Raw genomic sequence first — 67399 nt, 5'->3', positions numbered from 1 at the left:
GGATTTTGTGTTGTCATAGAGGGATCATCCATTCTCCCTCTCCGCCGTCTCCGTGACTCATCACAATCCCTTCTCCCCTCCTTCTGTTTCTTGCCTTCCTCTGTTGATCTGAAAGCAGCTGCCATTACCCACTTAGTCATGGCACTCTTTATCTTCCTAAGATCCATTGCTTTTCCCTCCTTCTCTTTCTCCCTCCCTCTCCTACACGTCTGTCGCTGACTCATTAGTGGTGTCTCTCCCTTTCTCTCCCCCTCCTTCTCTCTCCCTCTCGATCCCTTTCTCTTACTGCTACATGTTTATCGCTTACTCGTTAGTGGGTGTCTCCTTTCTGTCTCTCATTCGGTCTCTCTCTCTCTTTCTTTGTCTCTGTCTGTCTGTCTGTCTGTCTGTCTGTCTGTCTGTCTGTCTGTCTGTCTGTCTGTCTGTCTGTCTGTCTGTCTGTCTGTCTGTCTGTCTGTCTGTCTGTCTCTCTCTCTCTCTCTCTCTCTCTCTCTCTCTCTCTCTCTCTCTGTCTCTGTAACTCTCTCTCCCAACTCTCCCTCTCTCTCTCATTCTGGCTTTGTCTCTCTCTCCCCGTCTCACTCTCTCTCTCTCTCTCTCCTCTCACTATCTCTCATTCTCTGTCTCATTCTGTCTCTCCCCTCTCACTATCTCTCTCTTTCTCTGTTTCTGTCTTTCTTTCTCTCCCTCTTCCTGCTTCACATTTATCGCAATACTTGTTAGGGATGGTTTGAAATGTACAGAATGGGTACCAGGAGGGTCATGCTTTTTCAATATTAGTCAAGGGGAGTGTTTAGAATGTTTTAAAATCTAATCCAGGGGAGGGTCATGTAATTTGTAATTGATTAAAGTTGTAGAATTAGTTGCTTATTAGGCTATATACTGAGTCTACAAAACATTAAGAACATCTGTTCTTTCCCTGACATAGACTAACCAGGTGAATCCAGGTGAAATCGATGATCCCTTACTGATATCACTTCTTAAATCCACTTCAATAAGTGTAGATGAAGGGGAGGAGACAGGTTAATGAAGGATTTTTAAGCCTTGAGACAATTCAGACATGGATTGTGCATGTGTGCCATTCAGAGGGTGAATGGGCAAGACAAAATATTTAAGTGCCATTGAACAGGGTATGGTAGTAGGTGTCAGGTGCACCGGTTTGTGTCAAGAACTGCAATGCTTCTGGGTTTTTCACAATCAACAGTTTCCCGTGTGTAACGCTTGTGGAACGCTTTCGACACCTTGTGGAGTCCATGCCCTCCATTACCCCAACAGTACACCAACCCTTGTCCTCCATTACCCCAACAGTACACCAACCCTGGTCCTCCAGTACCCCAACAGTACACCAACCCTGGTCCTCCAGTACCCCAACAGTACACCAACCCTGGTCCTCCAGTACCCCCAACAGTACACCAACCCTGGTCCTCCAGTACCCCAACAGTACACCAACCCTTGTCCTCCAGTACCCCAACAGTACACCAACCCTGGTCCTCCAGTACCCCAACAGTACACCAACCCTGGTCCTCCAGTACCCCCAACAGTACACCAACCCGGGTCCTCCTGTACCCCCAACAGTACACCAACCCTGGTCCTCCAGTACCCCAACAGTACACCAACCCTGGTCCTCCAGTACCCCAACAGTACACCAACCCTGGTCCTCCAGGACCCCCCCCAACCCTGGTCCTCCAGTACCCCCAACAGTACACCAACCCTGGTCCTCTGTGCCATAGAGGGTATGCATTTACATTACATTACATTTACATTACATTTAAGTAATTTAGCAGACGCTCTTATCCAGAGCGACTTACAAATTGGTGCATTCACCTTATGATATCCAGTGGAACAACCACAGAGGGTATGCCACATATAGCATATGCCATATAGGGTATGCTCCATATAGGGTATGCCATAGAGGGTATGCCACATAGAGGGTATGCCATAGAGGGTATGCGACATAGAGGGTATGCCACATAGAGGGTATGCCATAGAGGGTATGCCACATATAGGGTATGCCATAGAGGGTATGCCACATAGAGGGTATGCCACATAGAGGGTATGCCACATAGAGGGTATGCCATAGAGGGTATTCCACATAGAGGGTATGCCATAGAGGGTATGCCATAGAGGGTATGCCACATAGAGGGTATGCCATAGAGGGTATGCCACATAGAGAGTATGCCACATAGAGGGTATGCCAAAGAGGGTATGCCACATAGAGGGTAAGCCACATAGAGGGTATGCCACATAGAGGGTATGCCATAGAGGGTATGCCACATAGAGAGTATGCCACATAGAGGGTATGCCATAGATGGTACGCCATAGAGGGTATGCCATACACCTAGCTTTCTGTTGTTGTTTAATTCAAAAAGCACTTGTTAGCTTAGGATTTTGAAGAGAGTAAAACTGATCGATTTATATAAAGTGATCTATAACAGCGCTTTGGTCCGTGATGCTTTATGCTAGAAACAAGCTGTGTAATACCCGGGATAGACGTGACTCCGATGCATATGGCGATATCATTGATTTGTTTCTTTGACATTAAGAGGCTGAGCTAAAACCTTCTATAGCCAAGGAGATTAAAAAATGACTTTGCTTGGGAAGTTATACAATTCTGTCACTATCAATTGATGAAGCTATTCACTTTCTGTATAACAGTAGATGTGAAAACCCAGACAGCTTTTAGGGAAACACTTGTGACCTTGGAAAAAGAGTAGCCAGCAGTTAAAGTTGACATTTTCTGCCTACTCTGTCTGGGTGAAAAGGTAGGCCTAACTTTTTAAAGTACCATGGTCAGATTCCTAATGATGTCTCAGATTTAATTATTTGCAAACAGGGACAATTTCATTGCAAACAAGACACTCTGATTTGCATTGGAGAAATATGATAACATGAACACACATGCCTATTTTTCTATCCATTCTCAGCCCATTTCATTTGTGTGGTATTAAAAAAAATTCTGCTAATATGTAAAATGAGGTAGAATTGGATGACATTTTATAAAAGCCAATTTTTTCTCGGACTTCCAATGCTTTTACTAAGAAGAAGATCTTACTCTTGTCCACAGTGGTCTGCAAAGCCACAACCTTCTGGGACGCAGCCCTAATTCTTGTGTTGCCATGTAATTCTTACAGGACGAATTACATGGCACTTGCTTGTTTTTTTTAAGCATTTAGGGAGGGTTTAGGTAAAATATATTTTGCTGAAGGGAGGGCCATCCGCGTTCATTTCAGAGAGGTCCGATTTCCTCCATGTAACCCTTATTATAAATAACGTTCACTCCTTTAGTGTGAGCTTCTCTACCTCCCCCATAATGTAAATGTCTATCGCTTACTCGTCAGTGGTCGCTCTCTTTATCTCTCTCTCTCCTCTCCTGTGGAAGCGAAAGCTGTCAGGCAAGCTGCCTTTGATGGTTCCTTTAGTCCCATGCTGTGAAATGCTAATTTTTTTTCGGAGTAATGAGTAGACTTGGCTGCATGCCAAACTTTCTGTTGACGAAAATAATTACTGTCTGTTGGTGGCTGAATGGAAGATGAGAAATAGGGGAGGGGGGGTGATAGGGGGATAAGACTGCAGGGAGTTGGGGGGAGGGGTGAGAGGGGGATAAGACTGCAGCGAGATGGGGGTGATAGGGGATAAGACTGCAGGGAGATGGGGGTGATAGAGGGATAAGACTGCAGTGAGATGGGGTGATAGGGGGATAAGACTGCAGTGCGATGGGGTGATAGGGGAATAAGACTGCAGTGAGATGGGGTAATAGGGGGATAAGACTGCAGTGAGATGGGGTGATAGGGGGATAAGACTGCAGGGAGTTGGGGGGAGGGGTGAGAGGGGGATAAGACTGCAGGGAGATGGGGTGATAGGGGGATAAGACTGCAGTGAGATGGGGGGGTGATAGGGGGATAAGACTGCAGCGAGATGGGGGTGATAGGGGGATAAGACTGCAGGGAGTTGGGGGGAGGGGTGAGAGGGGGATAAGACTGCAGGGAGATGGGGTGATAGGGGGATAAGACTGCAGTGAGATGGGGGGAGATAGGGGGATAAGACTGCAGGGAGATGGGGTGATAGGGGGATAAGACTGCAGCGAGATGGGGGTGATAGGGGGATAAGACTGCAGGGAGTTGGGGGGAGGGGTGAGAGGGGGATAAGACTGCAGGGAGATGGGGTGATAGGGGGATAAGACTGCAGTGAGATGGGGGGGGTGATAGGGGGATAAGACTGCAGGGAGATGGGGTGATAGGGGGATAAGACTGCAGCGAGATGGGGGTGATAGGGGATAAGACTGCAGCGAGATGGGGGTGATAGGGGGATAAGACTGCAGGGAGATGGGGTGATAGGGGGATAAGACTGCAGTGAGATGGGGTGAGAGGGGGATAAGTCTGCAGTGAGATGGGGGCGTGATAGGGGGATAAGACTGCAGTGAGATGGGGGGGTGATAGAGGGATAAAACTGCAGGGAGATGGGGGGTGATAAGACTGCAGTGAGATGGGGTGATAGGGGGATAAGACTGCAGTGAGATGGGGGTGATAGAGGGATAAGACTGCAGTGAGATGTGGGTGATAGAGGGATAAGACTGCAGTGAGATGGGGGTGATAGAGGGATAAGACTGCAGGGAGATGGGGGTGATAGAGGGATAAGACTGCAGTGAGATGGGGGTGATAGAGGGATAAGACTGCAGGGAGATAAGACTGTAACCCTGTTATATCCCCTGATTATGCAATAAGGGGGAGCTTGTCTCAGTGCATTGTCAGTAATTGCCGGTGGTTGCATGGGGTATTGTCCCGTACCGAACCGCTATGAGTTATTATTGTGTTTGTGTCTGTACCATGACCAGGTAGTGACAGGACCATCTGTTGCCATGCTGTTGAAGAGTCTTCATAGACCACGTCTTAATAGGGAGCTGAATGGACCTGACCCACTCACACGCGTGTGGATATTAGCATATATATGACGCAAACTCAGAAGCACACAGAAGTCACCTACAGTACACTCCTGATTACATAGCAGCATTCACAAATAAGCCTACACATGCACAGATATACTCTACCCCAGGAAGAATCTGCAGGGAAAACTAAGTAGAGCAATTGAGGAGCTAATATTTCCTCCTCAGTACAGGTTTTTATCATTCAAAGCCTCTCCACCACTAACAGCAGAGAGAAAACACCAAAACACGGCACCTTTTACTTCAGACGTTTCATTAGTAACACCCTACGTCACATTTCAGACCTTCCCCTAACTATATTTCACCGTAACTCTTGTTGCGAGTCTCTAATTGGTGCAGAACTTTCCGCAATGGTTAGTGTGGGTTAACCTTGGCATTCTGTAGTAGAAATCTATGTCCAGAAAGGACAACTGTCAATTAGAATAGGACATATGTAGGAAGTCAAGCCTATGGAGACCATTGACAGTAGGACCAACACAGCACTATATACATTATACATATACATTCATTCACAGCACCGTCTTTAAACCTTGTTGGACAGGGGAGGGTTGTGATCTGGAGATCATAATAGTGATAATGTCATTGGAAAAGTGATCTAATAGCAACATCCATTCCACATAGGAAAAAAGAAAGCCTGCTTCTAGGTCAGAAACTTTGGTTCAATACTAATATCTGTTGATACAATAGGTGAATTAGTCTCAGTTGATCATTTACTAGATTCCATTATGTCAAGGATGTACATGTACAGTAAGATCTGTGTCTGAGAGTTGTCCGTTTGTCAGGATGGTGCTTTCCAATACCCTTTATACACTATCGCACTGACCCAATCCAAACTGTGCTGGTTTGGATATTAGCTTTTCACACTCTCATTTACAGCTCTGTTAAACCACAAGAAAGGGATATTTTCATGCTCTCGTATAAACCTGTTCAATTTATTCTGCCTGTCGGTTGATCCTAAAGCACAGAATAGGGTGGGATTAAATATGGTGCAGTCAAGTGCAGGGTCAAACATCTAAGTTTATTTTATTAACTTGCATGGTCAAATGTCTCAGTTGATCTAATGCTGTACCACGTTAGTGTACGGTTCATAACAGACCATTCATAAGAGCTACACTGGCTCTATAAACTTAGATCAACAACCACATTTCTAGATAAGATATGCTGTGACCTCCAAACTGTACGTATTGGAAGAAGAATATAGGAATGTTTAGTACTTCTGAAGGGGTGTATACTTGGTATACAAAGTAATACTGATCAAATTAATTCACAAAGATGCTTTAATTAGAAATTAAAGAGTGATCAAATCACATACATAATCCATTCTAGCATTTCCACGTAGGCTATGCAGGGAATTTCAACAACATTGTATTGATCAACTGAGGGGAACATTGCCAGCATTTTCCTTAATGTGAAAAGGAGTTAACCAAGAGAGAACATCACTCACATTCAGACAGCGCTGGCTCTCTCAACTGCCTATCAGGACATTGTCTGTCTCCTGGGCAACCAACCTCAACAGCCAATTGGATGGAGTCAGGATGCAATTTCAGAATACGAGACCATAGCATTGTCATAAATTAATGCTGCTGTGAGGGGTATGCACCATCACACTGCAAGTTCTTTATTTCTTTTTGGAGTGTATGTATGTATTCGTCCTCCTGGGAGTGCAGCGGGGAACTCAGAATAAGGTATTCACTGGAAAAGCCTTAAAGAAGAGTACCCAGGTCTGTGCAGACAGTTCCTTCTTTTAATTAAACAAAAGTCATAAAGTCCACATTATGATAGAGGCTTATTTAAACAACAGTGTTCAAAGATGTGGGGTAAACAAAAGTGTGGGGTAAACAAAAATGACCACTCCACTGAATCACTTTTGAATCCTGTTTTCTCTGCATTGAATGAAAAACAATGTCAAGTATCCAGAGTGTCATTCCAATAATTGGTTCCCTTGTGCAAAAATGAATTGTGCTAAAAATAAAACTCATGCCAATGAAAGGGCAATACAAGAGAGAGGGAGGGCGAGAGAGAATGAGAGAGGGAGGGAGAGAGAGAGGGAGGGAGAGAGTGAGAGGGAGGGAGAGAGCGAGCGAGCGAGAAAGAGAGAGAGGGAGGGAGAGAGAGAGGGAGGGAGAGAGTGAGAGGGAGGGAGAGTGAGAGCGGGAGGTAGAGAGAGAGGGAGGGAGAGTGAGAGGGAGGGAGAGAGTGAGAGGGAGGGAGAGTGAGAGCGGGAGGTAGAGAGAGAGGGAGGGAGAGTGAGAGCGGGAGGTAGAGAGAGAGGGAGGGAGAGTGAGAGCGGGAGGTAGAGAGAGAGGGAGGGAGAGAGAGAGCGAGAGTGGAAGAGAGAGAGAGCAAGGGAGAGGGAGGGAGGGAGACAGGGAGGGAGGGAAAGAGAGGGAGGGAGGGAAAGAGAGGGAGGGAGGGAGGGAGAGAGCGAGCATGAAAGACAGACAAAGCTTTGCAGGGAGTTCTCAGAGAAGTACATCATGAGCTGACAGGTTCTTAATTGCTGCAGGTGTGGCTCTGTCAGGTCTGACCATGTATAATCATCTCACTGTGAAAACGGCATACACTTCATGACAATGATGATAAAAACCATGTAATCTCCACTCTGAGAAATGTACTACTTTGAGAAGTCATGTATACAGGGTGTTCATGTGTTTCAAAACATTTTAAGCCAGGTCTTGCACATTATATATAGAAAACGATTTCCATTACCACAAGAAAATCGACTTCATAATTCTCAATTACATTTTATATTGTATGGCTTTATGCACCATATATTTTTCGCAACATATCGCCTGGGACAAGCATACAGTTCATCTAGTTCACTTCACTGCAGATTTTATCAACAAATCATCTTAGAATAACAGAGAATGGATTTCAGAGGTTTGCATGAAAGCCGTACAATTATAAGAATGAATTGCAATGCAATGTTAGTCCCATGTGATTGACTACACTGGCTGGAGATAATACTGCAACAATATGTTGACAGAAAATAATGGAGTTTTGCTGTGAAGTGGTGCAAAGCAGGGTTGAGGTCATTTCCATTTCAATTCCAGTCAATTCAGGAAGTACACTGAAATTCTAATTCTCTTCAATGCATTTCAATGAGGAAAGTTTGGAATTGGAATTTGGCTTACTTTCTGAATTGGAATTTAAATGGTATTGACCCCAACCCTGTTGCTAAGTAACACGTCCTATGAGGTTCACAGAAAAACTACTGAAAACCTTCATAGGCAAAGCAATTCCTCAATGAGCAATACATGGACACACAGTAAATGTATAGATATCAGAACTACAAATGATCAAACCAACTGGTCTCTTCACTTGACCTGCAAAAAAGTTTGAAAGTTACATTGTCTTTTAATGCGAGTAATTTGTCATTGAGAGTCAGTATATTCATCTCACTGCACTTTGGCGCTCATGAAATCCAGTGCTCTATAGAACCTAATGCACCGCTGCTCTAGTGTATTTCACACACTGGGCCTTGAGGTGAACGACCCCAGTCGAAACATTCATCTATTTTATCACACTGCCCCCCAGTGGCTGCAGAGAAAACATACCTTTTGGGAGCAATGGATACAAAAAAAGGGCCAGTTTAGAAACATTCTGCTGAACTGTCCCTTCAACGGTATGACAATGTGTGTAAGTGTAATGTTTTGGTCTTCTGAATGAATGTAGATATTTTAGACCTGAAACCAGAAGTACGGCTTCTGGAGAGCAGAAAAAAAATTAACAATTATCGTTCTATTTGAAAAGATATCCCACTTTACATTTAGGTGTCACAAAAATAATGGACTGTATTTACAACCGTTGTTACATAGGTCTTACAACTGCTACATCTGTTTCTGTATTTCAGCGGATTGTTTTATCACAAGACTATAATGGAACAGACTACATAGTGTAAAATAAAGGTTCAGAAAATAACTCTGGTCATTACAAACATGCCAAGTCATGAAATTTAGTGACAAAAAAATGAAAGTATTTTTGCATTTATTAGACACATCTACAATGTGTAGATGGAAGCATACGAGGAATGTCAAAATAATCTCTTTTTTTCCCCCAGTTGCCCACCATCTCTCAATATATTCAGATGCATACACATAAACAGACCAAATTCAACCAACAGTTCAATCAACTATACACACAATTAGCTCAACAAAGACAATATGCAGGGAGCAAGCAAGATGAAGACAATACACAATGGATATTCCGTTTACAATCAAGAGGAATTTTATGGAAGATGTAACCAAGAGGTAATAGCAATCTCAAGTTCGCCTGTTGCCACCTTTCACTGGCAGTTTGCATGATTTGGATGATCCCTGTTTTAACTTTACCCAGAAGACATCATACCACAGAAAAAGCAGTAAACAAAAAGTTGCATTGGTTTGATCTACATGAATCAAAACCAATTCCTTCACACGTCATTGAACAAAAAGCAGAATAATGCAATGAAACAAACTCAACCACCAAAAAACAAAACAGGTCTGGGTAGGACTGGGTTATATTACATAAACACAGAATTAGAATAACTAGAAAAGACACTATTCCTCCATAATGTATGCACTTACAATGTCTGTTCTACAAATTCTAATTCTACAGTGGTACAGCCAGGTGTGTTGTTGTTTCTCACAGTGACGCTCATGCAGAGGGACTATTTGACGAGTTGACATGGCTCGCCGGGGATTTTACTTTCATAGGGGTGACTCCTAACTTCCACTTAAGCAAAATGTTCACTTAGTCATGCATTAATGTCAACAGGACACCAACAGACATTATTCAACTGGAGAGGAAGTTAGGATTTGCTCCATAGTGAGCGGTAGGGGTGGGCGCCCTGGCCTAGCAGCTAGCCCGACAGGCAGACAGCTACATGAGGAGGAAACACTGAGGATGACCCCATGGTCAGCCTGGGAGTCGACCTCGCCACATTGGGTTCCCTCCCATCAAGCCAGCTGGGAGGGTTAGGCTACAGCAAAAAATGCCATCACTCCCTAGGGTGAGAAAGAGGACTAAGCCAGAAGAGAGGATGAGGTGTGAGGGGACCCCGGTGTCCCCCAGAGTATGCCGCCTTCGACCAGAGAGAACCAAGGATATACGAGCAGTCAGGGAAAGACAGAGCTATAGGTCTACCTGATTCAACAAACGCTCGCAGAGCTGTCTCTTGGGACAGTTCTATTGATGTAAGTAACAGTTATATTGATGAAACAGTTCTATAGATGTAACAGTTCTATTGATGTACAGTAGGTTCCGATACACAGTCTGGAAATGTTGCATGTTCTCCCTGATGATATACAGTGAGGCAGTGGTCAGAATACCTAACTAGCAGTAAACTGCAGTCACAGCCCATAGATGGCTGGGTGGAATTGGATATGTAGTGTCTCTTTTAAAGACAGTCCAAAATACCTATTTTACATACAACAGAGAGGAGCAAGGTAAAAACACACAGAGAAATATGCAGTACAAATGCATTAATAAATATTTGTGCATATACTTTTCTATAATGGATATATTAACATGGGATTTCTTTAATGTCCAAAAATATTTTCTAAATATTTCAAAATAAATATGGAATGGTAACAATGCCTACATGTATGATATGAATCTAAATACATTCCTGATATTTTGTCAATTCTTTCTAAGGGGACTTAAGGTGGAATGAATAGCTTGAGGCCATTTACTTTGTTGTAAACATCCCCTGGTTCGGAGTGTAGATAGATAGTAGTGTGTAGTTATGACTGACTAGCAGACTTCCACACTCCCCTACAGTAAAGTAAACAAGTTCAGTAAGGGCTATGTTCCATTATGAGATATCACGCAACACACCAAAACCATCCCACATGGTGCTCAGCAACATCAAGAAATAGGATCCAAGCAAACTAGTGTAAAAGTTACAGGTAACCACGGAAATATTAAAATATGTCTTCAAGAAACATCATTTGGTTAAAGGAAGAAATTAGAAAAAATGTCAAATGACATTGTACAACTGCCACAGTAAAAACAACAACACATGACTTAACAGAACAGCAGGTTGGAAAAAAGACATCGTATCTTGGCTTCCCTTGCATTGTGTTTTGCCAGAATGACGGCATCATTGAACAAATCAGATCTCTACTACTAAAAGGCATTCATAGCGCCACTTTACAGTGTTAAAGTAACCCTTTCCAGTGTTAAATTAACCCTTTCCAGTGTTAAATTAACCCTTTCCAGTGTTAAAATAACCCTTTCCAGTGTTAAAATAACCCTTTCCAGTGTTAAAATAACACTTTCCAGTGTTAAAGTAAAGCTTTCCTTAAGGCATTAACATCAAACCAAAACAAAATGATCATGCACAGTGAAATTTGCTGAATCATTTCAGAGAAACTCCCAAAATGTCTTGTTTAGTAAACACTCACAAACTCCTACTGTACCTAGACATAGTCGTAGTTCGAAAAGCCAACACCAGATAAACATAAATAACATTTATTTCGCTGCTGAAGCAATGTTCAACATAATTCATAATGAATGCACACACGTCCCCCGACTCCTGAACACTGGTCAGTGTAAAGGAGAGCGCTCCCATATAGAAATAGTCACAACTCTGTACTAGGGTCAGTTCTAAAGCCTTTTCCAGAAAGCAGGCCCAATGGGAAAAGACAAATGGAATGGCAAAAACATTGTAGTGAGTGTACCCAAGTGTATTCGACCATGAAAACATCAAAGTAATGGTGGTTTTGTCCTCTGAGTGTACCAGCTACAGATTTGCAGTAGGGTTGTTGTATGACGGTAGTGTTGCATGTACAGTAAAAGGGTAAGCAAAACAAACAACGTCAATGTCAATCACAAATGATCAAAATCGAACCACCGTAGAGGCACCACAACGTCAGGAAGTGGGAAATAACTATCACCCAATGAGAATTGCAGTCTTCGATCACTCAGCCAGTCAGTGGACAAATTCTTTCATCTTCATGGCTACATCCTGACCCTAGAATGCTGAAGTAGAACATAGTCCTGATTGGATGCTGAAGTAGAACGTAGTCCTGATTGGATGCTGGGGGTGATATTCTACATCTCCTCGTAGTCTTCGTCTCCGGCGAGAAAAGACTCCAGGTCGTCCACCACGCCTCCGGCTTTCTTGGTCGACTTTGACTTCTTCTTTTTCTTCTCTTTCTCGTCCCCGCTCCCTGACTCCTCCTTTTTCTTCTGTTTGTGTCGTTTCTTGCTGCTTTTGTCGTCCTCCTGCAAGGAGCAGATGTGTCCCATAGTTACTATTAGCTGAGGATGACACACAGGGTGTAAAGACGACTCATCTCCTTTCACCTTACCTCTTTACTTTTCTTCTTCTTCTTCTTCTTGTCCTTTGTTGAGGATCTACTTTCTCGGTCTGCAAGACAAGTAAGCAAAATGAAGACAAATCGGATTTTTTTTTACCAATAGATATACCCAAACTGTGAAAGTATAAAACACACAGACACACTAATCCAGAATAGTGATCATGACTCCAATGACTTCCAATGACTTTGCTTCGGAACCTTGCTCACCATCTTGGTCCTCACTGCTTTCCTTGCTCTTGGGCGCCACATCCTGGAATCCCAGTCCAAACAGGTCCAGGTCGTCGCTCTTGATGGGGAGGACAGAGGGCTGGACCGTCTTCAGGTCCTCCAGTACAGCCGAAGGCTCCTTGGTAAAGGGGAGACAGGAAGGGGGGGAGCGCGATAGAGAATGAGTAGGGGACAAAGAGAGATGGAAATAAATAAGGGGAGAGAGAAAGTAGGAGAAAGAGGTTTGTACAATAGATGGACCTTTTCTATTTCACATTCAGTCTAAATCAGCATTTCTAAACCCAGCCAAATATATGGTCCCTGAGGACTAGGTTCAGAAAGGCTGCCACCCATAGGTCTAACTGCTGTCAAATAAAATCTAAGTTCTCATTTTGTCAATCACTCAGTATGGTTACATGCACACAATCCTGCAATTATTGTGGATAATCAGATTAATATAATAGTTTGATTAAAATGTTTACATGCTTTGCAAGAAGAACGATTTTCCTAATAATCCTGTTTACATGGACACATCTGAAATTAGGTTACTTGATGGCACGCTGATAAGTGCAGGAAATCACCAATGGAAATAAAGGTTCTACCACAGCAACTGTACTATTGTTGGGAAGAATATTTGATTCTGAGTTCAGACATATAGTTTGTATGTAAAAACTACTTCTAAGACGCATGCGCTAAAGAGGAAGGCTCGCTCCTCAATGAGGAGATCAAAGCACAAGCGCAGATCAAATACACAGCTGATCCGCCAATTAAGGTGTTTACATGTTTCTAATCATTCAAAAAAGGATTCCTTGGAAAACCAGGTGTTTCAAATCGACCTTACGCCCATTCAAATAACGAGAGTAAGGTGTTTACTGACTATTGCATAATCTGCCTACTACTATAATCAGTTTAATATCCAATTATTACTGTACATGTAAACGTGACTACTATAGAAAAACCACATCTCTACCTACCACTATCACAAATATGAGAAAACAGAAAGCCCTGTGTCTGGAAAGTAATGGACACCTTCTTCTACATTTCATATTGACCCAATAGAAGGGGATGAGAGGATTGAGCAGTCTACTGTAACAGAGCAGTCTACTGTAACAGAGCAGTCTACTGTAACAGAGCAGTCTACTGTAACAGAGCAGTCTACTGTAACAGAGCAGTCTACTGTAATGGCACCTTCTTTTTCTTGGGCTTCTCAAACTCCTCGTCATCATAGTCTGGTTCGTCCATGACGAAGGAGAGCATCTGATCGGCCCCTAGAGCTTCTTGGTCTGAGTGGGAGGATTCCTCCCCTCCCTTCTTCTTGCCTGCCCGCATGGACTGCACCGGGGCTAAGGTCGGGTTCAGGAATGAGACGGGCTCGGACGACATCTTTAAGCCCGCTGGTTTTTTGGCTTCTCCGGTCTTGTTTTGAATCTTCAAAGCATTGGAGGAGGATCTGATCAGAAAACACAATACAGATCTAAATATTAAAAGATGCATGATAACATCAATATCGCCCAAGGACAATCTCTACCGCCCAGGGACTACATCAATCTCTACCGCCCAAGGACTACATCAATCTCTACCGCCCAAGGACTACATCAATCTCTACCGCCCAAGGACTACATCAATCTCTACATCAATCTCTACCGCCCAATGACTACATCAATCTCTACCGCCCAAGGACTACATCAATCTCTACCGCCCAGGGACTACATCAATCTCTACCGCCCAAGGACTACATCAATCTCTACCGCCCAAGGACTACATCAATCTCTACATCAATCTCTACCGCCCAATGACTACATCAATCTCTACCGCCCAGGGACTACATCAATCTCTACCGCCCAGGGACTACATCAATCTCTACCGCCCAAGGACTACATCAATCTCTACCGCCCAGGGACTACATCAATCTCTACCGCCCAAGGACTACATCAATCTCTACCGCCCAAGGACTACATCAATCTCTACCGCCCAAGGACTACATCAATCTCTACATCAATCTCTACCGCCCAATGACTACATCAATCTCTACCGCCCAAGGACTACATCAATCTCTACCGCCCAGGGACTACATCAATCTCTACCGCCCAGGGACTACATCAATCTCTACCGCCCAGGGACTACATCAATCTCTACCGCCCAAGGACTACATCAATCTCTACCGCCCAAGGACTACATCAATCTCTACCGCCCAATGACTACATCAATCTCTACCGCCCAATGACTACATCAATCTCTACCGCCCAATGACTACATCAATCTCTACCGCCCAAGGACTACATCAATCTCTACCGCCCAAGGACTACATCAATCTCTACCGCCCAATGACTACATCAATCTCTACCGCCCAAGGACTACATCAATCTCTACCGCCCAAGGACTACATCAATCTCTACCGCCCAGGGACTACATCAATCTCTACCGCCCAAGGACTACATCAATCTCTACCGCCCAGGGACTACATCAATCTCTACCGCCCAAGGACTACATCAATCTCTACCGCCCAAGGACTACATCAATCTCTACCGCCCAAGGACTACATCAATCTCTACATCAATCTCTACCGCCCAATGACTACATCAATCTCTACCGCCCAAGGACTACATCAATCTCTACCGCCCAGGGACTACATCAATCTCTACCGCCCAGGGACTACATCAATCTCTACCGCCCAGGGACTACATCAATCTCTACCACCCAAGGACTACATCAATCTCTACCGCCCAAGGACTACATCAATCTCTACCGCCCAATGACTACATCAATCTCTACCGCCCAATGACTACATCAATCTCTACCGCCCAATGACTACATCAATCTCTACCGCCCAAGGACTACATCAATCTCTACCGCCCAAGGACTACATCAATCTCTACCGCCCAGGGACTACATCAATCTCTACCACCCAAGGACTACATCAATCTCTACCGCCCAGGGACTACATCAATCTCTACCACCCAAGGACTACATCAATCTCTACCGCCCAGGGACTACATCAATCTCTACCACCCAAGGACTACATCAATCTCTATCTACATACTGTATAATACTAGCATCTTAAGAAAAACCTGAGGTTATGCAATTCAAGTTCTCTTCCCACCCATACCTCCTTCTGTCCGATCCACCATCCTGGATGACGTTAAGTGCCTTCGTCCCCTCATCCTCTTCATCGCTGGTCAGGGTGATGCCCATGCTGGGGACGGTGGCTGCCTTGGGCACAGATTTGGGCACAGACTGGCACAGCTCATCTGAGGCAAAATCGTCCTGGAACCCTGACACCATGGGGTTCCCCCCTCGGCCCTCACCGTCACTGTAAAACATGGACAGAGAGAGAAGTGCTAAGTTCTGATGCCCTGATGTAAGAATAACCAACACATTTGAGCAATATGATGGGCCATTTTTTCAAGCACCACAAAAAAATAAATCGGTATGCGTCTGAGTAATGATACCCCATTAAGCAACACCTGCTGGAAAGGTCACACCGTTTTAAATGCATTTACAAATGCAGGACTTTGAAGCTATTCTTGTTTAGTCTGATGTCCTAACCATAATTTTTTTTAAAAATAATAATAATTATTAAACCTTTATTTAACCAGGAAGGGCTCATTGAGATTTAAAATATATTTTTCAAGAGCGTCCTGGCCAAGATAGGCAGCACCAAGTCATTACAAAAATTACAGACAAACAACATGAAAAACTACAAATAATCTAGTAAAAACCATAGAATTCACAAGAGTATAACAAAATCATAAAACAGCAAATTAAAACATTTACAGGTCAGGGAATCAGTCTCAAGATCATTCATCAGTGATTTAAAAATACCAATCAGGACAAGTTGTTCCTTATTAATGTTGTTTGTGACACCTGCAGGATTGTCCTTTTGACCTTCAGCTAGAATTGTGTTAAGAAATGTAGCACATGAGCTGGATAACATGTAGGCTTATAACATGGTTAACATCTGTAACGTTGCTAATGTGAGTATTTCAGCTGCGCTAGGACAAAAGGTTCAACTACAGGTTCCCCACTACTACTGTTTACTTACAGTTACTTAAATCAACAGTGACTAAATCATAATATATGAACAGATAATGCAATAATGTTATTACATTATCCAGTTATAGCCTACTGGGATGTTATCGAAAAGTCATTACATCAACGATAACTTATTTTGCCATTATCTACACACTTATCTGACGCTACGCTCCATTAAAATCTTAACCAGAATGACAAAAAGGCAGCCCTGAAGACTGAGTCAGTGAAAGAGAGTTGGTTTTTATTAGCACTAAGCTATTGTGCATGTGTGTGTGTGTGTGTGTGTGTGTGTGTGTGTGTGTGTGTGTGTGTGTGTGTGTGTGTGTGTGTGTGTGTGAGTGTGTGTGTGTCTCACAGCCACTCTGCACTTCTCCTTTTAACTTTAACTTAAAATGATGATCTTCTAACATCAAAGCACTTCAAGCCTCATTTCTCATTTTCCGAAATAGCAAACGGCTTTTCTAGGACAATTCTCTTCTTCAAATTCAAGCTCAAGTTGATTCCCTTCATTATACAATGCAGGAATCGGACGGATTTTTTAAAATCATTACTCTCTTCACATTTCTATAACGTAAGACTCTATTAAGGGGAAATCTGCAGTTTAGATGTACATTAACAAAGAATTTTTCCCCACAAAAGCCAAGGGATGGGGCTAGAGAAATGTAACCACACTCAAATTCATAGAAAGAGCTATGCATGCAAGAACTGACCATCAAAACGATCGTTTTAACCATGTGTTGAAGCTATACAGTGTTTGTTTTCATTTACTTTGTTTACAAACTTTGGAGGAAAACAAGCTTACATTTTGGGTTCTGATGGGAAGTGATGAGGCGTTTATAAGGTAATATTCTTCATGAATCAATGGATACATATAACAATTTATATGTCCAAAAATGGATGTAGCAACTGCAGATTGCCCCTTTAAGTCTTATCCAATAAAATAAAGTGCCTTCTTTCATCCCTCCCCCTTTCTCTCTCTCTCTAGCAAATGAGTGATGAATGACCTAGATTCTGAGCAGAGGAGACCTGACAGAACAAAAACCTCACCCCTCACCCCTTTCCTCCGCCACCTCTCCTCCCCTCATCCTCCTCCCACCAAGCACATTAAAGGAAAATGTCTTAATAGGCAAAGCCTACTCATAATTGGTTAAAAATCACATGACGCAACCATTATATTCCTCTATCTTTTTTACTAGAAAACATAGAAACGCGCCATTTTCACATATGTTGATGTTGGGTTGGTGCTAGAGATGATGAATATGATGTTGAACCTGTTTGAAATGCCCCTTTAAGATAGAGCTGAAATACATTCACCTCCACTATATTGAAGAACATATTGACTGTCTGAACTGCACAACAGCGGTAGATCTTCACTAAACAATGATCATTAGAAATGTGTTCTAACTATCAAAATAGTGAAAATATTGAAAAAGCCACTATTTCCACACTTGTATACCTATCCAAAGCCACAAGCCTTGGACATGGGTCATAGAAGATCACGGAGATGATTAGGGAGTGAGGACCAAGCCTACCTGTCAGTGTCCATGTTGCCTGCTCTTCGAGCTTCCTCCTTGGCTTTGGCAGCAGCCCCCTCCTCCAGGAAGCTACGGTCCACGCCCACATCAGGAACAAAGTCATCCACATTCCGCACCTTGTCGTCTGCGCCATCTGAGGAGAGAAGAGTGGGAGAGGAAGGATGAACATTTAATTTATTTTACCTTTATTTAACTTGGCAAGTCAGTTAAGAACAAATTCTTATTTACAATGACGGCCTAGGAAAAATGGGTTAACTGCCTTGTTCAGGGGCAGAACGTTCAATTTTTTTTTACCTTGTCAGCTCGGGGATTCGATCTTGCAACATTTCGGTTACTAGTTCAATGCTCTAACCACTAGGCTACCTGCCGCCCCAACATGGTGGTGATGATAATGGGTGGTACGGATACCAGACCTGGCTTCAAACAGTATTTGTTTTCTGCACTTGATTGGCATAGTGCTAGTTTGTGATGTGAATGAGAATTCAATGGAAAACCATCTTTCTGCTGTCTCTAGCTGCCTGCCTCTAGCTGCCTGCCTCTAGCTGCCTGCCTCTAGCTGCCTGCCTCTAGCTGCCTGCCTCATTATTTCAAGCATGTCATTTTCAATTAATAAACCAAAATGGAAATCAAAAAGATCATCCTCTATCCCAAAGGATTTCACATCAGTTAATGTGTATGACTGTTGATTCAATCTCATTATGCCCTAGTGATCACTTTTGAAATGGCTTCCTATTACCTTTGGTAGGCATTATTCATTAGTAGACTGGTTGCTATTTTGAGTTTATAGACATTAACCAGGTTTCCATCCAACCTTTTTATGCAGGTGAAGTACACGACAGGCCTGATGGAAAGAGCTATTTTTTTCCAGTAATCTTTTAAAATGTCGACAAAACAAACTACGCTAGACAAGGTGGGATGTTCTTGTGTCAGTAATATGAACTGTGCCAGAAATGCTCAATTCCTCTCCCACTAATATTGCTCTTTTGTCTATAATAACCTCATCGAGTAGGTAGGCTACTGCCACATTCACATGCTATGGGAGTTATCTGAAGCTCCTAGTTCCCAGTGGGAAACTCAGAGAAAATGTTGTTGCCCGAGTTGTGACGTTTCACCACTGACCTTTTCAACTAAAAGTTTTAAACAAGTAAATGTTTTATAATTACAAACTTATCAATATTGATAATGTAGCTATTCTAACCATATTGTCAATGTTAAGCAAGCTAACTTACTTTATTACTAGCAATGTTTGCAAGCTTATCAAGCTAGCTAAAATCGTACTGGTTGAAGAATTGTTCCGACTTCCTTGTACCACTTCCTAGGTCCCATTTTCATATTTCCCATGAGCACGTGAAGCCAGCATATACCCGCACTGTATCTGTGAGCTGTTGGCTAAAGCGCACATGCCAATACCAGGGAGGGCACATAACACAACACATTTGTGACAAAACCATCTTTAGAGTTGAAAATGCAATTGAAACCCATTTAACTTAATAAAAAAATGTTATTCGTTACATGGGAATTTAAAAGTTATTTTTATGTGCACTACGTCATCACGCACAGCCTTTAATCCGCAATAAGAAATATCTCTGGTAGGAAAATGCTCAAATTGTTTTTAAGTGGATTTTACAATATTCACATTAAAATCGGTAACCAATTGGATGGAAACCTAGCTAGATGACGGAAACCTAGCTAGTGTTGGAAACCTAGCTAGTGATGGAAACCTAGCTAGATGATGGAAACCTAGCTAGATGATGGAAACCTAGCTAGATGATGGAAACCTAGGTAGATGACGGAAACCTAGGTAGATGACGGAAACCTAGATAGATGACGGAAACCTAGCTAGTGATGGAAACCTAGCTAGATGATGGAAACCTAGCTAGATGAAGGAAACCTAGCTAGTGTTGGAAACCTAGATAGATGATGGAAACCTAGCTAGATGAAGGAAACCTAGCTAGTGATGGAAACCTAGATAGATGATGGAAACCTAGCTAGTGATGGAAACCTAGCTAGATGACGGAAACCTAGATAGATGATGGAAACCTAGCTAGTGACGGAAACCTAGCTAGATGACGGAAACCTAGATAGATGACGGAAACCTAGCTAGTGATGGAAACCTAGCTAGATGATGGAAACCTAGATAGATGAAGGAAACCTAGCTAGTGTTGGAAACCTAGATAGATGATTGAAACCTAGATAGATGATGGAAACCTAACTAGTGTTGGAAACCTAGCTGGATGATGGAAACCTAGCTAGATGATGGAAACCTAGCTAGATGACGGAAACCTAGCTAGTGACGGAAACCTAGCTAGTGTTGGAAACCTAGATAGATGATGGAAACCTAGCTAGTGTTGGAAACCTAGCTGGATGATGGAAACCTAGCTGGATGATGGAAACCTAGCTAGATGATGGAAACCTAGAGAGTGCTGGAAACCTGGCAAGTGCTGGAAACCTAGCTAGTGCTGGAAACCTAGCTAGTGCTGGAAACCTAGCTAGTGCTGGAAACCTAGCTAGTGCTGGAAACCTAGCTAGATGATGGAAACCTAGCTAGATGATGGAAACCTAGCTAGATGATGGAAACCTAGCTAGATGATGGAAACCTAGCTAGATGATGGAAACCTAGCTAGATGATGGAAACCTAGATAGTGATGGAAACCTAGATAGTGATGGAAACCTAGCTAGATGATGGAAACCTAGATAGATGATGGAAACCTAGCTAGATGATGGAAACCTAGCTAGTGCTGGAAACCTAGATAGATGATGGAAACCTAGCTAGTGCTGGAAACCTAGATAGATGATGGAAACCTAGCTAGTGCTGGAAACCTAGATAGATGATGGAAACCTAGCTAGTGATGGAAACCTAGCTAGTGATGGAAACCTAGCTAGATGACGGAAACCTAGCTAGTGATGGAAACCTAGCTAGATGACGGAAACCTAGCTAGTGATGGAAACCTAGCTAGATGATGGAAACCTAGCTAGTGATGGAAACCTAGCTTGTGATGGAAACCTAGCTAGATGACGGAAACCTAGCTAGTGATGGAAACCTAGCTAGATGACGGAAACCTAGCTAGTGATGGAAACCTAGCTAGTGATGGAAACCTAGCTAGATGATGGAAACCTACCTAGTGATGGAAACCTAGCTTGTGATGGAAACCTAGCTAGATGACGGAAACCTAGCTAGTGATGGAAACCTTGTGTGTGTGTGTGTGTGTGTGTGTGTGTGTGTGTGTGAGCGAAAGCGCCCCTTCATCTCCTCCCCAGAGTCAACCACAGCCGGTAGAGGACAGAGCCAACTGGGGGGGGGGGGGGGGGGGGACTGTCCAGTTACTGGATCTACATCGCCTTGGCCAAAAGTCCTCCCCTTCTCTGTATTCAGCCTATGATACAAACCTTAGCTCTCTCTCAGTCCCAGCCAACCTTCACAGCCAAACCAAGCTGTAGCACTATTACATGACACAGACTGACTCTGCCCTCTCAATGCACATGAGAGACGCTCACTCCTCACACATTTCTACATGTACCTTGTTTTCCGGCTGTCTTAATTAATAATTGACTGAATTTGAAGCCATTAGATAAGCATTTCAGATCAAATCGCCTGGCCTTGTTTTTTTAATATATCTCCACAAACAGTTCAAATTGTATTTTTTTATTTCACCTTTATTTAACCAGGTAGGCCAATTGAGAACAAGTTCTCATTTACAACTGCGACCTGGCAAATAAAGCTCCATGCATTTGAAGTGAAACATCCATCCACCCTAATCTGACCTACATAATGGAATGTATACTGAACAAAAAAATATATAAAACGCAACATGTAAAGTGTTGGTCCCATGTTTCATGAGCTGAAATAAAAGATCCCAGAAATGTTGTATAGGCACAAAAATTTGGTGCAGAAATTAGTTTACATCCCTGTTAGTAAGCATTTCTCCTTTGCCAAGATAATCAATCCACCTGACAGGTGTGGCATATCAAGAAGCTGATTAAACATCATAATCATTACACAGGTGCACCTTGTGCTGGGGACAATAAAAGGCCACTCTAAAATGTGCAGTTTTGTCACACAACACAATACCACAGATGTGAGGGATGATTGGCATGATGACTGCAGGAATGTCCACCAGAGCTGTTGCCAGAGAATTTCATGTTCATTTCTCTACCGTAAGCCGCCTCCAACGTCATTTTAGAGAATTTGTCAGTACTTCCAACCGGCCTCACAACCTGCGGGATCGTCTGAGACCAACCACCTGGACAGCTGATGAAACTGTGGGTTTGCACAACCAAAGAATTTCTGCACAAACTGTCAGAAACCGTCTCAGGGAAGCTCATCTGCATGCTCGTCGTCCTCACCAGGGTCTTGACCTGACTACAGTGGGCAAATGCTCACCTTCGATGGCTACTGGCACGCTGGAGAAGTGTGTTCTTCACGGATTAATCGCGGTTTCAACTGTACCGGGCAGATAGTGTGTATGGTGTCATGTGGGCGAGCGGTTTGCTTATGTCAACGTTGTGAACGCTGTGCCCCATGGTGGCGGTGGTATTATGGTATGGGCAGGCATAAGCTACGGACAACGAAGACATTTGCATTTTATCAATGGCAATTTGAAAGATCCTGAGGCCCATTGTCGTGCTATTCATTCGCCGCCATCAGCTCATGTTTCAGCATGATAATGCACAGCACCATGTCACAAGGATCTGTACACAATTCCTGGAAGCTAAAAATGTCCCAGTTCTTCCATGGCCTGCTTACTCACCAGACATGTCACCCATTGAGCATGTTTGGGATGCTCTTTAGCAACGTGTATGACAGCGTGTTCCAGTTTCCGCCCATATCCAACAACTTCGCACAGCCATTGAAGAGGAGTGGGACAACACTCCACAGGCCGCAATCAACAGCTTGATCAACTCTATGTGAAGGAGACTACATGAGGCAAATGTTGGTCACACCAGATACTGACTTGTTTTCTGATCCATACCTTTTTTTTAAGGTATCTGTGACTAACAGATGCATATCTGTATTCCTAGTAATGGGAAATCCATAGATTAGGGCCTAATTTATTTATTTCAATTGGCTGATTTCCTTATATGAACTGTAACTCCGTAAAATCTTTGAAATTGTTGCATGTTGCGTTTATATTATTGTTCAGTGTGGTTCAAACACTCACCAGCGGGAGTCTCAGAGGTGGCTGATCCAAAGAGGCGCGACATGAAGCCTCTCTTCTGGGCAGGAGGGGCCTGGGTGACACTGGGTGACTGGTGGGTCGGGACAGGTGTGGTTCCCCCATGGTGAGGCCCCTGGGGGGTTGGGGGCTTTGGCTGGGGGGCCGGGGGCTGCTGTGGGTAACCTGGACCCCTAGGAAGTGCAGTGTTCTGGAGCGGGGGACAGGGGTTAAGGTTAGGGTTGGTGTAGGAGGGGGGGCCCTGAACTGGCCTGGGTATGGGGTTGGAGATAGTTAGCGGCTGGGGTGGGAGAGGGGGTTGCTGGGGGGTGCAAGGGCTGGGACAGGCCCCAGGAGTGGAGGGCCCGCTCTGGGGGACGATGGGGGACTGGGAGCCTGAGGAGGGGCTCTGGCCGTTGGAAGGGCCCCCCGGGGAGCTGAAGCCAGCTTTGTTTCTGGCTTCCATCATCTCCAGGAAACTGGGGAGGTCAAAACAGCTGATTTGATTATGAATAATAACAGATAATTTAAATCAACATTTTGTTTACAAAGTATTTACAAGGAAATATACAGTGATTTTAATGATCATAATAACCTTTAATATGCTCTTATACATTTGCAGTAGCTGATCGTGAGAAACAGATGGGTTATTGGTGGGTGTGTGTGTACTGTATGTGCACCTGTGTTTGTCTGTGTGTGCAACGTCTTCTTCGTGTGTGTGTGTGTGTGTGTGTGTGTGTGTGTGTAAGCCTGCCTGCATGTTAGCAAATACGCACATGCCATAGTTCTGGTCCTCAGTCTCCTGCTGAACATTGAGCTCCTCCAGAGTAGCGTCTATGTCCAGCTGGTTGGTCTCCAGTTGTCTCAGCAGGGTCTCCCTCTGCAGAAAAAGAGAAAGAGATAGACTTGCCTCTATCAGTCAAGGCTAGCTGTGGACAGTTAATCAATAGAAAACGAAATGGCACCAACAATAACCAACCAATCCAAATTAACGATGCTCAACCATTTACCACAGACACTACAAAACCAACGGTTTAGCAGAGGGGTGGCCAACCCTCCTACCTGGTCTGCAGGTTTTTGATCCAGCCCTGCTAGAGCACACCTGAAGAAACTAAATAGATATCGGTTTTAATTGCATGAGGCCAGAAGAAGGTTTATGTGCATGTACTGTAAATTATGGATGGTGACTTTATTATCCTCCAAAGCACACAATAATGATGCAAATGTCATATAATTATAGTCATTAATTTGACCCAGGCATTTGATAGAATGCAGCAAGCTGATGCGACACGTCTTCCTCTATTTCTGTGGTTCTGGACGCATCAACTAGATCTCCTGTGTTTTCCACTAGCGCCTACTTTATCCACTTAAATTAAAGGTGCACTATGCAGATATCGCTCTGCCATTTCCCGTTGGCTAAAATTCTAGTAGTTCACCTAATTTCTGTGTTTGTGCCAAAATAAGCAAGTATCTGTAGAGAATCATTGTACCATCTAAACCACTGTGAAATATATTTTCCATAACTAAAAACATTGTAATTTCAACAGTTTGAAGCTAGTATACAAAACCAAAAGTAAGACCGGAAGCATAGAAAAGGCGGACATAGAAGAACAGATCTACCGCTTCTTAGACTTTCTTTCAATAAGAATGACAGATCTATAACTCATATTTCTATGTACATATTGCAGCTTTAACTTGGCTACTTTTCAATTCGCTAGTCAGAAAAATTCAGACAAGTCCTCTTCTAGCGATCTATTGATAGAACAGGTGCCTGTCAGTCACAAAGCGAGTGATGACAGGGAAACACTGCTGGTATGACAGTATGCTGTCTGTCCTGCCTCCCAGTACCTGTGGGCAGCGTGATTTGTGTGCGCTGTGGTTGGGTGCAGTCAATCGCGATGTGGTTGGTTGCAGTCAAACCAACAGTGTGAGTTAATTTCAGGGCTCTACAGTGCAACCATTTTACTTGAATATGCGCCTAAAAATAGATGTGTGTGAACTGAAAAATGTAAGAACGACCACACACAATTCTGCCATTTTGTTTCATAGGTTGTAGTTAAATCACACAAAGAACTATATAAATAAGAATTATTTCTTATTTCTATGCAAAGAACTACGTATAGTCCCATATCCGGTTTCCGAGCTGGTCACGGGTGCACCTCAGCCACGCTCAAGGTACTAAACGACATCATAACCGCCATCGATAAAAGACAGTACTGTGCAGCCGTCTTCATCGACCTGGCCAAGGCTTTCAACTCTGTCAATCACCACATTCTTATCGGCAGACTCAACAGCCTTGGTTTCTCAAATGACTGCCTCGCCTGGTTCACCAACTACTTCACAGACAGAGTTCAGTGTGTCAAATCGTATGGCCTGTTGTCTGGACCTCTGGCAGTCTCTATACTCTTTTGTCTGTATATATCAACGATGTCGCTCTTGCGGCGGGTATTCCCTGATCCACCTCTACGCAGACAACACCATTCTGTATACATCCGGCCCTTCACACTGTGTTAACTAACCTCCAAATGAGCTTCAATGCCATACAACTCTCCTTCCGTGGTCTCCAACTGCTCTTAAACGCTAGTAAAACCAAATACATGCTCTTCAACCGTTCGCTGCCCGCACCTGCTCGCCCAACTAGCATCACTCTGGATGGTTCTGACTTAGAATATGTGGACAACTACAAATAGACGGCTAGACTGTAAACTCTCCTTCCAGACTCATATTAAACACCTCCAATACAAAATTAAATCTAGAATCGCCTCCTTCACTCACACCGCCAAACATACCCTCGTAAAACTGACTATCCTACCGATCCTCAACTTCGGCGATGTCATTTACAAAATAGCTTCCAATACTCTACTCAGCAAACTGGATGCAGTCAATCACAGTGCCATTCGTTTTGTCACCAAAGCCCCTTATACCAACCACCACTGCGACCGTTATGCCAGACCCATTGGCTCCAGGTCATCTATAAGTCTATGCTAGGTAAATCTCCGCCTTATCTCAGCTCACTGGTCACGATAACAACACCCACCCATAGCACGCGCTCCAGCAGGTATATCTCACTGGTCATCCTCAAAGCCTCCTTTGGTCGCCTTTCCTTCCAGTTCTCTGCTGCCAATGACTGGAACGAATTGCAAAAATCGCTGAAGCTGGAGACTTATATTTCCCTCACTAACTTTAAACTTCAGCTATCTGAGCAGCTAACCGATCGCTACAGCTGCACATAGCCCATCTGTAAATAGCCCACCCAATCTACCTACCTCATCCCCATATTGTTTTCATTTAATTTTCTGCTCTTTTGCACACCAGTATTTCTACTTGCACATCACCATCTGCTCATCCATCACTCCAGTGTTAATTTGCTAAATTGTAATTACTTCACTACTATGGCCTATTTATTGCCTTACCTCATTGCCTCATGCCATTTGCACACACTGTATATAGACTATTTTTTTCCCTATTGTGTTATTGACTGTACGCTTGTTTATTCCACGTGTAACTCTGTGTTGTTGTTTGTGTCCCACTGCTTTGCTTTATCTTGGCCAGGTCACAGTTGTAAATGAGAACTTGTTCTCAACTAGCCTACCTGGTTAAATAATGGTGAAATAATATATATAATAAATAAAAAAATTCAAAATAATTATATATATCCCACCTCACGCGCAACAACAGTGCCTGGACCGCAGCAACAGTGCCTGGAGTGGTGTGTGCAATGTGAGTGAAGTGCTGAAAGATTCATTTTTAGAAGCACACAAGCATAGAAGTTGGTCTAATTTACCCAAAAGTCTACGAAAGTTTGACTTTGTCCTCGTGTTTCTTGGCTATTTACATCGTTCTGTTCACACACACTAGGTTGTTGTTAATTTGAGTTCAACTGCTACTAGCAAAGGGATGTCAGAGAATCTCATCTCTCAGACAGACATGGGAATCCTACCTCTACCATGGTAAAGGCCTGCCCCTTAAAAATGTTGTCTCACCCAAGTGACTCAAATATTTTAGAATACATTGCATTTTATTGAGCATTGAACACCCCCAAAGAACCTTTAATTCATTAACTTTTAGTAATTTCTTAATTGCAAAAACAATCTTCCTCAAATACTTTCATTGTGCGCCTACATTTCTTTGTGCTCCTTCTAAAATATGTCATTGTAGAGCCCTGAATTTGCACGTCCCATGGAATGTAGCCTAAGTGGTAATGATAAGTCAAAATCCACTTAGTCATATTGTTGTTTCCAGGCACATTAATTTATTTTCTTTTGCGTGTTTCATATAGCAGCCACATTTCATCGTGGCAAGAACAAACACCATTTTGGCAATTCATATCTTGCAATAAACATGTAAATAAGACCTTAATCTCAAGAGAAGACAGGTTAAATGTTAAAAAAGGTTTAATATTATTTTACTTAGAAAATTATCCTGATCATATAAGCCTAGACAATATGCAAAACCACTAACAATACACTGAATTAATCCATTTTCATACATATTATTTGTAAAGTCATGTCCTTCTACACAATACCACAACTACTTTTTCCAATTTGGAAGGTATATTCATTTAGCTGTGTAGTTCTGATGGAATCAAGGCATTAGAATGTACAAGAAACAACCAAAATGTAGGTCGTTCAGTAAAAGTTTCCAAACCCAAGAGGACAAGCCCAGAGAGGTCTGGCTGGCTACATTTTCTATTATGGCTGGCTACTCCAGGTACTTGTGGAAAACACTGAAAGGCTTTCAGGTCAGCAAAACCTCAAACCACTGTCGTGGGACATGGCACGTATCAGGGATGTGTTGTTATGTGGGAAATGAAGCAGAGGCACTCAAGCTCTTAGAGTTTCCATCCGGAAGGGTTTCACATGCCGATGCCTGAGCTGTTCCTATATCTGTAGTTAGCAGTCAAGGGTTTCACATGCCGATGCCTGAGCTGTTCTTATATCTGTAGTTAGCAGTCAAGGGTTTCACATGCCGATGCCTGAGCTGTTCCTATATCTGTAGTTAGCAGTCAAGGGTTTCACATGCCGATGCCTGAGCTGTTCCTATATCTGTAGTTAGCAGTCAAGGGTTTCACATGCCGATGCCTGAGCTGTTCCTATATCTGTAGTTAGCAGTCAAGGGTTTCACATGCCGATGCCTGAGCTGTTCCTATATCTGTAGTTAGCAGTCAAGGGTTTCACATGCCGATGCCTGAGCTGTTCCTATATCTGTAGTTAGCAGTCAAGGGTTTCACATGCCGATGCCTGAGCTGTTCCTATATCTGTAGTTAGCAGTCAAGGGTTTCACATGCCGATGCCTGAGCTGTTCCTATATCAGTAGTTAGCAGTCAAGGGTTTCACATGCCGATGCCTGAGCTGTTCCTATATCTGTAGTTAGCAGTCAAGGGTTTCACATGCCGATGCCTGAGCTGTTCCTATATCTGTAGTTAGCAGTCAAGGGTTTCACATGCTGATGCCTGAGCTGTTCCTATATCTGTAGTTAGCAGTCAAGGGTTTCACATGCTGATGCCTGAGCTGTTCCTATATCTGTAGTTAGCAGTCAAGGGTTTCACATGCTGATGCCTGAGCTGGGCCTATATCTGTAGTTAGCAGTCAAGGGTTTCACATGCCGATGCCTGAGCTGGGCCTATATCTGTAGTTAGCAGTCAAGAAATTCAATCCCTTGAGAGAAAGATAGAAATTCCTAAAACAACATTTAACAACTGTGAAATCTCCTTTTCTGATGTATACACGAGATCTGTAGTATGCCAATGTCACATTTTAGGGTCCTCATTTGTCATACATCATCATAAATAATGGAACAACATTTCATTTCCGTGCAAAATCTGGTTCTTCCAGTAATGGTAAGATGTAGCGTTGTTCTACGCTAGTATAGGCAATTATCTGAGTTTTTCAAAAGTCACGAGGCAACCTATCCCTTCCACCTTCTTATCCCTTCATCCTCCACGCTTCAACCTATCCCTTCCACCTTCTTATCCCTTCATCCTCCACGCTTCAACCTATCCCTTCCACCTTCTTATCCCTTCATCCTCCACGCTTCAACCTATCCCTTCCACCTTCTTATCCCTTCATCCTCCACGCTTCAACCTATCCCTTCCACCTTCTTCTCCCTTCATCCTCCACGCTTCAACCTATCCCTTCCACCTTCTTATCCCTTCATCCTCCACGCTTCAACCTATCCCTTCCACCTTCTTATCCCTTCATCCTCCACGCTTCAACCTATCCCTTCCACCTTCTTATCCCTTCATCCTCCACGCTTCAACCTATCCCTTCCACCTTCTTATCCCTTCATCCTCCACGCTTCAACCTATCCCTTCCACCTTCTTATCCCTTCATCCTCCACGCTTCAACCTATCCCTTCCACCTTCTTATCCCTTCATCCTCCACGCTTCAACCTATCCCTTCCACCTTCTTATCCCTTCATCCTCCACGCTTCAACCTATCCCTTCCACCTTCTTATCCCTTCATCCTCCACGCTTCAACCTATCCCTTCCACCTTCTTATCCCTTCATCCTCCACGCTTCAACCTATCCCTTCCACCTTCTTATCCCTTCATCCTCCACGCTTCAACCTATCCCTTCCACCTTCTTATCCCTTCATCCTCCACGCTTCAACCTATCCCTTCCACCTTCTTATCCCTTCATCCTCCACGCTTCAACCTATCCCTTCCACCTTCTTATCCCTTCATCCTCCACGCTTCAACCTATCCCTTCCACCTTCTTATCCCTTCATCCTCCACGCTTCAACCTATCCCTTCCACCTTCTTATCCCTTCATCCTCCACGCTTCAACCTATCCCTTCCACCTTCTTATCCCTTCATCCTCCACGCTTCAACCTATCCCTTCCACCTTCTTATCCCTTCATCCTCCACGCTTCAACCTATCCCTTCCACCTTCTTATCCCTTCATCCTCCACGCTTCAACCTATCCCTTCCACCTTCTTATCCCTTCATCCTCCACGCTTCAACCTATCCCTTCCACCTTCTTATCCCTTCATCCTCCACGCTTCAACCTATCCCTTCCACCTTCTTATCCCTTCATCCTCCACGCTTCAACCTATCCCTTCCACCTTCTTATCCCTTCATCCTCCACGCTTCTCTTTTCTCCCCTCCTTCCTCATCCTCCACTCCAGTCTCTCCTTTGCTTCCACCTCCCTCTGAACTTACGGAGAAATAGATCTGTGAAGAAGGGAGGCGAGAAGCCATACTACCCTGCACTGAAACATTCATGAGATTCAGCCCAGGTGTTCAGCCATACATTTCAGAAAGAACAAGGGGTAAAAAGCTAAAGACGTCAGGTTATCCAGGAAAAGTTGGTCCATATCTATACTAAATTGTACCTTCCTGTACTATACTTTTGCTAAACATTTTATTCTATTCTACTGAGCTGTTTACTTCATGTTTGTATTCTTGTATTATTTCTTATTGTTGTTGCCTTGTCGAGAAGGAATCTGCAAGTAAGCATTTAGTTGGACAGTGTATAACGTATGTATCTTGTACATACGACTAATTAAACCTGAATGTTCATTTTCAGCCAAAATTCAAACGACAGAAGAGAAGAGGATACAGGACTCCGTGCCCCATGTCATTTTCGCCTTGAATAATGTAACACCACTGAATGAACAATGACTCTGTAAATTTTTAACACCAACCGTGGACAGGCCAGCGTTCGTAAGAGTAAAGTTACAGTGTTGAACCTTATAGCAAGCCAGGGTGTGCCGCATATTTATACCCTACTCTCAAGACATCGATGCACAACACCGAAGCCATGTCTAAAATCGTCTGATCACCTCTGACACATACTGGGGTGGTAGTTCATCAGTCACTTAAAAAGAGTATTGGCTTCTCTTTCCCTGTGTTACTTATTGATGAAGTAATCATGAATAGAGAGGGCTCATGGTTAGAGGGGATGCCATATATGACCAATTGGGCCTTGATGGTGGCCATTTTGTTTTGACTAAACTGCATCTGAAGGAAGCTCAAGGTAGAAGTTGCAGGTCTAAGATTAGACAACCCTTCCCTTCACCTATTTGTAAACCATTAAGGGGATAATTATTATTATTATTTTTTTAACATTTTTGTCATTTAGCAGATTCTCTTATCCAGTGCGACTTACAGTAGTGAGTGCCTACATTTTCATACTTTTTCCCTCCATACTGGTCCCCCATGGGAATCGAACCCACAATCCTGGCATTGCAAGCGCCATGCCCTAACAACTGAGCCTGACCCTGTATCAGTAATTAGGGGCAACTCGTATATATGCAGCTCAAAGGACCAATCTAGGAGAAAAAGGGGGCCTTTTCCACATATTCCATAGGAATGTTGAAGAAGCAGCCTTTTTATTTGGACTGACCTGCAGCTGTAAGAAGGGGATGTTGAAGAAGCGGCCATTTTGTTTGGACTGACCTGCAGCTGTAAGAAGGGGATGCTGAAGAAGCGGCCATTTTGTTTGGACTGACCTGCAGCTGTAAGAAGGGGATGTTGAAGAAGCGGCCATTTTGTTTGGACTGACCTGCAGCTGTAAGAAGGGGATGTTGAAGAAGCGGCCATTTTGTTTGGACTGACCTGCAGCTGTAAGAAGGGGATGTTGAAGAAGCGGTGCAGGTACTTGAGGCCAAAGCCGTTCTTCATGGAAGATTCAGCGTAGTGGATGTAAGAAGAACCTGGAGGCCTGCAAACGCAAAGCAAGTAGAGGACATATCAGGACCAGTGGTGTAGCGGAGGGTAAACGAAAGTAACGCAGTTCACCCACCTTTTGCAGAAAAATGCATTGAAAGTATAGGGAGCCAGTGTAGCCACGTATTTTTTCACCACTACATCACTGATCAGAAATGCGTTTCATGAAGACTATTGACAAAGACTAACAAAGCTAGAGATTTCAATATGATTAGTTCAGGGGTTACAACACCTTAAAAGTGGCCCTTCGAGACAGATATTTCTGCATGTGAAGGACTAGGTGAGTGGTGTAGCACTCTGTAATAGATAGTGGAGGGTAGAGAGTTCTGCACACTTTTACCATTGGAGAAGAAAACAATGAAGTGGTACACTCCTGCAAAGACCATCATAACTCCTTGAGAGTAACAGAATGAGTCAACTGAATGTACCCCGCGGCAGTTGTGGCACCCCATACCTGTTGAGGTGACAGAGGAACTCTCGGGTGTCGTCGGGCAGGATGACCCGGTGTTCGCCCATGTCCCTCTGGTTGCCCAGCACACAGACGGGCACGTGGGTGGGCACTTTGGGCAGCTCCCGCACGATGTAGTCAAATGTCCTGTGAAATAGACCCATGATAGACCCAACATATAAGCTAGAGGGAAGAATGTAAGGGTATTGTAGTAGGTTAATTGTTAATAAATATACAAATTAAGGAGGGATTTAAAAACACTCCGACTTGAGATTTATAAAAATGCATAGGAAGAGGGTGGCCGTGTTTCAATAACTGACGATGTACTGTACTGTCAATCATGTATGGTTCTTCAATATGCAAATGATACTAGTAAAGGTGGGATATCTAGAGATTCAAAACTGGGAACCTTTTATTTTTCTTATCAAGAGCAACAGAAAGTAAATTAGTGAACTGAAATACAATATCTTGTCAAACCACTAACTGCACTGTTGGAGCTAGAAACACAAGCATTTCGTTACACCCGCAATAACATCTGCTAAAAACGTGTACGTGACAAATAAAATGTGATTTGATTTGAAAGCTAGCTGAACAACAATTACTAAAATAAGCCTTGGTTTAAGTCATTCACTAAGAGTCAACTAGAGGTGGGTTATCAAGTTCTGGCTCTTCAAACAGACACTAATAATCGGAGATACTTTTTTTCCCCAGTTCTGTGCACATCTTTGTGACCTGGGTCAGATAGTTGTATCACTGGCTGTCACACACTGACCTGGGTCAGATAGTCCTATCACTGGCTGTCACACACTGACCCAGATATAATTGGATTCTTGACTGTCTAGTTGCCCTGTAGCCCAAGTCACTTTACATGATGTGTGTTGGGGGCAGGGAAGGAGAAACAGAAAGAAAGCCAGACAGGGAGAAAGAGAGTGATCTATAAAAAAGAAAGAGGACAGGAGAGAGATAAAGAAGAGAAAGACAGAGAGGCTAACCATTGTTTGGTGATGTCGAACATCATGATGACTCCATTGCAGTTCTTGTACACATCCAGGAACTCTGCATCCAGAGCCATCTCAGTCTCATTCTAGTAACAGAACAGAGGAGAAAACCATCCTCCATTAGGCCTTCATTCATTGATATTCAGAGCTATGTACAGCGCATTCGGAAAGTATTCAGACCCTTTGACTTTTTCCACATTTTGTTAAGTTACAGCCATATTCAAAAATTAGATCTAATCAATCTACACACAATACCTCATAATGACAAGCAAAAACAGGTTTTCCAAAATTTGGCAAATTTATAAAAATAGAAAAAGGAAATACACGTTTACCTAAGTATTCAGACCCTTTACTCAGTACTTTGTTGAAGCACCTTTGGCAGCGATACCAGGCTCGAGTCTTCTTGGGTATGACGCTACAAGCTTGGCACAAGCTTGGGGAGTTTCTCCCATTCTTCTCTGCAGATCATCTCAAGCTCTGTTTGGTTGGATGGGGAGCGTCACTACCCAGCTATTTTCAGGTCTCTCCAGAGATGTTCGATCTGGTTCAAGTCCGGGCTCTGGCTAGGACACTCAAGGACATTCAGAGACTTGTCCCGAAGCCACTCCTGCATTGTCTTGGCTATGTGCTTAGGGTCATTGTCCTATTGGAAGGTGGACCGTCGCCCCAACCTGAGGTCCTGAGTGCTCTGGAGCAGGTTTTCATCAAGGATCTCTCTGTACTTTGCTCTGTTCATCTTTCCCTCGATCCTGACAAGTCTCCCAGTTTCCGCTGCTGAAAACATCCCTAGAGCATAATGCTGTCACCACCATGCTTCACCGTAGGGATGGTGCCAGGTTTCCTCCAGACATGACGCTTGGTATTCAGGCCAAAGAGTTCAATCTTGGTTTCATCAGACCAGAGGCTCTTGTTTCTCATGGTCTGAGAGTCCTTTAGGTGCCTTTTGGCAAACTCCTGCTGGTGCTGCTGGTGAGTCTCTGATCCACCTCTACGTAGACGACACCATTCTGTATACTTCTGGCCCTTCTTTGGACACTGTGTTAACAACCCTCCAGACGAGCTTCAATGCCATACAACTCTCCTTCCGTGGCCTCCAACTGCTCTTAAATACAAGTAAAACTAAATGCATGCTCTTCAACCGATTGCTGCCTGCACCTGCCCGCCCGTCCAGCATCACTACTCTGGACGGTTCTGACTAAGAATATGTGGACAACTACAAATACCTAGGTGTCTGGTTAGACTGTAAGCTCTCCTTCTAGACTCACATCAAACATCTCCAATCCAAAGTTAAATCTAGAATTGGCTTCCTATTTCGCAACAAAACATCCTTCACTCATGCTGCCAAACATACCCTCGTAATACTGACCATCCTACCGATCCTCGACTTCGGCCTCCAATACCCTACTCAATAAACTGGATGCAGTCTATCACAGTGCCATCCATTTTGTCACCAAAGCCCCATATACTACCCAACACTGCGACCTGTATGCTCTCGTTGGCTGGCCCTCGCTTCATACTTGTTGCCAAACCCACTGGCTCCAGGTCATCTACAAGACCCTGCTAGGTAAAGTCCCCCCTTATCTCCGCTCACTGGTCACCATAGCAGCACCCACCTGTAGCACGCGCTCCAGCAGGTATATCTCTCTGGTCACCCCCAAAGCCAATTCCTCCTTTGGCTGTCTCTCCTTCCAGTTCTCCGCTGCCAATGACTGGAACGAACTACAAAAATCTCTGAAACTGGAAACACTTATCTCCCTCACTAGCTTTAAGCACCAGCTGTCAGAGCAGCTCACAGATCACTGCACCTGTACATAGCCCATCTATAATGTAGCCCAAACAACTACCTCTTCCCCTATTGTATTTATTTATTTAGCTCCTTTGCACCCCATTATTTCTATTTCTACTTTGCACTTTCTTCCACTACAAATCTACCATTCCAGTGTTTTACTTGCTATATTGTATTTACTTTGCCACCATGGCCTTTTTTGCCTTTACCTCCCTTATCTCACCTCATTTGCTCACATTGTATATAGACTTATTTTTCTACTGTATTATTGACTGTATGTTTGTTTTACTCCATGTGTAACTCTGTGTTGTTGTATGTGTCGAACTGCTTTGCTTTATCTTTGCCAGGTCGCAATTGTAAATGAGAACTTGTTCTCAACTTGCCTACCTGGTTAAATAAAGGTGAAATACATTTTTTTTAAATTAAACTCCAAGCGGGCTGTCATGTGCCTTTTACTGAGGAGTGGCTTCCGTCTGGCCACTCTACCATAAAGGTCTGATTGGTGGAGTGCTGCAGAGATGGTTGTCCTTCTGAATGGTTCTCCCACCTCCACAGAGGAACTCTGGAGCTCTGTCAGAGTGACCATCAGGTTCTTGGTCACCTCCCTGACCAAGGCCCTTTTCCCCCGATTGCTCAGTTTGGCCGGGCGGGCAGCTCTATGAAAAGTCTTTGTGGTTCCAAACTCCTTCCATTTAAAAATGATGGGGGCCACTTTGTTCTTGGGGACCTTCAATGCTGCAGAAATTTGGTACCCTTCCCCAGATCTGTGCCTTGACACAATCCTGTTTCGGAGCTCTACGGACAATTCCTTCGACCTCATGGCTTGTTTTTGCTCTGACATGCACTGTCAACTGTGTGAACTTACATATACAGGTGTGTGCCTTTCCAAATCATGTCCAATCAATTGAAATTATTACAGGTGGACTCCAATCAAGTTGTAGAAACATCTGGAAATAGGTGTATCCTGGAAACAGGATGCACCAGAGCTCAATTTAGAGTCTCATAGGAAAGGGTCTGAATACTTATGTAAATAAAGTACTTCTAAAAATAGGGTATTTCTAAGAACCTATTTTCGCTTTGTCATTATGGGGTATTGTGTGTAGATTGATGAGGAAAAACATTAATTTAATCAATTTTAGAATAAGACTGTAACGTAACAAAATGTGGAAAAATCAAGGGTTCTGAATACTTTCCAAATGCACTGTGTGTGTATATATAAATAAATAAAGGCCTATATATGATTTATGAAATATAATTTATATCCAACTCATTTACATGGAAGGTTGATACTAAAATGGTTATATAAAAACCATCCTCCAACCAACAGAATCTTGAAGTCCTTTCTTGTCATTGCAATTACTAAAATATGTCATATAACTAATTATAAACTGTGTGGTTCGAGCCCTGAATGCTGATTGGCTGACAGCCGTGGTATATCGGACCGTATATTACAAGTATGACAAAACATACATTTATACTGCTCTACTTACGTTGGTAACAAGTTTATAAAAGCAATAAGGCACCTCGGGGGTTTGTGGTATATGGCCAATATACCACGGCTAAAGGCTGCATCCAGGCACTCTGCATTGCGTCACTCTTAAGAACAGCCCTTAGCTGTGGTGTATTGGACATATTACACAGTTGACATGGCTAAGGAGACTTCAAGCTCTGTTATGAGCGCTGTTCAAAGCAGGGGGATTCTCTTTTGGTTGTATTTTAAAAGACAAGGAAAGAAATGAAGGTCATTTGTTATTGATGATTAACAATGATATGGCACTTACCTCCTGGGGTTCATTCTCTGTTTATTAACAATGATATGGCACTTACCTCCTGGGGTTCATTCTCCGTTTTCAGCATTTCTCCTCGCTTCTTGCCTTTCCCTGCAGTGGTTGGGAAAACAGGAGATTACAATTAGCGAGGCAGAAAAGCAATTAAGGAGAGGCACTTACCGTGGTTTCACACAGAGGACGTATAGCATACCAAAATGCATAAGAGGAAAGACAGCACACACTTAAAGTAGCAGTGGGTAACTATGCTAAAATATTTAGGCTTATGTGCAAATCAATTCCATGTGTCTAACATATTGATCATTTATCAATATGGGTATTTGCTCAACCACAACGCATATAGGCAAGCAAGTTATATTTTTCTCCAGGTTTATTGTGATCCAGAGAAACTTAAAAATAGTTTCTTAATGTTTTTCATTCAGCTGACATTCTGTTTGGCAGAAAGAGGCTGTCCCACCCGAATCATAAAGTCTATTTATAGTGTGCTGCGTTTCTGTATTTATATACAGACTTCACAAAATGAATGTCCATGTAATTGGGCAATAAAGTATATCGTATTGTATCGTATTTATAATCAAGATGAAAGAAAAGCAGGTCACGGTTTCAAAATGGCACCTAACATATTCAGCTCTCCACTGTGTTCACTACCTGTCATTTAAGGAGGAGAAATGTCAAAACAAAGGCATTCATCTACCTGCAGCTCTATTTCAATAGAATTATTATGCACACTATTCCAACAACAGCCTACATTAAAGGTCAACTCAGCAACATGACATCATTCACAGCGGGGTGTCTTCCTGATTACATTTATCAACAACAACATCATCATTTAAATCTGTCAAGATTTATCTCTTCAGTTGATGCCCTCCGTTGAGACAATAGCAGCAGTAATCTTGGCAGATTTGGTTGTTGTTCATTTCTGTAAGCAGGAAGTTGCCCTGCTATGTACAGTGATATTGACATATCTCTTGGTCTAACTTTACTGTTATCACCACTATTCTACCACATAGGCCTTCTAATCTCAACTCTTCTAAGTCACTTCATGGTGCGGTCATCTTCACTTAGGCTACTTATCACCAAACCACTCAAGTTTATTTATTTATTTTTACAATAGAACAAAACCATTGACCATGGCCACACAGCACTCCATATAAAGCCCAGAATATGTTTCCAGAAAGCACAGCACACAGGACAAGATGTCAAAGTCAGTGCAAGGGCTGATTCCTACTTGAGATACACAAGTGCAACTAAATAAATCACACATTGATATCAATAACAGATTGACATAAGTGGAAGTGGAAGTTTTGTTGTAGATCTCAAATTAGGACTCAGTCCTAGCTGCACAGGCAGTCTAGACTAGTTCACAATACCACAGGCTAGGCTACCTCTCACCTAAGCCCTCAGGAGGAGGCTTTTGGCCTACAGAGGCGACAGGAGGTGAAAAATGCATGAGAAAACACCAATAAGAATGGCAAAAATAAAATCAGGAAATGTTTTTTTAGTTAGTTGAAATTACTGATTATTCAAGACAGAGAGTCAGATGGACAGACAGAGGTAGAACAATATGGCAGTGTTATAACTTAAATGATATCAGTGTATTTGTAACAGATTGACTGTCAACTAACATTCCATGGAATTCAATGTGAACAAAACCACAGATTGTACAGTATTTTTATGAATACCTCATTTTGTTGAACGTGTGTTTTATATTCAACAGGAACACTTTAGTAAGCTTTCTTTAAAGAACCGGTTGTCCAAACGTAAACGCACTTCTGCAGAGACGCAATGCTGGTAAAGGCTTTTGTTTTAACCAAATAATGCAGTAACACCAGATTAAATTAATCTTGAATGAAAATACTATTTGGCTAGAACAAAAGCCTGCACCCATTCCTACCTACCGCAGATGACATTGGTCACTTCTGCATTACAGCAAATCACATTGAGCAACACTGTAGGCTCACCTTTGTCCACCACGTCCCAAACTTCCACCTTGACAACGTCGTCTGTCGCTAAGAGGGAAAAAAACACAATCGGCAATCACTAAAATGCCTTTGATAATAAGAAAACTGTAACAAGTCAGGCAATTTTGAATCAACAGTTTGGGAAAATTTGACTACAGCTTGCAACATTCCTAAGGTGAAAAACTGAAGGTTTGTTTAATCTTTCGATGTTGTTTAAAAGCACATCTCAGTACATAGGTCTATACTACGATGCTATTCTCTCTGTGGAAGTGCTTTTGAAATGCTTGGGCAGTTGTTTACTTCATACAAATCATCGCTACTAGTACTTGATGCCATGTACAAATAACATTATAGTATAAGCAATTTAGCAGCCGCTTACAGTCACACGTGCATACATTTGACGTATGGGTGATGCCAGGAGTCGAACTCACTATCCTGACGTGGCAAGTGCCATGCTCCACCAACTGAGCTACAGAGGACCACTAGTGTGTGGCTCTCACACGGCATCTTCTTACTTTTATAGTTCCAGTGGATGCTGGAGACCTGGATCTCTTGTGTGGGGATGTACTCTTCCAAAAACTTCTTCCCCTGTAGTCGGTGCCATAGGGCACTCTTTCCCGTGTTCCGGTCTCCACGGATGATGATCTTCACTAAACGAGACAGAGAGAGGGGGAAAGCAGGGAGACATTTTTGTGATATTATTTAAGACCCTCATGGAGAGAATGCAACAATAACAGAAATCAAGGAAGTGCTTGAGCTCTTCCTGAGGAATTTAGGCCTAGGTACGCAGACTGGAGTATGCTAACTGGGACCCTATCACTCCTATTGATTTGAGCAGACAATGCTAATGCTATAGCTAAATAAACAAACCCAAATCTTGGGTGGCTAACTCTCCAGGTCCAAACACTACATTCTAGGTAGGGCTCATAAAATTTTGTTGATTTGTATTTTGGGTGAACTAACCCTTTAATGTGAAACAGCTTGTGTGCCAGTATGTTTCTGCTTTAGTAGTCAGATAAGACAATGTTGTTGAGTGCAGAAACAGTCAGGTACATAGCTTACGTAAAACATAATATTCCTTCCAAATGAATGGCTGCAGGCATCCTGCTGCAGGTATGGAACATGTCCATGTTATTGACATTCAAAAGACAAGGCCTAAACAAACAATACTTGTTTCGACCCCATTGAAAAATAGACCAGTAGGTAAGGTGATCAGATAGCCATGATTCATTTTTAATTATCTTCTCTAATGTAGTCCTACAACACTATACTATCAGAGCTCTGTGTGAGCACAGAGTATGAAAAAGTCAAACTGTTTATAAAATTAGCTAACATGAAGTCATATGAGGACATAGCAAGAATTTAAGGGTTTTTCAAGTGTTTTCTTTTTCTCCTATTTATGCATTGGCCATAAAGACGAGTGTAGAACGAGTCAACAACATTATTTGGTTATGAGTTAACAGAATATATACAGAATATGAAAGTGAGATTTCCACTGGACAATTACTTTAAGACAACATCACTTTCAAGAGCTGAATTACTTACTGTTATACTGTACTCCCTTGGCAAATCTTCTCTGTAGGCTCTGGTTCATTGACTGCAAACCAGCTGGAATGTTTTTGTTTCCTAGCTGGCCAGGCTCGGTGCCCACCAGCTTCTTAAGAGCCGAAAACATTTTGACGGTCCTCTTTGAGAACTCTGGATTGATACAAGAACTTGTCCTTTAGTGTGTGTGTGTGGGTGAGAGAGAGAGAGTGTCAGTATCCTGCAGACACACACCGAAACATCAAGTGATTATTTTATACGTCCGTCAAAAATCGACAGGTAAACCAGAGTCATGATTTATGGTCTGGGATGTCTTCATTTTGCTTTCCAGTTCAGTAAATCGAGGACAGTTTGGAGGCCTCCTTCACAAGAAGCACCTGTTCTGTCAAGCAAGGTGATACTTTGTCAAACAGTCTTCAGTGGTTGAGGCAGTTGGTTGCATTCTAACAATAATGTTCATGGGAATCCATCAAGTAGATATCATCTGCAAAAGAGAGACAGAAAATTGCAGAGCATTCATGGATTTTTTAACTTCACCCACATGTTCATACAGGGAGAAATAAAGCAGTACCTGGTAAGTATGCCATATCAGATGGTTTAATGAATCAAATCCATGTTGTTTACAGAGTACCACAGTATGAGTTATAATACCCATAAAACCTGGAGGTCAAACAGGGAAATGGTTCCATTCATTTTTCCCATAAGGGATTTTAGAAACACTTTAAATAAGGGCTGTGTTTTGTGTAGGCTACTCTGGTGTGACATTTTGATAACCGTGTAAATGTCTCTAGGACAAGGAGACTTATCAATATGTACGCCTGTATTTACCCCCCAAAAATGAAATGCTAAATGTGGCTATCTTAAAGAATTACAAATGCCATGATCTGAAAGAGACTGATGAATTGAGGCAAAGGTAAGAAACTCTGGATTAACTATCTAATGTTAGCTAAATGTGGTAATTAATAAATTGGCAAAATGTATTTAAATGGACAATTCTGTGAACTGTCTTGTGCAAGTTTTAAATTGAAACAATACCTGTTAGCAAAGATGTCTGCTAGAGATGACTTGCAGGGATTTGTAGTTTTGCATGATGAGTACTTTGATACTAATGAGCATTTTCGAATCTGAGAGTGAATAGGGCAGAATATATTGATAAGTCACCTTGACCGAGAGAGATTCGCATGGTTATCAAAATATCACGCCAGTGAAAGCCTGCATGAAACACAGCCCTTATTTTGAGTGTTTCTAAAATCCCCTATGGGAAATATTCTTGGTGGAAAAACAAAACCCTTTCCCTGTTTGACAGCTAGATGTTATGGGTATTATGAGACCTCCACTGTGGGGCTCTATACACGTCCTAGCCCATCTGAAGTTGTCAAGTAGCTAGAAATGTTATGAATTCAGTAGAGCAGAATTAACTAAGAATTTTAGAGGAATAACGACGTTTCTATTAATTCTTGCATTCACTGACTCGTTTCATCCACGGGCTATTCAGCGCTTATCATTATGTGCACCCTTTCTCACACGTGTCACATCAGAGGCTGAGCTGACATCTAGCCAGCTGTATAACGTTGTAAGCTAGTTAACTAGTTACCTACATTTGCAATAAAACATTCCACAAACAACCTGCCGAGTGCATAATACGACAGCCCGATTTACATTCGTGCATGTCCTGGATTTTATCCACTGGCTTCTGCAAATCTGCCTGTGTTTACTGCTACGTGTCAAGACTGCCCACGTTCATTGGTATTCAATTCTGCCGAGGCTAACATAGCTAACTAGCCTAGCTAGCAGTCACAACATAGCTATGTCACATCCTTGTCTTCTCGACCTGTGTTTTATCATGAATTTGTTAAATTACCTGACAGTCAGCCACCGACCAAACCATCCCAGCCCAATGGTTTATGCAAGAAATCTGGGAATCATTCATTTGAAAGCAATAAGAGCCATTTCCCTAGCTGGCTGCTATCCTTCATCATCATCCCGACGCCAACTGCAGAGCATCAAGAAGAGGAGTTGGATAAACCTTTATTTCAGGCTCCATGGTGCCCCTAGTGGAGCCAAGAGATATGGCGAGTACACACTGTACAGTACTAACACTTGTTGGCAGGCATGTCACGTTTGTGTTGCATTATGTAACAGATGGACCATATTAGGCTACATGCATGCACCTTTACACCCTTTAATGAATCATGTGAAAATGGGAAGTGATTCAACATTTGCACACATGTGCCACACACCAATATAGTGCTTGTCAAATTGTTTTGCTGTCTGCAATAAAAATCTGATAAACATCTTTCCAAAACAAAAGCATGATTTATTTGTACAAAGCGCCTGGTACAGTATTAGAAAGCAGAGTTAAGTACTAGAGTTAAGTGCTACAAACAAAGTGCACACAACTAGAGTGGTTGGTTCTATTTAACATCTTTACAATAGAAAAATGGGAGTATTCATTTTCCATTTCCAACCAACCCCTAGTCACACACACACACACACACAAAAAAAGTAATACTTGAATTACATTTCACCACCATGACCAACCCAAAACGCACCCAGTTTCCCCACTTGGCCAAGTCCAATTCATCTTCTGATTGTAAAAGTTGCTAGGACAGAAGTTTAGCATTTTGGAGAATAAATCATGCAAAGTCCAAATGGTTAGTATAGTGTTTTAGTTTCCCTTGTGGATTCATCAAGGTTGACTGGTTCCTGGTTCCTTGTGTGCCCGATTCACTCAAATTTGATTCCTTGAGCTAGAGGAAGATCCTTGCTATAGTTGATAGTGCTGAAGGGGGAGAAGAACAGAATAGGAAAACTGTGTTAATCAAGTATCCCCCCCCCAATGCTCAATTACATAGTCTATTCGTTCCAACCCTTTATAAAAGGAGTATGATAACCCCAAAATACTGATGGGAGACCCAGGTAAAACCATGGTTTATAGCACAGTGAATTTGGGGCTTATGCGTTAATTTACATGGCAGTGTTCCAACTGTGATAGAGGGTCTGCCATAAAGATGAAATGTGGAACATACTGAAATATTCCACTGGGGTGTGATCTGGCAGAGAACATTTTATTCACTCACCATGTGGACCTTCTCATGTACTGCTTCCAAGAGTCGCTGCCTGACTCCCGTCCACCTCCTGTGTGTTTCTCCCCACCTGGAAACAAACACACACACATCAGCCTAACGCACACAGGGAAGTCTACAGACAGAAGGACAGACAGCCAACGTACCGAACGCTCCTCCAATCTCAGCTCCGCTGGTAGGAATGTTGACGTTCACGATGCCGCAGTCCGATCCTTTAGGTCTAGAGAGGAAGAAAGCATCTTTCCAATGAATAGGCATACCTCCACTTTCCAATGTCTACTACACCACAGACTCAGACTAGATGGTATATTGTACTGTACACACAGCGTTGTGTACGGTGGTCCATCTGAGACTGAGTATTCTTGTTGTCCATCAAGTGGATCAAACCTGTTTTCAAGCTAAGACCCAGTCCTCAGCCACAACTCAAATCCCAGTAACATTCAGGAACCACGTCGCATCAGAGGGACTTCTTCATACACAACAGCCAGCTCTTACCCCAGCCAGCGGAAGACTCGGCCCATGTCCTTGGTGAAGATGCTGCTGGAGAGGCCCTGCTTGACCTCATTGTTCCAGGCAAACGCCTCCTCCTCAGTCTGAGTGGACAACAGATAAGAGTTAGTAGGGATTTGATTCCCCACCCAAATAACCAGGAATCAAAATGAGCCAGTAGCCACCTTCTCTAGTTTTCAACATTGCACAGGGTACAGCTTACCTGGTTGAACCAGACTGAGTGCAGTGTTACGTCTCCTTTAACCAGGCTCCTGAGACAGAAGGTAATGGATGCCCTACCTGAAACTTGAGGACGTAGAGGATGGGGACGAAGGTCTCTGTGTGAACGATGGGCGCATCGTGAGCCAGCCCTGTGATGATGGTGGGCTCCACGTAGTTTCCAGGACGTTCCATCACCTGGCAACCAAAACAAACTGATATTCCCACTTTTCAGGTTTTATTTGACAGCTATTGCGTACATTAGCAGATAACGGTTTGTAGTCTTATTTGTGGTTTCTACTGGGTTCCAAATTGATCATTTGTGCTAGAGCTAAAAGAGTAAAGTATTGTGTAGTGCAAGTGTCATTTTTCAACTTAAGGTGTGTCCTCTTATAATGGCATATAAACGTTACTTTTATTTAAACAGGTTTTTCTCATTGAGATAAAAATCTATTTTTCAAGAGAGACCGTTAGACTACATAAAGAGTATAAATAGACTTCATATGGTGTGTTCCTAACAGCCCACATCACACAGAGGTGCTCTAAGTACACAGCAGGAGCACAGTACAGTACCTTTCCTCCACACACCACAGTGCCACCCTGTTGCTTAGCCTGTTCGATGGCTGCCAGGTACTGGTCCACAGCCTGCTTGGTGTGGAGTGGGCCATACATAGTGCTCGCTGTAGGGGAAAAGGGGGGCGTCTATATTAAAAACATGCACCATGTTATTCACACTTGTATTGTGGTCTCATGTTCAGCCATCTTAGTATGGAAGTTGAACAGAATTTGCTGATCCATTTTACAGAAGCACGTACGGTCCCAGGGGTCTCCAATGCGGACTTGTTTGTAGGCTTTGGCTACCCTCTCCACCACTACGTCATGGATGCTTCCGTGCAGCATCTAAAACAAAGTAATCACTAACTTAAAGGAGAAAGGGAGTGTAAAATAATTTAAACAGGGCCTTGGATTGTAGTTCAGAGTGTGACTGCAGCATTGGTCAGATGAGCATAGTGGCCTATATGTTGCCATCTACTTACCAGCCTCCTGGTGGTGGTGCAGCGCTGTCCAGCAGTTCCCACAGAAGCAAAGACGGCAGAAGGCACCACAAGGTTCAGATCAGCATCCTCAAACACTGAAGACACACATATTGCCAACTGAGAAACATAACCGTATTTAAACAATTCCTGAGAAATTAAAATGGACAAGCTATTATTTTCATAGTCGTAATTATCATACCATTCCGTGCTAGCTACTCTGAGGCAATTCATAATATGTCTGCTCATGCATGTATAACGTCCCAGTATCATGAAAATAATCATGATACCCCCGGACCATCGGATGGGGCCACAGTGTCTTCTGATCCCTCCTGTCTCAGCCTCCAGTATTTATGCTGCAGTAGTTTATGTGTCGGGGGGCTAGGGTCAGTCTGTTACATCTGGAGTATTCTCTTGTCTTATCCGGTGTCCTGTGTGAATTTAAATATGCTCTCTCTAATTCTCTCTTTCTCTCGGAGGACCTGAGCCCTAGGACCATGCCTCGGGACTACCTGGCATGATGACTCCTTGCTGTCCCCAGTCCACCTGGCCATGCTGCTGCTCCAGTTTCAACTGTTCTGCCTGCGGCTACGGAACCCTGACCTGTTCACCGGACGTGCTTGTTGCACCCTCGACAACTACTATGATTATTATTTGACCATGCTGGTCATTTATGAACATTTTAACATCTTGACCATGTTCTGTTATAATATCCACCCGGCACAACCAGAAGAGGACTGGCCACCCCTCATAGCCTGGTTCCTCTCTAGGTTTCTTCCTAGGTTTTTGGCCTTTCTAGGGAGTTTTTCCTAGGGAGTTTTTCCTAGCCACCGTGCTTCTTTCACATGCATTGCTTGCTGTTTGGGGTTTTAGGCTGTGTTTCTGTATAGCACTTTGAGATTTCCGCTGATATACGAAGGGCTATATAAATAAATTTGATTTGAACAAGCTACAGTGTCTTCACGCCCTTACCTATGATGGCGTTGTTCCCGCCAAGCTCCAGCAAATTACGACCTGTACAAAAATAACACTATTAAGTAATGTTAAAAAAATAAATAAAGCAATGCGTCCCAAATGTGATCAAGTTTGGTTGAGGTGAAAAAAAATGTGGACGATGAGGTGCCGACTCACCAAACCTCTCCTGCACCATCATGGCCACCATCTTGCCCACTTGGGTGCTGCCAGTGAATGAGACCAGGTCGACGCGCTCGTCCTTCGACATTGCTGTGCTGTGGGGTCGAAAGGAAAAGACTAGTGTAAGAAATGTTGGACACTCCCTCTTGCCCATGCCTACACCCAATACAATCCTTTTGTATTTCTAGGGAGTAATGTACCAGGAGAAAGGACAGAAGACAGTCACTAGGGGAGGAGACTCACCCGATGTCAGCGCCACCGCATGTCATGGAGCAGATGGCACCAGGCAGGTTGTTTTGCTCCAACACCTCAGCCACGATTCTGTTGGAACACACACGGACACAACTGAGCACAATCGAACTCAATTCTACACGTTTCTAAACATCTGTGTGTTGCTGAAAATTGGTTTGGTGGTCTAATTGAGCCTTATTTATTTTGGAGTATGAGCAAATGTTAAATGTAGTCTACATTCTCTCTTCAACATGACAGTAACTAAAATTTGAGAATTTGCATTAACTGTTCAATCTCTGATAAAATACCCCAAAACACCTACTTGGTTACAGCTACACTGGTTAGAGGGGTGGTGGGAGCTCCTTTCCTAGAGGAAAATCAACAAACATTTCAGAACTGGAATAGGAGCCATGCACATTGCCATAATGTGAACCTGATTCCCTTCAAACAGGTTTGAGTCCTTATAGCTTAGACTTTTGTCCCCTTGCCGAAGTTATTTGCGACATGGTGTAAACATTAAAAGACATCACCAAAATGAAACTGGCAAAGAAAGACTGATACACACTATCATTTCAATGACGTAGAACAGTTAACAGTGTGACCCTATAGGCGCTCACCAGAGGCAGACGTTGCCACAGATGAGGGCGATGGCGTTGTTCCAGCCGTAGACGGCCACAGGGAAGTTGAAGGCTGTGATGATGCCCACCAGACCCACAGGGTTCCACATCTCGATCAGCGCGTGGCCCGGTCCTAAAGAGGCATCACATTACTTCAATTTAACAAAATGTCTTTAACACCACAATTTCCTATCTCAAGATTCTCCAACATCCAACTACGGTCCTGGAAAAGTACTGGGTGTGCTGGCTTGTCCTCCAGTCTTGGGCCCGTATCCACAAAGCATCTCAGAGTGCAGATCTAGGATCAGTTTAGCCTTTTTAGATTATAATGAATAAGACTATAGGGACAGATGTTAGATACGTGGCCCTGTTCACAAGTTCAGGGTGAGCAACTGATGAGCAGGATCTGGTGTGTTTGAACAGGAATGGCGCAAAAAGCCTGCACACTTTGTTTTCTTAAACCCACTACCACCCTCCGGCAAATAAGACAATATTTAATGGATTGTTAACTGCAGACTTACTTTCAGAGGGGAGAACTGGACCTCCAATCATGCGAGACAAGCCAACAGCGTAGTCACAGACGTCAACGTATTCCTGCACCTCGCCAACTCCCTCAACATAGATCTTGCCCATCTCCAGGGACACCTACAAACAGAAAACAGTTTCCCTTTTGAGCACTGTTCCATTGAGTGAGTACTGCATCCCTTATTAGCATGGCTCTGTCCTCTCCCCTCAAAACACCAAAGAGACAAGTTCTAGCATGGTTGTGTCAAAGTCTACGGAGCTACTACGAATCTCATCATCGAAGTTATGTAGCCCTTTTACTGTGTGATTGCAGCCAAGACTACAGCGGTCGCATTTGTGATAGGTCTTACCAAACTGCCCAGGACTTTGATCTTTTTCCTCAGTGCGTCACCAATCTGACGCACAATCTCTCCTCTTTTAGGGGCCGGAATCTAGATTTGAGGAGAAAATTAGATTTTTAGTGTTGGCGTGTTCAAAGCTGAAATGAAATGAGCAATGAAGACACATTCTTGGTTAAGTCACCATACTTACATCTGCCCACACCTTCCAGGCGTCCCTCGATTTCTGCACAGTTTCTTCATATTCTGCCATCGTTGCCTGAACAAAGGAAACAGTATCCAGTAACGTCACTACATTAACATTTTACATTGGGGTCAGTAAGGTTCCTTTAAGAGAGACTAAAAAATAAGTATATAAAGTAACTTTGAATCCAGGTCAGATGATTAATATTGGACTTTTGATCTTTAGGGAAGCATTATGAATATAAACCTGGTTTGGCTCGAACAAGTAGCATCTGACGCCTTGAAGACAAGGCCATTCAGAAGCTTTTGGAAAATGAGATGGTCGGCCATTTTAAACAAACAAGGTTGACATTTGGGTGAGCAGAACTTAATAGAAAACCACCATTGGGGCCATGCGCAATTTCTATGTTAAATTGCAAAATGGTAGCAGTGGTTGATATATTTTTTTTTTAAATGGTGACAGTGGTATACTCTGATAGAACTGTGAGACCTTATTGACATTACCTGGCGTACTCTGGCGATGGGCTCATTGTTGGCAGGGCAATATGACGTGATGACCTTGAAGAAAGAACACCGATCAGAACACCCCACCACAGGAGCAGGGAAATGATGACTGTATACAGTTCACAGCCTTTGAATTGGATACTTCATTGTTATCTGAAGCCACTGAGAGAGCAGTGCACTTTTCAACACACACTGTCCACTACTTATACTTGACATTATATAGCTTACTCTTTATAGGTCAGTCTATAAAGAATACATAAGAGTACAGTAAAAGCGAATGCTGTCGATGGGTTATACCATGATACTGCCTGATAATTGCATTGGGGGTTAGTGAGAGTAAATTACTACGTTTTCAGTACAACCGAATCAAATTCAACGTTCTATGTACTATCATATCTGGCCGATAGGTGTCACTGTAGGGTAAGAAATGTGCAGTGCGCAAAAAAATATATAAGCGAATAAATAAAACTGTAGGAATTCAGGAAGTTCAGTTTACATTTACTTCATAACTACCTAGTTAAGTTCTGCATGTCTGTAAGTGTCATGTAATAGTTTAACAGCTGTAAATCTGTCGCACGGTTTTTTTTTTGTTACCTGTAGAGACCATGTGCTAGCTAGGAAACGTTGTTAGCCAGCTAACGTTAGACCGCGTAAAGTAGGTTCCTGTATACAGTCTCAAGAAACTCGACGACGTGTCTAGGTAGTAAATCAGCTACCTAGCTAACTTAGTTTGCTATGCTAACCAGGTACAGTGGAGACATATCCGCTGAAACATAGCTACTGAAATTGGTTGAATTTGATAACTAACGTTACATTGTATAACCTATCAAATGTGTCAATGAATTAAAGAAACTCAAAAGTCAAAGCAACAAACTATTCGGACAGGTTTGCGTAACATTTTGAATGGTCTCAAACTGTCAAACTTGGGCTATTTGCTTAACGTACCAAGCAAAAGTCTACTATGTGGCCTAGTTAGCTTGCAGATAATGTTTTATAACCATGTCTGGATTTATATTTAGAATTCAGGACCCACAAAACGTGTAGCTAGCTAATCCCCTTGCTTGTTTTACCTCTCCTTTGCCTCCCCAGTTCCCGTTGTAAACACCGTCATTATCCTCACTCAGGCCTAATTCTTTCAACCAGGCATATTTGGGCTGGTTTATCAGAAGTGTAGACATGGCTGCTGATTGTTGGTAGCTGATAGTGAGAAGTTTCTTTCGAAGGGCCCAGTGCCGTACAATGGTTAATGTGAAGCAGCGCTGCATGGTTGGATATCGGGTGCAATAAACGACGTGCTACGCAAGTTCCACTTGGGGCTTCGTGACATTCGCCAGTGATTGGTCCAAGCGCTGCACCTCCTTCAGACCTAATTGGTTAGTACTATCTGGGATCCTTGGGGCGTTCCTACTCTAAACCCCTAATCTTACCCTAACCCAGTAGTGTAAAGTACTTAAGTAAAAATACTTCAGTGCTACGTTTTTAGAGGTATCTGTACTTCACTTTACTAACTATATTTTTGACTACTTTTAGTTTTACTTCACTGCATTCCTAAAGAAAATAATGTACTTTTTACTCTATACATTGTCCCTGACACCCAAAAGTAGTCATTACATTTTGAATGCTTAGCAGGACAGGAAAATGGTCCAATTCACACACTTATCAAGAGAACATCCCTGGTCATCCCTACTGCCTCTGATTTGACTGACTCACTAAACACAAATGCTTCATTTGTAAATTATGTCTGAGTGTTGGAGCATGCCCCTAGCTATCCGTGAATAAATAACAAACAAGAAAATATTTGTGTCTGTTTTGCTTAATATAAGACATTTGAATTGATTAATACTTTTACTTTTAATACTTAAGTATATTTTAGCAATTACATTTACTTTTGATACTTAAGTATATTTAAATCCAAATACTTTGAGACTTTTACTGGGTGACTTTCACTTTTACTTGAGTAAGTTTTCTATTAAGGTATCTTTACTTTAATTTGACTAAAGTATGACAATTGGGTACTTTTTCCACCACCCCCTTACCTTAATCCTTACCGCAACCCTTACCTTAACCATTTTACATTTCAACTTCAATGGGGGGTAAGGATGTCCCTAGGACTCTAGATTGCCAGGACCCCCCTCCCCCCTCCCTCCCTATTCATGACACAAACTGTTCACACCCCTCTTCTTGGTGGAGAGAACATTGCTTATTTGCTGCAATTCTACATATTTTGTCATGGGGTGCAAAGAAAATGTTGACCGTTTGAAGCAAATTCTCTTGCAATTCTAAACATTTTGCCATGTCTAATGTCTATTCATGTGATATTTGAGTGACAAAAAAATTACAACAATATCTATGGGAGAAAAAGAAAACAAAATAAAAAAAATGTGAGCTGACATGGGCTAGTTGGTCTGGACTTTTCTGACCAGTTATAAATAGTTATTTAAGGTATGCAATGACTAACATAGGAACTGATGATGCACTAACCAATTTAAAAATTACACAATGTGCATTCTACTATCATAACTTTCAAGAGTAAGTTTAAAAGCCGGACTGAGTTCATCCAAAAACATGGCAGACATTGGATGAATATAAAATGTCAACAAAGACAGTCCAGTTCCCCGGGCGCCGAAGACGTGGATGTCGATTATGGCAGCCCCCCCGCACCTCTCTGATTCAGAGGGGTTGGGTTTAATGCGGAAGACACATTTCAGTTGAATGCATTCAGTTGTACAACTGACTAGGTATCCCCCTTTCCCTTTCCAGTATGAGGATAAACAGAAACTGTTTCTCAATAGAAAACCACGATCACACTTGTAGGCGATGTCATGTTGAACCACATCACATTTTGGGGAACGTAGGCTTTACCACCCGTTTAAGTCCATTCAATTATTTTTATGCCTCTGATGTGTTGTAATGATTACAAGTTGTGTAATAGCCTATAGTTTTCTTTACATGTTTTATTTCTTATTGTGATAGGCTCATATTTTACTGGTACGCGTACCCACTCCTGGTCTGTTTGGTCTGTTTCCCAAGCGTTCCGGAAGTCTCATGATGTTCCTCCTCTGGGTTTAGAAACTATGTTAATATCTTCCGCTGTGAGTGATGGGGGGGGGGGGGGGGGAGCGACAATTATTTGAATAATTAAATGGATGTTTTGTGCACAGAGGTGATGACTAAAGTGTCTTATTAGGAATGTTCAAATCTGACTTCCCTATGTGGCTGTGTATGGAAATTGTCTTTCTGTTCCGGGTGTCAGTTAAGCCAGAGTACTGAAGCAGAACTGTATGAGCAGGCAAAATCGTGCTTTTAGACAAGAACCCTGGACTCTTGGTTGGAATTCAGCATTACCAGCGCCTATTTCAAAGAGCACTCAGTAAGCCCCGCCTCAGTTGGAGAGCCATGGTTCTGTGTAGCCAAGTTATGCTAATATATCAGCCTGGTCTCATAGACTAGACGTAATATAGTAAATGTAAATCCGGGACACTCAAATTTTTATATGTTCAACATTTGGTATGGTTACATTTGGACAGATGGTTACTTAAGGTAAAAATTAAAGTAGGGTGGTTAGTCGGGGTGGATTGGTGGGTGTCACTTTGTGACATCGGCTGATGTAATAAGGGCTTTAGAAATACATTTGATTGATTGATTGATTGATTTGATTCGATTGAGTGTAAAACGAGAGGTTGCAGCCAGCCAGCTATGAGACCAGTGTATTGCAGTTAATTTTGACTTAACTACCAATGACCATGACCAAAGTATGTGGACACCTGCTCGACAAACATCTCATTCCAAAATCAGGGGCATTAATATGGAGTTGGTCTCCCCTTTGCAGCTATAACAGCCTCCACTCTTCTGGGAAGGCTTTCCACTAGATGTTGGAACATTGCTGTCGAGGACTTGCTTCCATTCAGCCACAAGAGCATTAGTGAGGTCGGGCACTGATGTTGGGCGATTAGGCCTGTCTCGTAGTCGGCGTTCCAATTCATCCCAAAGGTGTTTGATGGGGTTGAGGTCAGGGCTCTGTGCAGGCCAGTCAAGTTCTTCCACACCGATCTCAACAAACCATTTCTCTATGACCCTCGCTTTGTGCACGGAGCATTGTCATGCTGAAACAGGAAAAAGTCTGTTGGAAGCACAGAATCGCCCAGAATGTCATTGTATGCTGTAGCGTTAAGATTTCCCTTCACTGGAACTAAGGGGTCAAGCCTGAACCATGAAAAACAGCCCCAAACCATTATTCCTCCTCCACCAAACTTTACAGTTGGCACTATGCATTGGGGCAGGCAGCGTTCTCTTCGTATCCGCAAAACCCAGATTTGTCCGTCGGACTGCCAGATGGTGAAGCATGATTCATCACTCCAGAGAACGCTTTTTCATTGCTCCAGAGTCCAATGGCGACAAGCTTAACATCAACCCTGGTTCAATTCCAGGCCGTGATTGGGAGTCCCATAGGGCAGCGCACAATTGGCCCAGCGTTGTCGGGGTTTTGCCGGTGTAGGCTGTCATTGTAAATAAGAATTGGTTCTTAACCGACATGCCTAGTTAAATAAAGGTTAAAAGTTATAAAGAAAATCCAGCCGACACTTGGCATTGCGCATAGTGATCTTAGGCTTATGTACGGCTGCTCGGCCATGGAAACCCATTTCATGAAACTCCCGACAAACAGTTATTGTGCTGACGTTGTTTCCAGAGGCAGTTAGGAACTCGGTAGTGAGTGTTGCAACCGAGGACAGACGATTTTTACGTGCTATGCGCTTCAGCACTCGGCGGTCCCGTTCTGTGAGCTTGTGTGGCCTACCACTTTGCGGCTGAGTCATTGTTGCTCCTAGACGTTTCCACTTCACAATAACAGCACTTACAGTTGACCGAGGCAGCTCTAGCAGGGCAGAAATATGAAGAACTGACTTGTTGGAAAGGTGGCATCCTATGACAGTGCCATGTTGAAAGTCACTGAAATCTTCAGTAAGGCCATTCTACAGCCAATGTTTGTCTATGGAGATTGCGTGGCTGTGTGCTTGATTTTATGCACTTGTCAGCAACGGGTGTAGCAGAAATAGCTGAATCCACTAATTTGAAGGTTACTGTCCACATACTTTTATATATATACTTTTATAATATATATATATATATATATATATATATATATATATAGGGTGGGTGATATAGTGTAAATGTGGGTAGTAAAACGAAACAACAACCTACCAGATGGGGGCATCGTTTATTAGGCAACCTAAATCATTGGGTGTCAAGATTGTCGTAAGAACTGGACCAAGGCGCAGCGTACGTAGAGTTCCACATGTTTAATCAATGAAACTCACACAAAAAAACAATAAAGAATGAATGAAACGTGACGTCTGGAGTGCTCACAGGCAACTACACAAAAACAAGATCCCACAAAACACAGTGGGGAAATGGCTGCCTAAATATGATCCCCAATCAGAGACAACGATAATCAGCTGCCTCTGATTGGGAACCATACCAGGCCAACATAGAAATAAATACACTAGATCACCCACCCTACCTAACCAAAATAGAGAATAAAAAGGCTCTCTATGGTCAGGACGTGACAGTACACCCCCCCCCCCTCCCCCAAAGGTGCGGACTCCGGACGCAAAACCTGACTCAATAGAGGAGGGTTCGGGTGGGCATCTAGCGTCGGTGGCAGCTCCGGTGCGGGGTGAAGTACCCACTCCGCTCGCGAATCCGCCTGCATCGGTGGCGTCCTGCCATTGAGCGGGACTGGACGCCGTGCCTGGACTGGGCACCGGCGCAGAGGAAGACTCCAGCCTTGGAGCTGGACTGGACACCGTGCCTGGACTGGGCATCGGCACAGAGGAAGGCTCTGGCCTTGGAGCTGGACTGGACGCCATGCCTGGACTGGGCACCGGCGCATAGGAGGGCTCCGGCCTGTGGACTGTCGTAGGAGGTTCCGGACTGTGGACTGTCGTAGGAGGTTCCGGACTGTGGACCGTCGTAGGAGGTTCCGGACTGTGGACCGTCGTAGGAGGTTCCGGACTGTGGACCATCGCAGGAGGTTCCGGACTGTGAACCGTCGCCGGAAGCTCTGGACTGGGGACTGTCGCCGGAAGCTCTGGACTGGGGACCGTCGCCAGAAGCTCTGGACTGTGAATGTGCACTGGAGGCCCATTGCGTGGAGCCAGTGCAGAGGGCACCGGACTGGTGACACGCACTTCAGGACGAGTGCAGGGAGCAGGCACAGGACGTACCGGACTGGGGAGGCGCACTGGACTGGGGAGGCGCACTGGAGGCCTGATGCCACAGAAACAAGATCCCACAAAACACAGTGGGGAAATGGCTGCCTATCAGAGGCAGCTGTTTATCGTTGTCTCTGGTTGGGGATCATATTTAGGCAGCCTTTTCCCCACTGTGTTTTGTGGGATCTTGTTTCTGTGTAGTTGCCTATGAGCACTGCTTGAGCTTCACGTATCGTTTATTCTTTATTGTTTTGTGCGTTCCACAAGTGAAACGCACAAAACCCAGATCACGCTGCACGTTGGTCCGAGTATACTTCCAGTTCGTACGACGAGCATGACATTGGGTCATCTGATTGTCACCAGTGTTTGGAATACATTGAGCTCGTTGACAAAACAGACCATGGGACGCCTTTTCACACAGATTTATTTGTCAAAGGTCCGCAGTGATTTTATGTAAACTATGCAATTTATATTGGAGACAGGTTTATATCAATGAATGTCATCTATTAATTTACTGTTATAGTATTTCTAAGTAGCAGCCATACCCTCGTAAAACTGACTATCCTACCGATCCTTGACTTCGGCGATGTCATTTACAAAATAGCCTCCAACACTCTACTCAGCAAACTGGATGTAGTCTGTCACAGTGCCATCCGTTTTGTTACCAAAGCCCCATATACTACCCACCACTGCGACCTGTATGCTCTCGTTGGCTGGCCCTCACTACATATTCGTCGCCAAACCCCCTGGCTCCAGGTCATCTATAAGTCTTTGCTAGGTAACGCCCCACCCACCTTATCTCAGCTCACTGGCCACCATAGCAACACCCACCTGTAGCACGTGCACCAGCAGGTATATTTCACTGGTCATCCCCAAAGCCAACACTTCCTTTGGCCACCTTTCCTTCCAGTTCTCTGCTGCCAATTAATGGAATGAATTGCAAAAATCACTGAAGCTGGAGACTCATATCTCCCTCACTAACTTTAAGCATCAGCTGTCAGAGCAGCTTACCTACCACTGTACCTGCACACAGCCAATCTGTAAATAGCACACCCTACTACCTCATACCCATATTGTTATTTATCCTCTTGCTCCTTTGCACCCCAGTATCTCTACTTGCACATCATCTGCACATCTATCACTCCAGTGTTAATGCTAAATTGTAATTATTTCACCTCTATGGCCTATTTATTGCCTTACCTCCCTACTCTTCTACATTTGCACACACTGTACATAGATTTTTCTATTGTGTTATTGACTGTACGTTTGTTTATGTGTAACTCTGTGTTGTTTTTGTCTCACTGCTTTGCTTTATCTTGGCCAGGTCGCAGTTGTAAATGAGAACTTGTTCTCAACTGCCCTACCTGGTATAATAAAGGTGAAATAAAAAATAAAAATATCAGCCAGGGAAACTAATTGTTTTCACTTTATGATAGAATATTCATATTTTAGTTATCTGAATTGTTAGGATTTACTTGTGATCACTACAAAACTACTTATTTTGCTCAAATAAAGATGTAATTAAATTGTGTTTTCTTTAATTAGTGACCCCTTCAGGATAGGGGGCAGTATTTTCACATTCGAATGAAATACGTGCCCATATTAAACTGCCTCCTACTCAAACTCAGAAGCTAGAATATGCATATTATTATTGGATTTGGATAGAAAACACTCTGAAGTTTCTAAAACTGTTTGAATGATGTCTGTGACTATAACAGAACTCATATGGCAGGCAAAAACCTGACGAAAAATCCTACCAGGAAGTGGAAATCTGATGCGTGGACTCTTTTCATGTCATTGCCTATCGAACTCACAGTGACGTAGTAATCATTGTGCACTTCCTAAGGCTTCCACTAGATGTCAACAGTCTTTAGAAAGTTCATCGGTGTCTACGATGAACAGAGACCAAATGAGAAGGCTGGGAAGTTGTAGACCCAGGGAAGGACATCAGTTCATTGGCGCGCATTCACATGAGGAGGTAGCTCTGTTCCAAAACGTTTTTCAAGACACTGGAACCATCCGGTTGGAATATTACTGAATTTTCACGTTCTAAAGGCCCTAAAGATTGATGCTTTACAACATTTGACATGTTTGAACGAACGTAAATAGATTTTTTTTTTTTACTTTTCGTCGTGAAATTTTCGGCGCGCTTCCTACATTTGGAGTAGCTAAACTGAACACGGGAACAACAAGGAGCTATTTGGACATAAATTATGGACTTTATCGAACAAAACAACATTTCATGTCGACCTGGGATTCCTGGAAGTACCTTCTGATGAAGATCATCAAAGGTAAGTGAATATTTGTAATGCTATTTAATATTTTAGATGACTCCAAAATGGCAGCTATCTGTATTGCCTAGTGTATTGCAAAGTGTGCTTTCCCAGTAAAGTTATTTTGAAATCTGTCAATGCGGTTGCATAAAGGAGATGTTCATCTATAATTCTTTGAATGACAGTTTAATATTTTATCAACGTTTATGACGAGTATTTTTGTAAATTGTGGTGCTGATTCACCGGCAGTATTGGAGGCAGAATATTTTTTGAACATCACGCGCCAATGTAAAATGCTGTTTTTATATATAAATATTAACTTTATCAAACAAAAAATGCATGTATTGTGTAACATGATGTCCTAGGAGTGTCATCTGATGAAGATCGTTAAAGGTTAGTGCTTCATTTAGCTGTGTTTTGGGTTTTTGTGATGCATGTAGTTGCTTTGAAAATGGCTGTGGTTATTTGTGTCGATGTACTCTCCTAACATAATGTAATGTTTTGCTTTCGCTGTAAAGCCTTTTTGAAATCGGACAACGTGGTTCGATTCAGAAGTGCATCTATAAAATGGTGTAACATAGTCCTATGTTTGAGAAATTGAAATTATTAGATTTGTGGTTTTGAATGTGGCGCTCTGATTTTTCACAAACTCGATCCCGCTTACGGGATTGGTGTCAGTAAGAAGTTATTTAAAAGATAGGCCTGGCTGAGAATATAACATTCCGTTTTCTACCTGAGTGTGGCGCTGTTGGGTGCATTCTTTACATTATCTTGTGGCCATAACAAAACAACTTATTTTACTCAACTAGAGATTTAAATGAATGGTGTTTCTTTAAAAAGATTGGCCTGGCTGACATGAAAACAAACATTAAGGAGAAAGGATCCACAGACACAGAGGCTGATTACCTTTCTGCACATGCCTTTATTTACAATGCTGGCTGCCATGGTTAACACTAACGCAGGACATTGAGTGCTAACTGAATTGACTCAGAAAAGTAACAGACGTAGGCCTACAGTATCACAACAGGTGTGTGTTAGTCAGATTATCCAGTGTCCACAGCAATACTATTGATTATTCTCTACCCCCAGTGAATGTGGTGTACTATGGTTTTAGCCATGGTGTCACTAACCCTTGTCTTTTCTCTTTCTCTGTCTTCTCTTCCGGAGGGCCTGAGGCTCTTGGACTGTGACTGAAGAAACCCTGCCCTGACACCTGGATGTGCCTGGCACAATCCCAGCTGGCCCCCTCTACCTGCTACCTGCCTGTTGCTTTATAAAAAGCCATCAGACCATAGGTTCTTGAAGTGTTAGTACTTTCTCTATAGTCATGATGGATATTCAGAGCCTGCTGGCCATTAATACTGGTATTGCTCTTTCCTTAATGAAATGGTGAATAAAGGAAGACTGTGCTTTAATTTTTAAATTAAGACATAATGAAGACATTGTTAGATGTCATGCAAACTGCAATTGTGACTTCTTTCCCCAATGATTTCCTACAGCTGAGCTATTTTGTCAGTTATCAGTTATTCCATACCAAGGCTAGATGAGGCTGAATGGCAACAACACCACACACAACTGCAATGCAACTAATTCATCTCATTGGCAGTAGTGTAAAGTATTTAAGTAAAAATACTTTAAAATATTACTTAAGTGTCACGTCCTGGCCAGTATAAGGGTTAATTGGTATTGTAGTTTGGTCAGGACGTGGCAGAGGGTATTTGTTTTATGTGGTTCAGGGTGGTGTTTTGGTAAAAGGGTGTTTGATTTAGTATTTCCGGGTTTTTGGTTTATGGTCTATGTTTATGTATTTCTATGTGTAGTCTAGTAAGTGTGTTTCTATGGTTGGTTAATTGGGATTGGGATTCTCAATTGAAGGCAGGTGTTTTGCCTTTGATTGAGAGTCCCATATATGAGGGTGTGTTTGTTTGTTACTTGTGGGAGATTGTTCTGAGTTTAGCCTTGTGCCTTGCTAGACTGTCTGTAGTTCGTTTCGTTTTGGAGTGTTCCTTTTGATTTAATAAATGTTCAAAATGAACAACCGCATGCCTGCTGCGTTTTGGTCCTCCTTCACCGACGACAACCATGACATTAAGTAGTTTTCTGGGGTACCTTTACTATCTATTTTTCACTACTTTTACTTCACTTCATTCCTAATGAAAATTATGTACATTTTACTCCATACATTTTGCCTGACACCCAAAAGTACTACTTACAATTCGAGTGCTTAGCAGTACAGGAAAAAGGTCAAATTCACACACTTAAAGAGAACGTCCCTGGTCATTTCTACTGCCTCACATCTGGTGGACTCGCTAAACATAAATGCTTCCTTCGTAAATTGTGTTGGAGTGTGGCCCTGTCTGTCAAAAAAAGTAATAAAAAAAGGAAATTGTGCCGTCTGGTTTGCCGAAATATAAGGAATTTTATGTATAGCATTTACTTTTACTTTGTACTTTTACTCAAGTATGACAATGTAGTACTTTTTCCACCACTGTACTTAAGTACATTTAAAATCGGATACTTTTAGACTTTTTTTCAAGTAGTATTTTACTGGGTTACTTTTACTTGAGTCGTTTTATATTAAAGTATCTTTACTTTTACTCAAGTATGACTTTTGAGTACTTTTCCCACCTCTGCTCATTGGTACATGACTGTTCAGTCTGTTGAAAATTCCATCAATGAAAATAAGGATTTCTTGGTTGAATGAAGGTTTAATTAAATATTCAAAAAGGGACACATGTACACAAAATAAAGTTTATCAAATAAAGTCATTGACAGGAAAAGTGATCTACTACATCAATTACAGTCTCTCCCCTTTTTTTACTTTAAAGTCCACAGCAGATAGCAGGACAATGCAACTAAAACAGAACGGTTTGCCTTTACACAGAGGGATAAAACCTTTGAGATGAAGGGTAAGATCATTTGCATCCCTATTAGCCATGCCCAGTAATATCCATAAACATACTTTGTGTGGAAATTACCCACGGGTGTTCAGGGAACCTATCAAATATCTACTTTCAACAGATGCAGATCTTCATTGCAAGTGCACCCATGTCAAAGACTCTCCACACCTGGTCAGAACACCTGAGGTGACAAATTCTATATTTGTGGATTTCCACAGCTGTTTTTTTGTTTGTTACCCAAATGTATGAGCCATTGATTCAACACCTTTATATGGCATTACATTTGATAATCACTCAAACAAAAAGTGCTTTTTAACTGTGTGATAATAATACTCACAACAATGAATGTACAGGTGATGTGTCTGGTGCATATGGAGACCTAATCCTAATAGAGCTAAGTCAATCCTTTCCATTCAAATTTGTGTTTTAAAGCCCCTTTTACATCGGCAGTTGTCACTACGTGCTTTCTAGATACCTGGCCTAAAACCCCCAAAATAAAGCAATGCAGAGGCAGAAGCACAGTGACTGCCTAGAAGGCAGAAAACTAGGAAGAAACCAAGAGAGGAACCAGGCTCTGAGTAGTGTCTAGTCCTCATCTGGTTGTGCCATTCAGGAAATGAATTATAACTGTCACAGTTGTCGTACTGGAGAGAAGACCAAGGCGCAGCGGGTTACGTGTTCATCATGATAATTTATTCAATACACGTGAACACAAAAAAAACAATAAACAAACGAGAACGACAGACCGACAGTTTTACAGGCTAGGTACTCACATATAGCAGTGCAAAATCAACTACCCACAAGTGAACAAACAAAACACACACCTACTTATAGGACTCCCAATCAGAGGCAACTAGAAACACCTGCCTCCAATTGAGAGTCCAGCACCCAACCTACACATAGAAAACTAACCTAGAACCTACCCCTAGAAATACAAACATAAACCAGTGTCATGACGTTGGCCTCTTTGGGTACAGGGAGGACAGTTGACCCCCTCCCCTTTGTACCATCCCCCAACCTACCTTCCCCAACCACCCAGGCCCTGTGTGAAAGGGTTGTAGAGAGACAAAGGAAATTCTTCCAACTCATAGAATTGGAGAACCGAGCGACATTTGTGTTCTGGAGAAGGTATGGAAGATTGGTGAAGAATCCAGCTACGAACTGGTCCGCTTGGTACAATTTTGTGATACTCAGAAGAGACAATATAGCCATATTACCATAAAACTGTTTATATAATAGCCTCAGCGATGAGACTTGCATCATAATGGTTGTATAAAATGTATTAATAAGGATAAAGCTATTTGTAATACATTGAGATGCTATGTACTGATGTTAATGTGATAGAATTGGATTTCTGTACCAAGCTTAACTCAGTCATCGGCACGCCCGAAGGGACACAGACAGGACCGGGCGTCGTTTGACAAGCCTGTTCTAGGGTCACCTATAAAACCCCCCACCCTGATTTACTTTCTTTAGACCAGGCCTCCACTCAATTGATGAGTTGGCCAATAGGTTTGACCATCCAAGTACTCTACTGAAAGTGAACTATACCACGTGGTTAACTTTTAGACTATTGATACCGACAGAATAAGAACAAGTCTTTGATATTAATTATTAGTCTGCAGCTAAGTAAATTATATCATTGAACGCGAAGACCAACGAAACATCCATTCTATAACGACATTAATGAATGTCGCTTTGAAAGATCCATTCTAACACAGAGAGAGAGAGAGAGAGAGAGAGAGAGAGAACTCTCCAACAGAATGACTCTTCAACAAGGATCCCGACGACACACTGAGCGTAAATATATATTGATTGCAATTGTTCCCGAATGAGTGAGCGTTCAATTGTCAATTGTTAATATTAATGAACTCTGTAGGTGTGCATCCTCAGCTGACTTTTTATGACCCATTGTTCTACAAGACACCAGCCAGGCCTGTTTAGACCATTAGGGCACATTACTCTACCAATCCTTTGTGACGATAATTACTGTTTGTATGTTTTCTGTTAATTACTTAGTGTAGTAAATAAATTATTTTAAGACAATTGATGTATGGATGATTTTAGTAAAGACTGGGTTCGTGCAGATACAACAATTTACGACGTTTGGAATGAGACTGGACGCGAGGTAAAATACACCATTTAAACCAGAAGATAATCGGCCTATACTATAATATATGTTATAATATAGGAAAGTTATATTAGGAAAATTATAACTTTGTAATCTGAATATTTTCCTTGGTGCCCCGATCTCCTAGTTAATTACAATTAAACGATTAATCAGTTTAATCGCATGATAATAATTACAGGGAGTTAATTGATAAACATGTCTTCAGTTTAATGGTACCCCAAAGACACGACACCAGTGACCAAAAAACCCCGTAATACATAAATAAACTACCCTCTGCCACGTCCTGACCAAACTACAATAACCAAATATACTCTATACTGTTTGATTAAAATGCCTTTATTAGTATGGCATGTTCAATAGAAACAATGTTTTTAAAAAACCGACGCGTTTCGGCTGCATGGCCTTCATCAGGGTGTACAAAGAAATAATACAATGTTCTCTGTTTAACAGCTTTTCCAAATAACCCTAATTAGAAGGGGGAGTGGTTAAAATTGATTGGACACACCTAGTAAGCAATAGTATACACACTTTAAAGTGAAATGCTGTAGCTATGTTATCATAAAAATGTAACTCCAAACTAGAAGTATCAGAACACTTAGAAAGGTAGTTCTAACCTTAAATATGTCTGGGCGAAGTGTCAAGAATAAGAAAGCAATACATTCCATAGTACACTAGAACACAGCAAAACATGAACAACAAGAGTCTAAACATAGCTGAGGGCAATTGAGCAAAGATATCCACTAGATGACAGCAAATGTACCCATCACAACCCTACAGGAAGGGTGAGAAATCCATATCTTCATTCAAACCCGGGTATTTAGTGGCCTGTAGTTTGTAAATCCAAAAACTTTCCATTTGGTTTAACTGTTTAAGGCGGTCCCCTTTTCTAATAGAGGCCGGGATATGATCAATACCCATAGCTTGTAGGGAGGCAGGGTTGCCATGGTGTAAGGACTTGTAGTGCCTTGCAATGGGGTGTACTTCTTTGCCTACCCGTATGGCGTACTTGTGTTCCGCTAGGCGATCTTGAAAGCGTCTCTTTGACCGTCCAATATAGAACACCTTGCACTGTGGACATTCCAATCTATAGATGACATGAGTGGTTTTGCAGTTAATGAAATGCTTGACGTAATACTCCATTTTGGAAGCTGTATAAACGAAATACTTTTTCTGTGCAATATTTCTGCAATGGTTGCACTGGTTACATTTAAAAGAGCCCTTGGGTTTGTGGCCAAGCCAAGTTTTTTGAGAGTCACCCGGAAGATAACTGTGGACTAATTTGTCCTTTAGGGTAGGACATCTCTTAAAGCTTATGACTGGTGGCTCAGGAAAGACTTGGCGTAGTAGCGTATCACTTTGGATGATTCCCCAATTATTTTTAATGATTCTTTTAATGTTCTCTGCTTCAGTGCTGTATTTTGTAACAAAATACACTCTCTCTGATGCATCACGAGGCACTCCCCTTCGCAACAAGTTCTCTCTGTCAAGTAATCCAGCCCTTATACCTGCATCTTTCAGGACCTGGACGCTGTAGCCCCGATTCAAGAAACGATTCTCCAATTCAGCAGATTTGACAACATAGTCTGTTTCCTGATCGCAAATTCTGCGGACTCTTTGGAATTGGCCATATGGAATATTCTCTTTTAGCCTTTTGGGGTGAAAGCTGTCTGCTCTCAGAATGGTATTCCCATCTGTAGGCTTCCTAAAGATTGATGTGTGCAAACAACCTTTGTCATTTTTACTGATGTCGAGGTCCAAAAAATGAATGTTATCCTTGCTATACTCCATAGTTAGTTTGATGTTAGGGTTAATGCTGTTAAGGTATTGGTGGAAGGAAATAAGTTCATCTTCTGAGCCGGACCAAAAGAGGCAAACATCATCAATATAGCGCCCCCACCATATAATCCGGTCAAAGAACTGGTTATTAGAAGGATCCAAAATGAAGTCATTTTCCCATTTACCCAAGTACAAACCAGCGTAGGAAGGGCTATAGCAAGCTCCCATGGCACATCCTTTGACCTGTTTAAAAATACGGTCCTGAAAGATAAAGATGTTATGATTAAGAGTCCATTCAGTCAGTGAGACAATGAATTCTGTAGGAGGCATCTCAGTTTCAGGTCGGGTACTCAAGAAATGGTGCATAGCTGCCAAACCTTGTTCATGTTCAATGGTGGTGTAAAGAGACTCCACATCCATGGTGACTAAAAAGGAAGCTGTACCTATATTATTCAATTCCTTAATTTTGTTCAACACATCTGTGGTATCTTGAAGATAGGCTGGGAGTGACGTCAGAAAAGGCTTAATAAAGTAGTCAATGTACTTAGAGATGGGTTCTGTCAGACTTTCATTACCACTAATGACTAGCCTGCCTGGGGGATTTTCAAGATTTTTGTGGACTTTTGGAAGAAGGTAAAAAGAAGCCATACGTGGACTGCCATTGAAAAGAAATTTGAACTCATTGTCTGAAATGTAGCCATTCTCCTTAGCTTCTGTGAGCATCCCTTTCAACTCAATTTTTAGGTTCTCTGTAGGGTTGAAGCTAAGAGATTGGTAGAATTCATCATTGTCTAATTGACGGTAGGCTTCTGTCACATATTTGTCTTTACTCCACACTACTGTAGCGCCACCTTTGTCTGCTTTTTTAACCACAACCCGTTCATTTTTGGACAATGATTCAACTGCATCCCTCTCTATCTTAGAAAGGTTACGTCGTGATTGGTTGGAGTCAATTTTACCCTTAAACAGATTTTCCACATCAAAATTCACCTTCTTGGCAAATGTATTTAGTGTGGCATTCTGGACAATGGGACAAAAGGTGGACTTGGGCTTAAAAGGTGTTTTTGAGGGAACAGAAACTGCCTGACCTGAGACACTGGCGTCTGTAGTTGGAGAGATGTTTTGCTTATACCAGGCCTTCAGATGTAGATTCCTGTAGAAACGAAATAGGTCAATCTTTGTATTAAATTCATTAGTTGAGTATGTGGGGGCAAAGGACAGTCCTTTAGACAATACCCTTAGGCAATCATCAGAAAGGGGTTCTCCAGAAATGTTGATCACAGCCTTGTGCTGGTCCTGCTCCGTGTGGTTGGGTAGTCTTGATTTCTTCCTCCCCCTCCGTGTTGGCCTCTTCCGCGTCCTCTCCCTCTCTTGTTGAGGTACCTGTGTGACTCCTCTTCCTGATCTAAAAAATCTTGGGAGGAGCTGGCCTCTGAATGTCTGGGGTGATCATCCTCATCACTGCTTGTAAGGTTGAAAGAGACAGATCTAGGCTTCCTCCTCTGCAGATGTAATTCTGAATTCTTGCGCGTTGGTTTTCTCCAGGCAAAGACCTTGCCATCTCTATACTCTACTTCATCTCTTCTACATGTTCTTAGCTTGTCTTGCTTCAATGTCAGAGTGAATGTGTCTACTTTCTCTTTCAAGATCTCATCACATTGTGCTTTGTTGGAATTGTCACTGTGTTCTGTGATTTTCTTTTTAACTTCTTCAATTTCTGTTTGGACTACTTGTCTGTCCTTTTTAGATTCTTCTATTAGAAGTAGCATTAGGTCAAAAGAACACTTGTTGAGAATAGCCTCCCATTTATCTCTAAATTCAATTTTACCTTGTACTCCAGTAGCTGGAAACTTCATAATATGGAGTCCTCTGGGGATTAGGCCTTTCCTCCAATAGTCAGACAAGGTAATACAATTGAGGTCAAGTTTTGTTTCTTTCTCCATAAGGTGTTGCAAGTCTCTGTAAGCCTTGTTTAAGTCCATTCCAGTATTCTCTGTGGCTGTCATCTCATCTAGCAATGAGGTAGTGGTAATAATCCTTTGGCCCTCTTCATGGGAATAGGATAATCTTGTAGCCTCTTGGGTAAAATCCATAGTTTGAGTTGAAAAATGTCCCCAATAACACAGAAAAAATTACTGTGGAGCTGCTTCCTCTAAGCACCACCCAAGTGCTAAGCTAAACTAGTAGAAAGAGGAGGAAGGGAAGCGCTACTAAGGTACACAATAGTAAATGTTGGTAGACAGAAGGTGCTCTTTGGTAAAAGGGTTGAGTTGGTCTTCAAAAAGAAAGGAGGACCAAGGCACTCTTCATATAATTGATTAAAATGCCTTTATTAGTATGGCATGTTCAATAGAAACAATGTTTTTAAAAAACCTACGCGTTTCGGCTGCATGGCCTTCATCAGGGTGTACAAAGAAATAATACAATGTTCTCTGTTTAACAGCTTTTCCAAATAACCCTAATTAGAAGGGGGAGTGGTTAAAATTGATTGGACACACCTAGTAAGCAATAGTATACACACTTTAAAGTGAAATGCTGTAGCTATGTTATCATAAAAATGTAACTCCAAACTAGAAGTATCAGAACACTTAGAAAGGTAGTTCTAACCTTAAATATGTCTGGGCGAAGTGTCAAGAATAAGAAAGCAATACATTCCATAGTACACTAGAACACAGCAAAACATGAACAACAAGAGTCTAAACATAGCTGAGGGCAATTGAGCAAAGATATCCACTAGATGACAGCAAATGTACCCATCACAACCCTACAGGAAGGGTGAGAAATCCATATCTTCATTCAAACCCGGGTATTTAGTGGCCTGTAGTTTGTAAATCCAAAAACTTTCCATTTGGTTTAACTGTTTAAGGCGGTCCCCTTTTCTAATAGAGGCCGGGATATGATCAATACCCATAGCTTGTAGGGAGGCAGGGTTGCCATGGTGTAAGGACTTGTAGTGCCTTGCCATGGGGTAGTCTTCATTGCCTACCCGTATGGCGTACTTGTGTTCCGCTAGGCGATCTTGAAGGCGTCTCTTTGTCCGTCCAATATAGAACACCTTGCACTGTGGACATTCCAATCTATAGATGACATGAGTGGTTTTGCAGTTAATGAAATGCTTGACGTAATACTCCATTTTGGAAGCTGTATAAACGAAATACTTTTTCTGTGCAATATTTCTGCAATGGTTGCACTGGTTACATTTAAAAGAGCCCTTGGGTTTGTGGCCAAGCCAAGTTTTTTGAGAGTCACCCGGAAGATAACTGTGGACTAATTTGTCCTTTAGGGTAGGACATCTCTTAAAGCTTATGACTGGTGGCTCAGGAAAGACTTGGCGTAGTAGCGTATCACTTTGGATGATTCCCCAATTATTTTTAATGATTCT

At 42.5% G+C, this 67399-nt stretch overlaps 2 protein-coding genes across 4 annotated transcripts; both read right to left on the bottom strand.

Moving 5' to 3' along the window:
- Positions 1-8909: 8909 nt before the first annotated feature.
- LOC115160057 (rab-like protein 6) lies at positions 8910-42380 on the bottom strand. Of its 3 annotated transcripts, none has more exons than XM_029710314.1 (16): positions 42227-42380; positions 40366-40849; positions 39336-39470; positions 38821-38868; positions 36900-36955; positions 33281-33372; positions 32295-32435; positions 31730-31835; positions 23947-24050; positions 23177-23649; positions 18015-18150; positions 15557-15760; positions 13639-13900; positions 12451-12589; positions 12235-12293; positions 8910-12148 (listed from the first exon to the last, which is right to left on the bottom strand). In XM_029710314.1, the coding sequence occupies exons 2-16, from the start codon at positions 40493-40495 to the stop codon at positions 11975-11977; spliced, it is 2259 nt and encodes a 752-aa protein (XP_029566174.1). In that variant the 5' UTR covers positions 40496-40849; positions 42227-42380; the 3' UTR covers positions 8910-11974. The 3 variants fall into 3 exon arrangements, with proteins under 3 accessions (XP_029566174.1, XP_029566176.1, XP_029566175.1); XM_029710316.1 differs by having other exon boundaries at positions 36900-36952; XM_029710315.1 differs by lacking the exon at positions 42227-42380 and adding an exon at positions 41401-41578.
- Positions 42381-42661: 281 nt separating this feature from the next.
- On the bottom strand, positions 42662-50037 carry aldh7a1 (aldehyde dehydrogenase 7 family, member A1). Its single transcript, XM_029710317.1, has 18 exons — positions 49796-50037; positions 48726-48779; positions 48232-48297; positions 48051-48131; positions 47697-47820; positions 47176-47308; positions 46881-46925; positions 46571-46648; positions 46325-46422; positions 46166-46207; positions 45197-45291; positions 44975-45059; positions 44733-44839; positions 44241-44357; positions 43947-44044; positions 43598-43671; positions 43446-43521; positions 42662-43147 (listed from the first exon to the last, which is right to left on the bottom strand). Exons 1-18 carry the CDS (start codon positions 49988-49990, stop codon positions 43093-43095), a joined length of 1623 nt encoding a protein of 540 aa, XP_029566177.1. The 5' UTR covers positions 49991-50037; the 3' UTR covers positions 42662-43092.
- Between the last annotated feature and the right edge of the window lie 17362 nt (positions 50038-67399).

The sequence above is a fragment of the Salmo trutta genome, chromosome 23 (genome assembly GCF_901001165.1).
Source record: "Salmo trutta chromosome 23, fSalTru1.1, whole genome shotgun sequence".
NCBI classification, from domain to species: domain Eukaryota; kingdom Metazoa; phylum Chordata; class Actinopteri; order Salmoniformes; family Salmonidae; genus Salmo; species Salmo trutta.
This window is presented reverse-complemented; position numbering and strand designations above follow the sequence as displayed.

Coding starts and splice junctions, on each gene's coding strand:
- LOC115160057 (XM_029710314.1), bottom strand. CDS start 40,495: ATGTTTTCGGCTCTTAAGAAGCTGGTGGGCACCGAGCCTGGCCAGCTA. Junction 31,836..32,294: donor TTCCTCTGTCACCTCAACAG/GTATGGGGTGCC, acceptor TTGCGTTTGCAG/GCCTCCAGGTTCTTCTTACA. Junction 12,294..12,450: donor AAGCAGTGAGGACCAAGATG/GTGAGCAAGGTT, acceptor CTTGTCTTGCAG/ACCGAGAAAGTAGATCCTCA.
- aldh7a1 (XM_029710317.1), bottom strand. CDS start 49,990: ATGCAGCGCTGCTTCACATTAACCATTGTACGGCACTGGGCCCTTCGA. Junction 48,298..48,725: donor CCATCGCCAGAGTACGCCAG/GTAATGTCAATA, acceptor TCCTTTGTTCAG/GCAACGATGGCAGAATATGA. Junction 43,672..43,946: donor CGAGTCTTCCGCTGGCTGGG/GTAAGAGCTGGC, acceptor CTTCCTCTCTAG/ACCTAAAGGATCGGACTGCG.